Source organism: Protopterus annectens, chromosome 7.part0, assembly GCF_019279795.1.
Source record: "Protopterus annectens isolate FY-2018-M chromosome 7.part0, PAN1.0, whole genome shotgun sequence".
NCBI classification, from domain to species: Eukaryota; Metazoa; Chordata; order Ceratodontiformes; family Protopteridae; genus Protopterus; species Protopterus annectens.
This window is the reverse complement of record NC_056739.1, coordinates 1,030,641,999-1,030,714,087: the sequence shown is the minus strand read 5'-3', so window position 1 is coordinate 1,030,714,087 and position 72,089 is coordinate 1,030,641,999.

Sequence of the window (72,089 nt, the reverse complement as noted above, 5' to 3'; positions counted from 1 at the left end):
AAGAAGGACCAAAATAAGGGACATATTTTAAATATTGCTGCTATAAACATAAAAAGTTACATGTTTTTCATTACCATGCATACAGCGAAGGATAAGAATCTTGAAACTCAAGTGTCATTATTTACTGACTTCAGTTCTAAATGATTTTGTCCAAAAAACACAGTTCTTTTTATAAGAAACAGACTAAAACTATAAGTAAATATCTGGGCATTCTGTGAACTTCTGGACAGTATGGCATAATCAGAGGAGGCTACATAGTGTAATACAGACAGACAGCAGAATGAAGTCTAGGATGCAACTTATTGAAAGTGGAATTGAATTGGAGTATACACAAATAAATTATACAAGAACCACTAGTATTTTTTTTATTTTTTTATGTTAATATTTTCTCACATTTGGAAGAAAAGGAGACGATATGGAGTATCTTTTAGTTGCCAACCATAAAATATTAGGTAGTGATGTATATATAAGTATTTCCAGTTATTTCCAGTACAATTCAAGAGGGAGCATCTGTAGATTATAGATGACATTAAGAAGAAATGGAAGACAAATGGCACAAAAAGGCAGAATAGGAAGGGACAGTTGCAAATACCGTTAATCTTCATTCCAATTTATTTGTTTAATGGGAAAATCAAACATGTAGATAGTGAGAGAAATTGTTGGCAGAGATTTCATGTAACTATAAACTCAACTAAATGATGCAAGATGGTCTTGGCAATGAAAATTTTGAAGAGAAGGACATCTAGCATGAGTATTAATTAGATAAGACAGAACTAAGTTAATCAAGAATTATCATCTAAACAAGCAAGTTACTTACGTTTTGCAGAGGACAACTGAAGAGCAGGTTGTTGGAAGAAGCCATTAAATGCAGACTCGTTTCCAGCTAATCATGCATTTCTGTGACAAAGCCCACAGATGAGCAATTCTAAGGTTCATATTCATCCCAAACAGGTTACAAATGGAGGGGAAATAAATTACGTAACATTTTATAAACAATTATCTAAGGGTCTTCAAAAAGACAGCATTGGTTGAGTAGAATTAGGAGGAGCTGGTGAGATGCAATAGAGGTGGGAAATGCAAGAAAACAATGGCTCATGGGAGACTAGAAATATATTGATGTTAAAGGGCATTTACATTATGTCAAGTATGGTTTTAGTGGTCTGCTTGGTTTTAATACTTAGTTGCTGAAACGAAGGATAAAGGGTATAAACCAAATTTAAAGTAATGTTGGAATTGGTGAGGATAGTGTATATCTAAATGATTTTTTGCTTAATCGGGAGAAAGATGTCTGGTTTATATCAAGCGAGGGACAAGGGGATTCTTCGGGGGGGGGCAAATTAAATAAATCAGGACATTCAATGTGACACTTAAAAAGAATGATTGACAAAAAAAAAAGATCAGCTGTCTAATTTCTCTTAGAATGTTTTTATACACATATATAGACACCACTGAATTGTTTTTTCATCACAGAGAAGACTGAACAAGTTGGTTGAAAACACATTTCATTAGTTGGAACACAATTTATATACAACACACACACACACGCACGCACACACACACACACACACACACACACACACACACACACACACACACACACACACACACACACACATACATACACACACCATGTAGAAGGCTATAGAGCATCACTGCTGGTGTGGTTTAGGATTTTGGGATTGAAGGAATAACAAGACAAATTAGCATGGCACAGCACTTGTACATTGCTTATACATCTTATGATCTTCTTTTCAAGCATTACATCTTATGACCTTCTTTTCAAACATAATTTATATATATTTTACTCTTTGTTCCAAGATTTTACATGTCCCATCTGAAATTTTGACTTTTGTCTGACTGCAGTGAGATTCTTAACAGTAGACGGGGGTAGGGTGAGAGAGAGACCATGTTTTACTAAAACAGGTCTGTGAAGTAGTTTTGTTCCACTTTCTAGTCAACAAAGCTTGATGCAATACTTTTTTCTGCTTATTGTTGCTCAGAGGAAAAGAGAAAAACATAGCCTCCTATTTATGTCATTTGCAGAAAAAAAAAACAAAGATCCAACTTCACACCCAGATATATTTATGCCTGTAAATCAATGTTCATTCAGCTTTATCACACAGTTCTTTCGTCTCCTATTCTTTGTTATACTTTCAGACATTTCATAGCCTTGTTCATTTGCAAGTACTTTAAATTTCACTATTTTACAGTGTTATTTGCATTTATAGAATCATGTAAAGATTTTGTTCTACTCCAAATTTTCTACTCCTGCAGACAGCCTAATAATTTCATTGCTACCGAATATAAATATTACACCATTACCACACTGTCCTTCTGACCTCCATCAATACAATGCAGTGACAAATGGCACAATATACTTCACTTACTAATAAGAAGAACATTTCAAAACAAATGTTTTACCCCAAGATAAGGCTGCATTTTCAATTGGCAGCTAATTTAGTTTCTCATTCACCTCATCAGGATTGTCAAATCTCAACACTTTTCAGTTATAAAACACCTTTAATATTTTAAGAAGCAAATGCTTAAATCTCAGTCATTTGTGTTTATATTCCCTCTTTTCATCATAAAGAACAGCGTCTTAAAGCCATCTGATGTAGTCTTGCTCCACAAAATCACACTCCCACAGCCACCACCATTTTTTACCTGTTTGCTAGAATTTCCACATTTGCTGCCATGCATAACATTTCAAAAACTCAATCAATATTGGCCAAGACTTTTGATAATGCACACTTGATAATGGATACTGTCAGAAAGAGAAGTCTGTTATTTGTCTACTCTTGTAACACCCAATGCAGTTTTTATAAAAGCAATCCACTTTACTATCTTATTTTACAAAGTCCGACAAATCTTGTTCCTTTTCTGCCTCCTAAACAACCTATAATGTTAAACTCCTTTCTGCTTTATCCTCCAATACAGTAAGGTAGGTCTTGATTATCCTAACTGCCCCTGCAAAAGAGGCCCCTAAATCTCCTTCATTTCCTGGCAGTGGACTAAATCAGCTGCTTTAGGCCTTGCAGGTATCTGACATTGCTAATAGTGGCAATATTGATCCTTTTCATACAATCAGATTGTTCACATTATATTCCTGATTCATGTTGCCATCAAATTGTTAGTCACATCATTCAGTCTCTGGGTGGAGACTGTTGATCAGATGAGGAACTCTTTCCATTCAAATTATTCCTCTTCCACTACACATCCCATATCCTTCATAAGTCAAGTGATGACAAATTTTTTCCTTTTTGACAACAATCTCAAATTTTCAACTTTTTACACATTTGTTTTGGTTTATGCACATTTGTATCAAATGTCTCCATGAATCATTCAGCCTCAAGCAACACAATCCTTTTTCCCCAAAATTACATAATATTAATGTATTTAAAAAAAGGACCATTTTTGGAAAGATTTAGAGGGCTTAAACATGCCAGGGAGGTTTGGTAGGGAAATTGAGGAGGTAAAAATGATGATAGTGATCAGAATTAGGAAAACAGGTAAAGTACCATTTTCTGTAAGTGTGTTCAGGTCCCAACATGGAAGCTCTCAAGAAGAAACACAACAGGTCTCTGCACTCAAAAGAGATATCACAGTCCATAAAAAGGGATGGAGTAGTGGTCTTTTTCTAAACTTTGTGGAGACTTAGGAGATCCAGATAATTATTGATCCATATTTTTTGCACTCAGTCTACCTTACAGCTGACCATAAGCTTCTACCACATACTGTCCTCATTCACTAGGCTTTAGCCTACCCAAGCTAAATGTGATCCATCTGTGGGGCCCGTGAGGAGACTGAGGATGCTGGTTCAGAATCATACTACTACAAGGGCATGTGCCCTAATCCCACCACCCTACACAAACACTACATCTGGGAGGTGCATGCACATTTCTGTGCATAAACAAATTCTCAACCAAGTAGAATATGGTTTGGAGTATGGTCCTCACTAGTGTTTTAATAATGCCATTGCAGGGAACATAGGCTTCCTTCCTTCATCACTTTTGGATGGGTGAGCATATGTCTGTTACTCATTTCATCCACCTCCACCCAATCTCTCTAGCTCCCATGCCACTAGTTCAACACTGGTCATCTAGAGCATTTGGCTTTTCCCATCGTTTCCATGGGGCCAGAAAAATGGCCCATATATTGAAAAATAACCACAGCAACATATTAATAAATTCACCTGCAGTTATAACTGATTAAATATGTAGATACTTCTTGGAGATAAATGTGCCAAATTAAGAATGCAGTTTGAAGAATGTACTACTCATTGGTGACACTTTTTAACAAAGCGCATTCACTTGCATCTCACTTGTATGTACATGTGGCGAATTACATTAAGAATGTTAAGAACATAACTTGACATTTGCAATTTATGCTTCAGTGGCCACTAAAAAAAAATTGCATTTATTTGTGCTAAAATATAAATTAAAATGATGTGGAATACTTCCCATGGTTTATGGTCATATGTTTAGCTACAAAAACACCCAATTAGCTTTTTTTTTTTTTTTTTTTTAAGAATTGAAAAGGTATGTTTGCAAAGAAGCATGGAGTAACTGGGGTTGAGGGCTTGAGTGGTACATTTCTGGTGAGGGACAATATCGGTAAAAAAAAAGATTCATGCCTGAATGTCTAGTTGGGGTTATCATAGACAGTATATAGATAAGTTTTGTTTCAGATTTCACCACAAAAAACATCTTTTGTTGGTTTGAAATGCAGCAAGAAATTGCAAGACTTTCAAGCATTTTGGCAAACTAGGGAAAGTCTCACCTGTTTTGAGACATTCACATTTTCCTATAAGACACACAACTTTCAAACTAAAATGCCAACTTTCAGTATGTCACAGTAAGGGCATGGTGCCATACTGCAGGACAACTAGTGTCTGTCACCCTAATGTGAAATGTACAACTAACCTAGCTGGTTTGTGTCTAACAGGCTGCACCACACTTCTCAGGATGTCCAGGTATACCGAGTAGAAATTCATCCAAAGAGTCTCTTTTCTTTGGGATGAAACCATTTCAAATGGAAAGGACAAAACAAAACAGAAACAAAAATTCAGAAGTGAAGGTAACAGGATGTCTCAACAAAAGTTAAGAACCCTGGGAATTTCCTGTGACTGAAAAGTCAAGCATAAATAAACAATCCAATAAAAGTTTCCTAGAATATACAACAGAGCTAATGATCCACAAATTTTGGTCAACATCTAAAAGTTAAAGAAGGTGGTGAAAAATAACATCAGGAAAACAAAGACATCCAAGCAACAGAAGCCAAGGATAATTGCAAAATCTTCTTTTCGTACATCAGGAAAATAAGAAATAACCAATGTTGCTCTAAACTTATTTAAAATGGCACCACTTAGTAGGTAAAAATTCAATGTTAAAACAAAAAAATATTTGCAAAGGTTACCATCGAAAAAAAATACATTCTTAGAACAGGATAACATGCACAGCTGCCTGATGAACACTACCAAACATGCATGCATCCTCCTTAGAACATGATAACATGCACAGCTGCCTGATGAACAGTATCAAACATGCACTGCTCCTACAGCTATTCAGCCTGAGTTTAGTCACTGGCTTCATCCCCAAGGTATTATGCAGAGCCTTTGTGATATCTCTTCACAAGGTCTGCCCCACCACATACCCAGTGAACTACTGGCCCAATAAACCTGACAAGCCTCATCTGGAAGGCCATGGCAAGGGTCAGCACTCGCCTTATATGAATGTTTATATAAATGTGGTAAACTTCAAGAGAGAGTATTTAAGCTATGGACAGTGGTCATGATCTGCCAGTTCATACACCATATCTTGACCCTGACAAAAGATTTAATACCATACCACATGCTAACTTAAGTAAAACACTAAATATGCTCCCAACTGATCCCCATGTAGTTGGGTGGATAGCAAATTGGCTGAGGGACAGAACCCACACAGTGATGGTGGCAGGCGAGCCTTCAGACAGTATGACGATAACCAGTGGAGTTTGCTCAGATATCCATACTAAGACCTATACTATTTGGCATATACTTCTCTGATCTACAAATGAGAGATGTGGCTCTCTGGTTAACCGCACCTGCAGATGATTGTAAATCCTGTATTTCCTAATCCCATCTTGTTAATAGCTGCTGCAAAGAAAATGGGCTAAACCCAAATGCTATAAAGCTACACCTGATAAACTATCCTTCCAACCACACTCCAAAATGAAGATGTTGCAAGAAACCTTGCAACATAGTAGACAAGTCCCTCTCCTTTCATCTCCATGTTGCAACAATGGTTCGGAAATCTTATTTGGCAGAGGTAAGCATGAAAAAAGATTACAGGCCTAAAAGGCCTGAGATACCATGAGAGGATTAAAAGTTCTGTCCCTGTATTTAGTGACTTATAGACTCCTTAGGAGTAATATGCGCCTCACTTTTGAGGCCAATAAGGATCCAACAGTACAAGGCCTCTTATAACTTCACAATTTAAACAGTGTTGCTTTAGTTTTTTAATATAACTACTGAAGGATTTGTAATGCCCTTGGCTTCAGGTGTCAGCCTGAGTTCACACACTGACTTAGTAGGTCTAATATTCTTTTTGTTTAATTCTTAGTCAAGTTCCTAATATTTTCCTCGACTTTGGAATATTTATATCTGTTGCATACTCTAATGAGTTCTTCTATTATTTCAGATTTTATTTATTTTGATGGAACACCATGGTGGTTTGCATTTATACTTCGCAGTCTGTTTGAATCTAGATGTTCACAGGTGCTTACTAGACTATTGATCTGTGAGGATCTTAATAAGTCTTGCCATATATCCCAAACATATTTTAGCCTTTATATTATGCAAACAAATAAGGCCGAGATTTGTGGAAGAAGGATATGTTTGAATAGTCACACATGACTGTATTTGCCCTTAGTTTGTCCTAAAACTTTTCATTCTAACACAGAGCTTTAAACTTGTGTTGCACTGTTTCAGGTTTTCACACATCCATTTTTGAGATAATTCCCGTCTTCTCTAGACTTACACATATCATATGAAGTTCAACAGCTTCAATAAAACTATTTCAAGGTTCCTTCAATGTCATGTGGACTTAGGGACACAGATAGTAATCTAGCATTTGATCATCACGTGTCTACAATAGTGAGGAAATCAATCTATGTTGCCCAACTTATAAACAAAGGTATGGCATCCAGTTCCAGGGAAGTCATTGTTCCACTGTATTAGGCAATTATCAGACCTATCATTGAGTACAATTCCCCCTTTGGTATGTACCTAACCACCCATATCCAACAACTGGAAAATCCACAGAGGTTTCCCACTAAAAGAATACAGGGCATAAGTAATATGTCCTGTGCAGACCACCTCAAGACCCAATCCCTCTATTCTGTCTTCTACAGGCTTTTGAGGGGAGATCTATGCCTGGCATACAGGGCATTATCAGACTCCACTCTGATGGGCCTCCTTCATATCCACAAAATAAATAGCACCAGAATTTCCCATTCTAAAGACTTAAACATTGCCTGTGATATAAAATAGGACCTACTGGAGAGATAGGCATGTACCCCAGACACTACCCCACATATGGAACAGGCTCCTCATCCATGGAAAGCAGAGTTCCTCCCTAATCCAATCAAGTGCAACTTGGACAATTGGATGAGCAACCGGAAGTTCATCCCTGGTTTGGCACCTATCTCTCTAATAGACACAGGCAACCTGTAAATGATTAATCTCCCAGGCCCATGCTTACACTTATCAAGGGTGTCAGAACTTGTCAGAGATTTGGGATGCATGGCTAGGCTTAAAAAGGCCCTTGTAGTCGTTAGCCTAGTAAACATCTATGAACCTACATAAGCTCATGCAACTCTCGACAAAGGCATCTTTTTCAGCTCATTTTATCCCATGAAACTGTTTCAAAACCATCCCTCTCAGTCCTCCAATATATTGAATTTCTCGTTCTAATTATTCATCTACCTACCGCTCCTCTGCACCATTTTTATATTACTAAACTGCTATACAACTCCCACCACTGTTTAACATATTCTTTTTCTACTGGGTGGCATTCAAGAAAAACTAAAATTTCACCTTAAATCAGAATCACTGTTTTCTAAAATCACATTTAGCATAGCTTTATATACCCAGCAGTTATTCATTCTGTCACTGCATCATCCCCATACATTCTCTTCTGTTATATCTGTCAGCACCGATAGTGTTATTTAGGTGTACCCTTCTGTGACTTGGTGGTAGAATTGGCCTTGTGGTTTAACCAGAAAAGGTAACCGATGAGTTGAAAACTGCTCTAGTTTCTGTACAAGATTCTCTGTGTTGGTCCTCACTGAAGACCTACTGAACAGTGGTAGCAGCTCTTTGATGTCTAAGCTAGATTAGTTCTTGGAGATCAGTGCGGACAACCCAGATTTACTAGCTGATACGAGTAATACAAGCCATGAGTTAAACTAGGGTAAAAATTCTAGGGCTTATGTGAATGCTTTGTCTAGCCTCTGTAATTCAGAAGCAAAGTTGGCAAAGGCACAAATATTTATAGGCTACCTATTAGTCAGCATATAAAACAGAAACAACAAGAAATAAAGAATTTTTTTCAAGTGAGATTTATGCTGCATCAAACCATCTGTCTGTATTTTTTTTTTTAAATTCTGGACAACCTATACAGCTAAGCGTGTCATACTATTGACAAAGTACTTGCTCTTCTAAGTATGGAGAGGATTCATACTGCTATTTGGTAATACTGCAAACTAAGACAATCCTGAGTGTATTCACACACAAGTGTTAACATCAGGCCTGATTCAGTTTACTTTTACTGAGCTAAATCTGGATAGGCTACCTTTAAGAACATAAATATTATTTTTTTCTGTATAGCCAGACTGTAGGCTTTATCCAGGTCATAGAAAGCTGGTAAAATAATAACATGAATTACAGTGACCTATCTTTTTCCAACCTGTTCATTTCTAAATGAGATAATGCATTTTAGACAGGTTATTAGAAGCAGCATTGATGGGGATACCACCAATACATAAAACAATTCCTTTATCCAGACATGATAAAAAATTACCATCCTGCCTCTAACCTCCCTTTTAGACTAACATTTCTTAAAAGGCAGTATATGCAGATATGTATCCATACCTACATTTCAATTTTTTTTAATATATATCAGTCCAATTTTAGACCTAGGCATACTTGAATCATTGTGATAATGAGATTATACTAAGGTAGAGGTTATATATCTTTCTGTGTGGATGAGTGACTTGGTTATAATGTGCGTGAATGATTTGGTTACAGAAGGTCCTCCCATATGGCAGTAGCATGTGGAACAAGGAAATGGGATTAGGGTTTGATTTCTTTTAGATTTTTTCTAGGTCTTTTACTTTCTTTTCCAAGACATATTTTACTATGATATAGGATTAAAAGATGCTAAAAAGTTTGTATATACTGTATATATCTACATATTGTGATTGCCCTTTTAAAACAAAAGTGAGTTGTAGCCCATTTCAGATGTAACCTGTACTACACTGGATTGGGATTTTGGAATCATAGCGAGTTGGGTGAAGTATGCCAAAGTGTTAACATAATTTATGTAGAGCTGCCATGCTGGTTGTAATAAAAGATACCTGACTGTAAAGTAATGCTGAATCTTGATAGTCCTGTTCTGACCAATGAATTAACTAAATAGTGTGCAGTATGTTACAATTTCTAACAGGATGTTCTGAAGTGGGATGTTCCTGATGAAGGAAAACTGAAAACAAAATGCCTTCTCAGAATATACAGACATGCCACACCACCTAAAAAAAGTGAATTTAAACAAACAAACAAACAATTTTCTTCTGACAAGAAGTTCAACCTGCCAGAGCCATTTGATTTCTCAAACCCATTTGGATGGCCTGCCTATAAAGAAAAAAATTGCAAGATTTCATGTAGCAATGAGATTACATAAAGAATCAGAAGAAATCCAGATAAACATGCTTTTGCATTCCGAAAGTTAAAAGGTTGAGGTCATTTACAGTTCCTTTGAATTTACAGAGGCTAGAATGTTACATATGAGCTGGTTAATTAGAAAATGTATATGTACCAAAAAAAAATGCAAGAGGTGAGAGAGCATGTCTTCACAGATATGTACAAGCAAATGTTTTGAAGTGTTTGTAAGGTGATTAAATGAGCGATGGCTTTAATGGCTCAAAAGATCTACAAATAAGAGACAGAATTGTGACTGGCCTATCTGATTCAGAAATGTCACAAAAGTTAAAAGTTTGGACTTTTATCTAATTTGGAGAACCATTGAGGTTGTTCTAGCAAAAATGCCAAATGTAAACTTAAAAATGGCAAAAACTGTGTGCAAGGTAAAACAGAAGGTTAATATCACATTTTTGTATAACTCCATTCAGAAAATACAAATGTTTGAGAACAGTGAGAGTAAGCCTCGCAAATACATACATTATATTTGTTACCATGCAGTGCATGTGGCATAAGGTAGTAAGCAATGAAGGTAAGAAGTGAGGAAAAAGGGTTAATCCTCTAGTGTTAAGCCCAATGATAATTTGTTCCATTCATGTTCATTTTTTGTGGAATGGAGAGGTTAGCTGATGTGGGAGTTCAATAGGCTAATGTAAAAAATAAGAGAGAGAGGCAATGAACAGAAAGGTTAAGTATTAGGAGATAGGAATACAGAATATTAGGAGCACTGACAGAAGTGAGAAGAGAGGGCACAAGAAATAGGAATTGTGAGTACAGGTAGTACTCGTAAAGTAAAGTAGGAAGAACCACAGGAGTGAGATGGCAGAGCCTGAAGAATGGGAAACAGGAATACAGGTCATTTGGAATAACTGTAGGAGTGAGAATGCAGATCTTAAGAATAAAAGTTAAGAACAGAGCAATAATGATTAGGAATAAAGATTATTGAATTTAACTGTAGGAGTGGTAATCTGGAAGTAAGACAAAGATGGGATGTATGGCTAAGGGAGAGCTTCGACCATAGGTAGCATATACTTTATCAAAAGTAAGATGATGGGGTTGGGCTGTCTGTAGCAGGATATTTATACGTTACCTATTTTCACATGTATACAGTTCTACTTAGGTACAGAAACAAGACCTACCAATCCAGTCTTATTTGGAAAAGGCAGTAGTATAAAGTAGGTAGAAATAAAGATTGTACTTCCTTTCCAGTCTTGATTAGAGGGACGCACATCAAAAATTACAAATGGTTGTCATATCATTGCAGCATCTAAACAGACCGATATTAGTTATTATTTGGCTACTGTTAACTTACTCATAAATAATTTAACACCATGAAAAACATTTAAAGTCTGCATCCCCATAGATAAATACCATAATCCTAACAATCAGTCATACCACTCCACAACATAACCTTCTGTTCATTCATACCGCTCCACAACATAACCTTCTGTTCATTCATACCGCTCCACAACATAACCTTCTGTTCATTCATACCGCTCCACAACATTACCTTCTGTTCATTCATACCGCTCCACAACATAACCTTCTGTTCATTCATACCGCTCCACAACATAACCTTCTGTTCATTCATACCGCTCCACAACATAACCTTCTGTTCATTCATACCGCTCCACAACATAACCTTCTGTTCATTCATACCGCTCCACAACATAACCTTCTGTTCATTCATACCGCTCCACAACATAACCTTCTGTTCATTCATACCGCTCCACAACATAACCTTCTGTTCATTCATACCGCTCCACAACATAACCTTCTGTTCATTCATACCGCTCCACAACATTACCTTCTGTTCATTCATACCGCTCCACAACATTACCTTCTGTTCATTCATACCGCTCCACAACATAACCTTCTGTTCATTCATACCGCTCCACAACATAACCTTCTGTTCATTCATACCGCTCCACAACATAACCTTCTGTTCATTCATACCGCTCCACAACATAACCTTCTGTTCATTCATACCGCTCCACAACATAACCTTCTGTTCATTCATACCGCTCCACAACATAACCTTCTGTTCATTCATACCGCTCCACAACATAACCTTCTGTTCATTCATACCGCTCCACAACATAACCTTCTGTTCATTCATACCGCTCCACAACATAACCTTCTGTTCATTCATACCGCTCCACAACATAACCTTCTGTTCATTCATACCGCTCCACAACATAACCTTCTGTTCATTCATACCGCTCCACAACATAACCTTCTGTTCATTCATACCGCTCCACAACATAACCTTCTGTTCATTCATACCGCTCCACAACATAACCTTCTGTTCATTCATACCGCTCCACAACATAACCTTCTGTTCATTCATACCGCTCCACAACATAACCTTCTGTTCATTCATACCGCTCCACAACATAACCTTCTGTTCATTCATACCGCTCCACAACATAACCTTCTGTTCATTCATACCGCTCCACAACATAACCTTCTGTTCATTCATACCGCTCCACAACATAACCTTCTGTTCATTCATACCGCTCCACAACATAACCTTCTGTTCATTCATACTCCACAACATAACCTTCTGTTCATTCATACCGCTCCACAACATAACCTTCTGTTCATTCATACCGCTCCACAACATAACCTTCTGTTCATTCATACCGCTCCACAACATAACCTTCTGTTCATTCATACCGCTCCACAACATAACCTTCTGTTCATTCATACCGCTCCACAACATAACCTTCTGTTCATTCATACCGCTTCCACAACATAACCTTCTGTTCATTCATACCGCTCCACAACATAACCTTCTGTTCATTCATACCGCTCCACAACATAACCTTCTGTTCATTCATACCGCTCCACAACATAACCTTCTGTTCATTCATACCGCTCCACAACATTACCTTCTGTTCATTCATACCGCTCCACAACATAACCTTCTGTTCATTCATACCGCTCCACAACATAACCTTCTGTTCATTCATACCGCTCCACAACATAACCTTCTGTTCATTCATACCGCTCCACAACATAACCTTCTGTTCATTCATACCGCTCCACAACATAACCTTCTGTTCATTCATACCGCTCCACAACATAACCTTCTGTTCATTCATACCGCTCCACAACATAACCTTCTGTTCATTCATACCGCTCCACAACATAACCTTCTGTTCATTCATACCGCTCCACAACATAACCTTCTGTTCATTCATACCGCTCCACAACATTACCTTCTGTTCATTCATACCGCTCCACAACATAACCTTCTGTTCATTCATACCGCTCCACAACATAACCTTCTGTTCATTCATACCGCTCCACAACATAACCTTCTGTTCATTCATACCGCTCCACAACATAACCTTCTGTTCATTCATACGCTCCACAACATAACCTTCTGTTCATTCATACCGCTCCACAACATTACCTTCTGTTCATTCATACCGCTCCACAACATTACCTTCTGTTCATTCATACGCTCCACAACATAACCTTCTGTTCATTCATACCGCTCCACAACATAACCTTCTGTTCATTCATACCGCTCCACAACATAACCTTCTGTTCATTCATACCGCTCCACAACATAACCTTCTGTTCATTCATACCGCTCCACAACATAACCTTCTGTTCATTCATACCGCTCCACAACATAACCTTCTGTTCATTCATACCGCTCCACAACATTACCTTCTGTTCATTCATACCGCTCCACAACATAACCTTCTGTTCATTCATACCGCTCCACAACATAACCTTCTGTTCATTCATACCGCTCCACAACATAACCTTCTGTTCATTCATACCGCTCCACAACATAACCTTCTGTTCATTCATACCGCTCCACAACATAACCTTCTGTTCATTCATACCGCTCCACAACATTACCTTCTGTTCATTCATACCGCTCCACAACATTACCTTCTGTTCATTCATACCGCTCCACAACATAACCTTCTGTTCATTCATACCGCTCCACAACATAACCTTCTGTTCATTCATACCGCTCCACAACATAACCTTCTGTTCATTCATACCGCTCCACAACATAACCTTCTGTTCATTCATACCGCTCCACAACATAACCTTCTGTTCATTCATACCGCTCCACAACATTACCTTCTGTTCATTCATACCGCTCCACAACATAACCTTCTGTTCATTCATACACAACATAACCTTCTGTTCATTCATACCGCTCCACAACATAACCTTCTGTTCATTCATACCGCTCCACAACATTACCTTCTGTTCATTCATACCGCTCCACAACATAACCTTCTGTTCATTCATACCGCTCCACAACATAACCTTCTGTTCATTCATACCGCTCCACAACATAACCTTCTGTTCATTCATACCGCTCCACAACATAACCTTCTGTTCATTCATACCGCTCCACAACATAACCTTCTGTTCATTCATACCGCTCCACAATATAACCTTCTGTTCATTCATACCGCTCCACAACATTACCTTCTGTTCTTTCTTCTCCAGTTAATCTACACTTCTGACTTTCCTTTGGCCATTCAAATTGCATTTTTCAAAACATGTACAGTATACATGTTTGTTTGTGTTTGTTTCGTCATCTAGAATGCACTACTCTTCTTCAAAATACTTTTTCAAAAACAAAGCTGGAAGCAATTCCAGCACCACAAGTACTACACACAATAAAACTATCAGAAAAAAAACAAAACAATATTCTCACTGCTATCACCATAAAGTTTATCATCAATACTTTCAAGCAAATATCAAACATTCATTATCATGCCACAGTACAAGGGATAAATATAATTTTTATAGATATCAACAATGATAAGTTTAGACTATATCTGACAGGAAGATTAAAAAATAAATTGTTCTGGCTTTATTACCCTAGGTTTCTGTTCCATACAGTAGTACTGGTCACACCACTGTCTTGTACTCCTTACTTTTCAACTTCTTTTGCATTATTCCACCATAGACTACATCAAAGACTCTATGTCAGTTGGCTACAGCCCCTCTGATTTTAGCTCTGACCTCTTCATTCAGACTTCCTTTCTCTTCAACCACCCCTTCCAGATTCTTGAAGCTATTTATCTGTTCAACTATCTTTCCCTCTGTCTTAGTTCTCAGCTTTTTCTGATTTTCCAAATTTGCTACTATTACCAATGTCTTTTCTGTGTATAGTTTCATCCCATGTGTTTTCAGTTTTGCATTACATTCCCCTATCCTTTGCTGAAGTTCTTGCTCAGAGTCGGCCTGTAATGCCACATCATCTGTATACAGCAACATTGTTGACCTGTCCTCTCCAACCTGTTTGCTAATGTAGTCATCACCAGTATGAACAGCAGTCATTGACCCTTGCACATAGCCTGCATTAAATCTACCAATATTTCTGGACTTTGAACCACTGCAGTATTGCCAAAATCAGTTTTCTTGAGTCCTTGTCCTATGCTTTCGCCAAGTCTAGGAATGCCCAATTGGATTCTTTCATTTCTATCTTTTTTCCATCTGTCTGTCTCACTGAAAACTTCGAGTCAGTTGTGCTGCATCCTGATCTGAATCTGAACTGCTCATCTCCCATCTTACTTTCTACTACTCTGCGTATCTGTTAATAAATCACCCTCTCCAGAACTTTCATGCAATGTGGCGGGAGTTTGATTCCTCTGTACTGCCAAGAGTTGTGGATGTCCCCTTTGTTCTTGTACACTGGCATGAGTATGCTTATTCTCCAGTCTTCTGTGATACACCTTTCTCTGCACACTGCTACAAGTACCCTCAGGAACCATTTCTCTCCTATCTCACCCAGTATCTTTATCATATCTGTAGTGACCTCATCTGAGCCGTCTGCTTTCCCCGACTTAATTTTCCTTAGAGCTATTCTTACTTAGCTGATAAATGTTAAGGATGTGGTTTCAAAAGTGAGCATTGCTTTTCCTCTAAGGCATCTCTGACACATTTTATGAACGTAGACCTTCTAAACCTGTTTTCACTGCAATGTAAATATGAGCCAATGCCATGGAAATCTGACAACCAGTCACTCCAGACAAATTCAACACATGCATACAACTCACCAGAAATAAAACTCACCACTGATTCACAAGCATTACTGGCAAACTGGCACACATAAATGCATTAAATACAACCAATAACAAAACATTCTGCTTGCAATATGGAAATGTAAACCTTCCATCTTCAAACAAGAAGCATTAATCCCACTCTTCACTCGGAAAACACATATCGCACTTCCAAAGCAGCATACCACCACTCAAAGCCAAACATCTGAAGGGGGAACAGAAAAGGGGTTTCAAACAAAGCTCCTCTTACACTGACCACCAGCTTGCCATAGCAGACTGTCCCTTCCTTTTATTAAATCTTACAAATCCTTAGCCAAATCTTTCAAAAATAATGAAAGATGAAAATGAACATTAACCAAATCTAAACCCATATTTTTCAAACAAATCCATCCAATCCATACCAAGAAGTTTCCCCTTCATCAAAATCCTGATACCCAGTGAAATAACAATCACAATTTGTTTAAGGCCCTTGACACTCAATAATTAATGAACCATCTAGTTCTTTCTAAACCAATAAATGTATCTGCATACCTGCACACCAAAAGAGGCACAGTCTCAAACTACTCTAACACCATCCTTGGAAATCTAGACTAGAGCTCTAAAAATCTGTATCAATTCTACCCAACAATATTCTTTTTGGCAAACAACCCAAATTGTTACCCCTAGATGAATGACAAAAATACAGGGTATACACAATGCTGACTGTATTTCTCCAAGTTTTTCTAAGACCTGCCACTTTAAACCTTGGAAACTATACTAGTATACATTACATATGTTGTGGTCCAAACCCAGCATACATGCACCTGGTAGAATTAAAGTTCTCTTTGCAGCCCAAAAAATAAACAGGTGTCCCAATATGACAATATGTCCACCTACAAAACAAGAACAATTAACCACGACAAAAATCCACTACCCAGTATAAGACAGAAAAAGTATTGGATGACCACCATCCTGCACACTATCAGTTTCACAGATTTCTCCTCTTCAGTTAAATCAGATGCCCTTCCCATCCTAAACAAATGAGCCAAAAAACAGTCACTAATGATGCCCTGACTCTTCAGTGTTGCCCTAATCAATATGAAATACACAGCCCTTATAACCTTGTCACAACTCAAATCCATTCATTACCCTACCACGCATTCTTTGCAATTGCCTAAACCAAGCAATTGTTAAGTTTCACTGTGTAACACAATCTGCTAACCTTTCCCTACCTGATTAGTTTTTTTAATGGGCAGCCATAATACAATTGATGAATCAGTAATAGAAATATCTCCCCAGTATAATGTTCCCCAAACATTTATCTCTTAAAGCTCCCATGTACATAAAAAAATGTAAGTGTGCAATCAATCCAGCGAGACACCAGCCTATAAAATCATTTCTGCAATACCCACAGCAGCTGTTTAGTCAAGATAAAATGACCATCCACTCTTGGACCACTAGCGCACTCCCAACTCTTATCCATCCTGCTCATGATCCATGCATTCCTATAATCTCTTAACCCTGCCAATCAGGCAGCTGCACTAAAAGCTGATAAATGGTCCTTACGTGAATTAACTGCTTCACCACAAAACCAGCTATGAATGACATATTTCATTAGCAAAGCAAGTGACCACCTCCACATATCTACAGGCAACAACCTTGTGGAGTTTGACCACGACTTCTGAATCAACCATCCCACTACAGCCTTCCAAGAGTCCACATCTCCAATGGTAGCACCACTGGCTCTTGCTTTCATGTGGCACTAGACAACGAAACCTGTGAAGCCAAAAGATGAGAAAGGCTGCCAGCTAGTTCATTAAAGTGCACAGGCACATGCCTGGTGAAAAACAAAACATTAATTGCCAAAAACTGAAACTCATTTTCTCAAATCCATGAAAGATAAAACCAACAGTCATATTTCTAACTAGCTCACACTCACTGAAAATACGGTCTTGAATATTTCTAACTAGAACTTGCACAACTGCTTTGTCATTAGAAAGGAAAAAAAAATCACCTAATTATTCCATCTCTCCTTCCAAACAATTAATGCATCCCAGATTAGCATAATTGCCAAAAATCCTATATCACTCTTCCATTCATCTGGCCACCCTGCAGGCTACTTGAGTCCAAATCATTCAGCATTAAATTTAAAGCACCCACACGTACCACGAGGCCCTGCCACATCTGTAAATAAACATGACTCTGCATACAACTACTCATCGTGACAAAAAGGCATCCCATTAAAGGCAGTCAAAAACATCAACCACAACCTCAAGTTCTCCTCCTCCATCTAATTAACCCTAACCAGTGATGCTTACTTCTACTCCCCTTCAAAAATAATGCCATAGATCTACCAAACACCCTACCCAAACCTACCACCCTGGTCACAAACTTCAACAAGCTAAGTAACTCCATCACCTCCCTCACTCGCACTCTCTCTTTGTCTTCGAGCAGCTCAGTCTTTTCCTTTAACTTATGCAGTTCCTCAATGGGTAAAGTAAGTGTCTCAGTCAAACCCCAAAAATTCAACACCATATCCGGGTCTTCTAGTTTATCTTGAGCAAACGGCATTCCTGTGGCCTCACACAAGTCCTTGAATTCCATCATCCCAACTTACATTCCTTTGATTTCTTCCCCAGTCACCAAAAAAAAATCATCTAAATAGTAAACTGCCTTTTGAGATGAAAAACAAATACCTGTTCAGCTGTGAAGCAGTAATACCACTTTATTTGCAATAAAAAGCCTAAGCTAAAAGTAGAGATAAGAGAGGTCGATTGGCAAATAAGATTAAATGCCCACAAAAGCCCTGGGATAAATGACTACATATCAATTAAACCCATTCTAAAGAGAAGGGCAACAGTTTTTCTCGTGTCTTTTGGCTTTTCCCAGTTAGGGGTCGCCACAGCGGAACTCCGGTCCGCTAATGATTGGCAGTAGATTTTTATATGCCGAGTTGCCGGCCCTGACGCACAACCTTCAATGAAGGTACGCCCATTCACACATGTCTCCACACAGAAGACACTCTAGCTGAGAATCGAACAGGACAACGTCTTACTGTGAGGCGACCACCGCAGTGTAAAGAGAAGGGCAACAGTTATATAACTAAAAGTATGCCACCTAGTGACACAAATTGGACGTTACAACTTTTTAAGATGTTCATTCTGTATGTATATGTTTTACTAGTCATGCACAGTCTGTTATGGTTTTCTGTTTTTCATTAACCATCAGTTGGATAGTTCATTCTGTATGCATATGTTTTACTGTTGTTTTTAATAGACTATGGTAAAAGAGAGTCATGCACAGTCTGTTATGGTTTTCTATTTTTCATTAACCATCAGTTGGATAGTAAATTCCATGTATATACTACAGTTAGATGAGATTTTTAAGAATGTATTTTTTTAGGGAGTGTTTTCTCAAGATATGATGTCATGCTGCATAGGAAATAAAAAAATGAATGTTTGTTTAACACGTTGACTCTGAAGAAACCCTATAAGGGTTGAAAGTGCTTAGTTCATGTGTTCTTTATCTATTTTTATTTGTTTTTATTGCGAATAAAGAGGTATTACTGCTTCACAGCTGAGCAGGTGTTTGTTTGTTTTTTTTTTTTTCATTTTTGCAGCGTTGTGGAAGTTTGGTGTCCGGGTTCTCGTCTTTTGAGAGGAGACTGTCTACTGCCACAGCCACTGCAGTGCCACAGTAAATTTTTGAAATCTACAAAGATTTAGGGTTGGGAGGGTGGCCTAATGGTTAAGTTGTTTGCCTTACAAACACAAAGTGCAGGATTTGAGTCACACAATGGATAATTGGCTAGGCTTAAAACAAATGGCTTGCAAGGGCAGTTAGCCTAGTATGAACCTATGAACACAAGTAACCTCACAACACATTGGAGTAGCTGTATTAAAGTAGTAGTTTCCATCCACACACATGCCAAGCAAGGACTAGTCCTCCTCTGATTGTCAATAGCCAAAAAGCAGCTTTTGCTAGCTAATAGGTGACCTAATGTTACCAGCATTCAATGAATAAAACCCTTCTCCCACAGTACATGTAAATCGCCAGAGGGTACTTGTATGCATATGTGCCTGCCAGCACGTGAAAGACTGTCACCCTGGTGGCCTTAAATCTGAGAATGGAAAAGTCCTGTCTTCTGCTTGTGCACTTATGTGGTATTACACAATAGAAGTTGTTTGCTGAACTAATATTCTAGCTTCCCAACTCAAAGGGTTGCAGTGATCATAAAACATTCAAAAAAGCTCAAGAACAACTATATTTCACTAATACAATCTTTTGTAATCAGCATTGCATCTGTTTCCTTGCTCCCATGCCTGATAGCACACAGCAATTTATACTTGCACCTTCTCCTTAACCACACTATCCATATTACTCTATTTTTAAATAAATTTAAAGTAAAGAAGCTTAAATATCAGCCTGATGACTGACTAGACTGATGTCCCCACAACACCTCACACTAAACGTGTCTGCAAACTCTATAGTGTACACGCATCCTGACTATCAAGAGAAAAAAAATTGCTGCTCCGAAATTAAAAAAAAAAATAATAATAATACTTTAAAACATTACATAATGTGGGGGGATTCACCTCCACACCCCCAGTGCCGAAAACGGCAAAGTAACAAAAGCAGCCAAGCAAATTCTTTTGCAGGGAAAGAATTTGCTAAAAAGCCGCTATGTTATTTTGCCTTTTCGCTCTTGTCAGTTCGATCAAGACGCATTTAACAAACTGCATCTGCGATCTGGTAATAGGAACCTATTTAGAAAAGTGTAGTGCTTGCACTCAATGTAACTATATATATATATATATATATATATATATATATATATATATATATATATATACAAAGGGGACTACATAACCCTTAATACACGTAAATATTATTTTTACATTTAAACATTAATTTAACTTTGAACCTAAGCATCTGCACCTAGCATTTTATAACATTTGCCATTCATATTACACAAGAAGGACAGAAAGATCTTTAAGGAAAAGAATATGTATACATAGCTATGACATGTAGAGAGCACCGGTGTCCTTGTGTGTGTGTGTGTGTATATATATATATATATATATATATATATATATATATATATATACACACGCGCACACACACACACACACACACACACACACACACACACACACACACACACACACACACACAGCTAAAAACATTTATTTTTGGTACTTGAGCCAAGGGAGATCCTTGGGAGAAGAAGACAGAACATGTCTGGCACATTAGGATAAGGTCTAGCAAACCACCTGATTTAAATAATAGTATTGCACTTAATAGTAACAATCTGTGGCCAAGTTAAAGCATCTCTATATGGTGCATACATAATATTATTTACTTGTTTATTAATTTATTAATGTATTTATTCATCCTAGACTAACTTTATGGTATTACCTTGTGTTATACGTTTGCAATGTTTTCATTTTCACAATCCTTATACATTTTTACAATTTTCTTTACCCAAGATTATCCAACATCTCAAGCTTTAAACAGCACTTGACTCTTCAAAACTATTTACTTCCTGATTCATAAACCTGCACATGTGACTAACGTAAAACTGTATTTATTTAGTCCACAGACTACTTTTTAGTTCTAAAGATAGAAAGAAAAAAAATGTTTAATTTTGTATCATATTGGTTGTTTTGCTTGGCATAGATTTGCTTTCTTGTGTGGTTATTGAACAGGAAGCAGCTTGTGGACCAGAATCTGTCTGTCATTTAAAGGAGCCTCATACCTAAACTGTTTTATCTTGTGGAGGCATTGATGGGTACATACACCCTCTTGAATCATTAATAAATGTTCCCATCTCACTTCTTTAAGGCCTTGTCTCACTCTAGCTTTAGAAACTAGTCTAAACAACAGAACCATATCCAAGCATTGGAGATCAATTTCCCATACTTAAGGCTTTATGTATTAGCTGTAAAGTTTCACTTATTTGCCATGAGGTAATCTGAAAACTATGGAGCCATGTGGAACTTAAATGATGTCTTGACATTGTTAATCAAGTAAAGAAGAGGGCCTGCATCACAGACTGGCATCTTTATCCTAAAATAAAGTGGATACATTTCCAGTATAGATTTATTGTCTTCTGTTCTACCATAATGGGTGCTTAGGTCTATTTCTGTAAACATCCTTTGAAACAGTTTAAACTGTCTCCCCTCCTTCCAGGATAAATGTTTTCCTACTCTTAAAACAGGATGCAAGGATGGATAATTATATGTCTGTGTACTGTAGAACAAGTTATACAATAGGGCAGAATACGGTCAGTAGTACGGCCACTGAACAATCTGATTCAGGACTGGCTGACTTTTTTTAATTAGTAAAGGCTAGCATGAAATCAAGGTTATTATACCATGACCCCCCCAAAACGTGCACGCTGATTGGCCAGCGTGCCCGTTGTAAATCGAGTTATACTAATGGAAAAAGGTCCGGTCGCCCGGACTTTTTTCCATTAGTATAACTCGCTTTTGTAACACTGTTCGCTATGTTAAATGGGTTTAACATAGCGAGACAGCTTTAAAATAAGCAACGGAGATCTCCGTTGCTTATTTTAAAGCTGTCTCGCTATGTTAAACCCATTTAACATAGCGAGACAGTGCTAAAACGGAGAAAGCAAGATCTCCGTTGCTTTTTAGTGTTCGCTATGTTAAATGAGTTTAACATAGCGAGACAGTTTTAAAATAAGCAACGGACATCTCCTTTGCTTATTTTAAAACTGTCTCGCTATGTTAAACTCATTTAACATAGCGAGACATAAAAGCAACGGAGATCTTGCTTTCTCCGTTGCTTTTGCTCAACTCTGATGTACTGCGAGGTGCGCAGTACATCAGAACTGCCGCGATGCCAGACATCTGTGGAAGGGCAGTAAACAGGCATTATACTATGCCATTATTTAAGAAAAGTAATAGTTTCTTTTCTTAAATAATGTCATATAATAGCAATAACCACGCCTGGGTGTGGGTAATGCTAAATTACCACGGTTGGCGTGGTTTGGTCCCCCTCGGGACCAAACCACGCCAACCGTGGGTAAATTTAGCATTACCCACACCCAGGCGTGGGTTATTGCTATAATATTCCACATTCTGTAAATGCACCTTTGATGAATATTCACAGAAAACTTATTTTTAAATAGGGAGTCTAATCAAAATGCTTTTGTACCACATTTTTATCAAGTTATAAGTGATGTGACCATTCAACTATTAGAAGTTTCTGGAATGAAGCTTTAATATTATGGAGGGATGAAGCATTTCACACAAGACAGAGATATTTTGCTACATATTCCCTCACTGTGCTCTAGCTTATCCATTCTCAAGATCTTTATATGGAAAATTCTGCATTTTTTTCTATTAACCTCCTAGCAGAGGGCCTTTCATTCTAACCACTTCCCATTAATGATAGCATTTTAGAGATGGTGAACTTGGGTCTTGGCTTACTCCAAAGCCATAGCAAAAGTGAGGGTGAAGGGGAAGACTGCCTTAGGAGAAAGCTGTTATGGGGTGTGATTGACACTGCTGAAGAAGAGATAATTAGTTTCTCCAAATAGAGATAAGCATTTAAGCAGCTGCTATAATGTCTGCTTAAATGAGTTAGTAGTCAAAGACTGTTTGAGGAACTGTAACAAAGGCACTAGTATAACTCTTTGTTACAATTTATCAAATGTGTTGGACACAATTTAGTAAAGAACTATTATGCACATATATGACAGTTTAGCTTGAATAAGTGTAATTGACATACAAGGAGCTATCTTTGTTAAAGTTTAGCAAACATTTTTTACAGTAAAGAGTTGTTATGTAATTAAGTCTATTCTCAGCAATGAAAGGACATTTGTTGTTACACAGGTTTGAGAATTTTTTTTTTTTTTTGGGGGGGGGGGGGTGAGTCCTATACTTCAAAATGGATGCCGTACAAAAAGGAGGTACTGTCAGAGCTGCTGACTGGCCTCACTAGAGTCATTTATCTCACTGTCTTATGTTTTTACTTCTTGCTCCAGAATTGTCTACATTTTATCATTGCATGTAGAATGTCTGAAGAGGTGCGGAGATTGAAGTTGCTCTCACAGTAGGTATTAAGTGTTTGGAGTCACTGCCCACTCCTCTATTTCTTTGTCCCAGCATTTCTTATTTTTTTTATTTTATTTATTGATTGATTGACATTGCTCTGACTACAAGGAAATTACAAATGAGTAGATGCCCATTTGCAAGTTATGAATGAACTCAAAGATAAGCATGTGTGCCCTTACACATCTTAAAATGTAATATATTAGAAGAACAGCAAAAAATGTGAAGTTAAATGTACAGTACACTGGCCTGAAGAGATAAGAGCCAAAATATTACAAAAATATTTTAAGAACAATAATAGTATAGACTTCAAAAATAATATAAAAACATATACAGCTTAAATAATTATACCAAATTAAACATAATGTGACACACTGCTTGGAAACAGATATGACTTATATGGAAACAATTTAATATTTAGAGAAATGCTATCCCATTTAGAGAAATTAAAGTTAAGTTAGTATTAATATAAACATAAGCTTAAATAATTATACCAAATTAAACATAATGTGACACACTGCTTGGAAACAGATATGACTTATATGGAAACAATTTAATATTTAGAGAAATGCTATCCCATTTAGAGAAATTAAAGTTAAGTTAGTATTAATATAAACAGGAATTGCAATATGACGTTTGAGAAAAAAGTAAGATTATGGCATATTTAGATAGAGAGTCCGGTAAGAAAAATCATTTGAAGTTGGGGTGCGAGTGAAGAAGATGGAGTAAGGTGGTCTAAGGAATGAATAGGCACTTATTTATATTTATGAATACCATTTATTCTGGGTTGAGCAAAAAAAAAAGTCATATTTTGACTAAGAAGTCTTTCAGAATAGTTTTAAATGACTGGAGGGAGGTTATTGACTCAATGGATATAGGTAAGGAGTTCCAGGTCTTAGTAACATGGTATACGTACAGACCATGCTGAGTAGATCTGATAGGTTTCTGGACAGAAAGGAGTTTTTCATCACCGGTTCATAATAACCAAATGGGAATATAGTTATACAAAATAATATTTAATGCTGAGAAGCAGATGGATGCTGGATAATGTTATAGGTGATAAGACCTGTGATTATGTTAAGTTGATGTGGGTAGTTCAAATCAATTTAGACTTTTATGCCTATGCAGTACTGGTTTCTGAAAGGGATATTTGCTGCAAATTTAACCACATTATTATAGCAGTGTTCAAGTTTTGCTTTTTATGATGCCTGGAGGTTAGTGATGATAGGAGCGCTATAAATTAGTGAGGGGAGGAAGTAAAGGCAAGTATAGTTGCATTGGCAAGAAAGTTTTGGCTCTGTAAAGCATCCCTAGTTTTTGTTGATAACTTTTTTAAATACAGTTGTATATGCAGGTCAAATTTAAGATTATCATGCACTGTTATTCCCAATCGGCTATTAGAAGTGACTTCAATGGTTGTACTACTAAGAGAGAGGTTTTTAAATTGTCATTTGTCATGAGAGAGGGATTTTGGGAAATCTTTTTTTTTGGGGGGGGGGGGATTGAGCAGGAGTTGTGAGTTACATAGACATGTTTCAATGGCTGTTAAAGCTTCCTATGCAATTTTCTGGAGATCTGCAAAGTTGTCCAATATATGTATGAGTGTGGAGTCATCTGTATATTTTATTACAGGGGCTTGTTGTGTGGATACTTGGAAGGTGTTTGTGTGAATGTTAAAGAGGAGGGGACCAAGGAAAGAGCCTTGAGGTGACCAGTTTTGACTGGGAGGTACAAGAGAGAGAGAGTGTAGAGGCATCTTACTGACTGACACCTATTGGACAGGTAGCCATAGTAGAGTGGGCTGAGGCAGACTTAGTGAGGACATTTAAAATAGAAGTTTGCGTAACAAACTGTCAACGGCTTTAGACATATCTAGAAATAAGTTAGAAATCAGTTTGACATTATCTCTAGCTTTATTGACAGTACATGTAAAAGTTAGAAGTGCAGTGTTCATACTGTGATAGCGACGGAAGCCTTGTTGCGTAGGGGATAGGAGTTCTTCCTGCTGGAGATATTACTGAATATATTTTTCAAATGTGTAGAAACAGGCAACCTGATGTCCAGATAGTCAATACTAACCACAGGAAACAAAGTCCAAGTTTCTTCTTTAACGTAAAAGTATTTTATTTTTCAAAAAGACAACGTTTTCGCCGTGACCCATGTCACAGCTTCCTCAGAAGAAGACAAGTAAAACAGCTAAACTGGTCTGTTCAAATACTCAGTTAACAGGAAGTGACAAATAATTGCACTTCCTGCACTAATTTGACTCAATAAAAATAATGAATAAAATCATGAATAATCATAAAACTCCATTAAATTATCTATAAATATTGTATGATAAAAAACAACATAAAAATGTTCTTACTAGTGCATTTACATTAACATTGTAAAAAATTATGCATTAAACCCACAAAATAATGTACATATAGGCATTACCTAAAGTAGCTCCTTAGTTTAAGAACACATGAAATGTTACAGTTCTCATTGAGGCCATCTAGCCTAAATGCATCTAAATTCAACTGCCATAAAAGTTCGACACACTCAAGAACTATCTGAAAGGGGCCTCCCCTATCGGTTAAAGGTACTTGATCAATACCCATAAAACAAAAAGAGTGGTCAGGGTTACTGCTAACATGTTTTGCTAAGGCATTCTCTAAAAGAGGTTTTTTTATGGCATAAAGGTGCTGGTATATTCTCTCTTTTAGTTTACGATTGTTTTTTCCTATGTAAAAGGAAGGGCAGGAATTACACAAAGCAATGTACACCACTGACTTTGAATCACAAGTAATCCTCTGCTTAATGTTGTATTTTTTATTCCTAACTATAAAGGAATTTCCAGTTCTCATCACTTTACACATGTTGCAGCATCCACATTTAAATGAACCTCTAGGTCATATGTGACCATAAGTGTTAGAAGTATGCTGTAAAAGTTCTTTCAAATTATTACTTCTCCTGTAAATTACATAGGGCGCTTGACCTAACTTGTCAATCAAGTTGACGGAATTAATAACTAGTGGCCAGTTTTTAAGATAATGGCCCAAATTCCTGTTGAATTCAAGTTAAATTGGGTTATAAAACTTAAAGAAAAGTTTCTCTGCTGATTTAGTAAGGAATTTTGGTGTGCTAATTCATTATCATTAGTAGACCTACCTACATTAGATTGATCAAGTAGTGGTTTATACAACCCTTTTGTTCTTTTAGTGTCAACTTCATTTATAAGCTCTTCTAAAAGAGGGACAGGGTATCCGCGGTTTGTAAACATACCTTTCAAAAATTGGCACTCAGCTTTAAAATCGCTGTAAGTGCTACACATCCTGCCTGCACGTACCAGTTGTCCTTTGACAATAGATTTTTCTGCCTAGGTGGATGTAGACTAGTGTAGTGCAGGAAAGAGTTGCAGTACGTCTGTTTCCTGAAAATGCCAGACAAATAAATCTCTTCATCTACTTCTTTAGTTAGTCTCACGTCCAAGTAGTCTGTTTCTATTGTTGAAAACCTATAAGTAAATTTTAACCATTGTGTAGAATTGTTCAAATAGTCTACAAAAAGTTTTGCTTCAACTTCATTCCCTTTAAAAAGGATAAATATGTCGTCCAAAAACCTGGTGTAATATTTTATCTTCTGCATTACAGTTTCATTAGATAGTATATAAAGGTTTTCCCAAAAGGCTACAAACAGGTTAGCCACACTGGCTCCGCAAGGGGAGCCCATGGCTATTCCACATTTTTGTAAATAGAATTTATGTTCAAAACAAAAAGTTTGATGACAGTACTATGCTCAACAGTTCTGTTACAACGTCAATCTCCACTTGTGGTGCATTTAAGTCTTTAAGAAGCAGTTGAATCCATTCAACTGCCTCATTGTGAGGAATGGATGTATATAAATCAATGACATCCACAGTCAAAAGTTACACTCAAGGTCAAACTTAATACTGTTGATATCACGTAAGAAAGACCAGGAGTCTTTGCAAATAGTAGGTATTTTCTTTACATATTTTGATAGAATACTATCTATCAATTTTGAACAGGGGTAGGTCATAGAAGACCTACCATCTATTAATGCCCTCATGAGAGGATTCTTTTGGTCTTTGTGTATCTTGGGTATTCCGAACATTACAGGCAACTTTGGCTGAATAATGTCAATATAGTTGTATGTCTCTAAGTCTATTTTGCCTGCTAGGAAAAGGTCACGGAAATACCCACTGGTACGACCTTGAACTACATTAATCTCATTAAGGGAAGAAGTAACATAGGCATCAGATGATAACACTTGCATCATTTTTTCTGTGTATTGAACGTTGTCGAACACTACCAAGCCCCCTCCTTTGTCAGGTTTCAAAAACCTGACAGTTAAAGAGCCCAGGTTTTTTAGCCATTCACGTTGTGCAAGTGAAATATTCATCTCATTCAAAGTACTACTTGATTTTTGTGTAGAAAACAGGTGTCTTATATCTAATTCACACATTTGTTCAAATAGTAATAAATTTTGTTGTGTAGGAGGGTTAAAAACGCTAGTCAGTTTCAATTTGTCATTAACATTTGCTGTTTCATTGTTAAAATATAATTTTAAATTTAACTTGCGTATGTAGCATTTCAGATCAATCAAAACTTTAGCTAAACTTCCATAGGTACTTGGAATAAAAGTGTATCCAAGAGCTAACAATTCAACTAGGTCTTTTAGAAGAGCTTATAAATGAAGTTGACACTAAAAGAACAAAAGGGTTGTATAAACCACTACTTGATCAATCTAATGTAGGTAGGTCTACTAATGATAATGAATTAGCACACCAAAATTCCTTACTAAATCAGCAGAGAAACTTTTCTTTAAGTTTTATAACCCAATTTAACTTGAATTCAACAGGAATTTGGGCCATTATCTTAAAAAACTGGCCACTAGTTATTAATTCCGTCAACTTGATTGACAAGTTAGGTCAGCGCCCCTATGTAATTTACAGGAGAAGTAATAATTTGAAAGAACTTTTACAGCATACTTCTAACACTTATGGTCACATAAGACCTAGAGGTTCATTTAAATGTGGATGCTGCAACATGTGTAAAGTGATGAGAACTGGAAATTCCTTTATAGTTAGGAATAAAAATACAACATTAAGCAGAGGATTACTTGTGATTCAAAGTCAGTGGTGTACATTGCTTTGTGTAATTCCTGCCCTTCCTTTTACATAGGAAAACCAATCGTAAACTAAAAGAGAGAATATACCAGCACCTTTATGCCATAAAAACCTCTTTAGAGAATGCCTTAGCAAAACATGTTAGCAGTAACCCTGACCACTCTTTTTGTTTTATGGGTATTGATCAAGTACCTTTAACCGATAGGGGAGGCCCCTTTCAGATAGTTCTTGAGTGTGTCGAACTTTTATGGCAGTTGAATTTAGATGCATTTAGGCTAGATGGCCTCAATGAGAACTGTAACATTTCATGTGTTCTTAAACTAAGGAGCTACTTTAGGTAATGCCTATATGTACATTATTTTGTGGGTTTAATGCATAATTTTTACAATGTTAATGTAAATGCACTAGTAAGAACATTTTTATGTTGTTTTTTATCATACAATATTTATAGATAATTTAATGGAGTTTTATGATTATTCATGATTTTATTCATTATTTTTATTGAGTCAAATTAGTGCAGGAAGTGCAATTATTTGTCACTTCCTGTTAACTGAGTATTTGAACAGACCAGTTTAGCTGTTTTACTTGTCTTCTTCTGAGGAAGCTGTGACAGGGGTCACGGCGAAAACGTTGTCTTTTTGAAAAATAAAATACTTTTACGTTAAAGAAGAAACTTGGACTTTGTTTCCTGTGGTTAGTATTGACTATCTGGACATCAGGTTGCCTGTTTCTACACATTTTTACAAGTTTGTTTGCTCATTTTTGACTGTTTGTTGATTGCCATGGATTCAGGCACTCCTGTCAGTCCTGTTAGTCCTAACCATTGTCTAACAGCTACTTTTGAAAAATCAAGTGAAACAGACTTATTCTCTTTATTGGCTTCCATCTCACAAAAATTGGAAGCTTTACATGTTCGTATGGATGTTTTAGAGCAACTTCCAACTTTTTACAGAAAAGAAAAGTCTGAAACTATTGCAAACCAGAATGTTGTTTCAGTTTCTGACTTGGAAGGGTCTGCTACGTTACTTCCTGCAGCACAACAGCTTAGAGGACTGCCTCCTCGACCAAATAAACAACAGGCAGGAAGTTCTGTTGTTCAAAATGCTACTGCTTCTACCAGTAGGGAAACGGACTTGTTTCCTTCAACTCCATGCATCTTTCGGATCCCTTCTACTAGTCATGCTGTAGGAACTAATGCTAATCCAATTACACCACCAGCACCTAACTTAAATGAGGAGCATAGGACGGAGCCAGTGGAGGAACGCCGAACCTTGAACGACTGGATTAATAAAGAGAACCCGTTTTCGTTTTTGTCAGGCGCTAACACTGGGTCAACTGCCAGCTCTTTTCCTGTTCAAGAAAACGACAACAACTGGTTTAGTGACCGTTTAAAGGTACTTGACATTAAGTTGCTTAAATTAAAAAAACTGCAGCTGGAAGCTGCTTATTTTAGGCAATGTTTAAATGAGAAACTGGTTCCAAAAGGCCTTAGGAACAACTTCACTCCTTCTGGACTACTGTTGGACCAAGTGTATTTTCAGAATTGAAATGTTTGTTTCAGGAACAGGGGTTACAATTGCTAAACGTGATAGTTAAACATTATGATATGCATATCTTGTCTCTTATTTCTGAAGTGAATGTTTTGGATGAAGAAATCAAAATTAACACTTCTTTTTTGCAGTTTAAATATGACTATGACCGTATTTTTTCTAGCATTGATGCATTGTTACTTAAATTAAAAATTAACAAAAATAAGAAGTTAGTAAGGGATAGAACAGCTTATTTTTCTAACCAAGCATATTCCCATTTGAACATTCCAAGTGCAGGGTCCAATACTGTTGGTTTAAATGGGCCTTCTACTTCTGTTAATGCTGAATCAATTTCGTTGGAAGGTGAAAATGGTGAACACCTTACTAATACACCTAGACAGGAAGTTAGAAGAAGTAATAGGTTAAAAGGGTCCACTGCTGTTAACTACAATTATAAGAACCAAAGAGGACCAGGGAGAACTGACCAGAATAAGCAGGTTCCTTTAGAGCTCCCTAATGATAAAGTTTTTTTAGGGAATCAACAGAAGAAACAAGGGGGGAATGTGTATTGGAGGAAATGTTAACAGACAATGTTTCTCCCACAGGTCCGAGGGATTTTTGCAAGGCCCTGTTATATATACTAACACAAGGAAAGACTTTACTATCTATAACTTTTCATCTTTGGAACTAGATTCTGACCTAGTTGAATTGTTAGCTCTTGGATACACTTTTATTCCAAGTACCTATGGAAGTTTAGCTAAAGTTTTGATTGATCTGAAATGCTACATACGCAAGTTAAATTTAAAATTATATTTTAACAATGAAACAACAAATGTTAATGACAAATTGAAACTGACTAGCGTTTTTAACCCTCCTACACAACAAAATTTATTACTATTTGAACAAATGTGTGAATTAGATATAAGACACCTGTTTTCTACACAAAAATCAAGTAGTACTTTGAATGAGATGAATATTTCACTTGCACAACGTGAATGGCTAAAAACCTGGGCTCTTTAACTGTCAGGTTTTGAAACCTGACAAAGGAGGGGCTTGGTAGTGTTCGACAACGCTCAATACACAGAAAAATGATGCAAGTGTTATCATCTGATGCCTATGTTACTTCTTCCTTAATGAGATTAATGTAGTTCAAGGTCGCACGTGGGTATTTCCGTGACCTTTTCCTAGCAGGCAAAATAGACTTAGAGACATACAACTATATTGACATTATTCAGCCAAAGTTGCCTGTAATGTTCGGAATACCCAAGATACACAAAGACCAAAAGAATCCTCCCATGAGGGCATTAATAGATGGTAGGTCTTCTATGACCTACCCTGTTCAAAATTGATAGATAGTATTCTATCAAAATATGTAAAGAAAATACCTACTATTTGCAAAGACTCCTGGTCTTTCTTACGTGATATCAACAGTATTAAGTTTGACCTTGAGTGTAACTTTTGACTGTGGATGTCATTGATTTATATACATCCATTCCTCACAATGAGGCAGTTGAATGGATTCAACTGCTTCTTAAAGACTTAAATGCACCACAAGTGGAGATTGACGTTGTAACAGAACTGTTGAGCATAGTACTGTCATCAAACTTTTTTGTTTTTGAACATAAATTCTATTTACAAAAATGTGGAATAGCCATGGGCTCCCCTTGCGGAGCCAGTGTGGCTAACCTGTTTGTAGCCTTTTGGGAAAACCTTTATATACTATCTAATGAAACTGTAATGCAGAAGATAAAATATTACACCAGGTTTTTGGACATATTTATCCTTTTAAAGGGAATGAAGTTGAAGCAAAACTTTTTGTAGACTATTTGAACAATTCTACACAATGGTTAAAATTTACTTATAGGTTTTCAACAATAGAAACAGACTACTTGGACGTGAGACTAACTAAAGAAGTAGATGAAGAGATTTATTTGTCTGGCATTTTCAGGAAACAGATGTACTGCAACTCTTTCCTGCACTACACTAGTCTACATCCACCTAGGCAGAAAAAATCTATTGTCAAAGGACAACTGGTATGTGCAGGCAGGATGTGTAGCACTTACAGCGATTTTAAAGCTGAGTGCCAATTTTTGAAAGGTATGTTTACAAACCGCGGATACCCTGTCCCTCTTTTAGAAGAGCTTATAAATGAAGTTGACACTAAAAGAACAAAAGGGTTGTATAAACCACTACTTGATCAATCTAATGTAGGTAGGTCTACTAATGATAATGAATTAGCACACCAAAATTCCTTACTAAATCAGCAGAGAAACTTTTCTTTAAGTTTTATAACCCAATTTAACTTGAATTCAACAGGAATTTGGGCCATTATCTTAAAAAACTGGCCACTAGTTATTAATTCCGTCAACTTGATTGACAAGTTAGGTCAGCGCCCCTATGTAATTTACAGGAGAAGTAATAATTTGAAAGAACTTTTACAGCATACTTCTAACACTTATGGTCACATAAGACCTAGAGGTTCATTTAAATGTGGATGCTGCAACACGTGTAAAGTGATGAGAACTGGAAATTCCTTTATAGTTAGGAATAAAAAATACAACATTAAGCAGAGGATTACTTGTGATTCAAAGTCAGTGGTGTACATTGCTTTGTGTAATTCCTGCCCTTCCTTTTACATAGGGAAAACCAATCGTAAACTAAAAGAGAGAATATACCAGCACCTTTATGCCATAAAAAAACCTCTTTTAGAGAATGCCTTAGCAAAACATGTTAGCAGTAACCCTGACCACTCTTTTTGTTTTATGGGTATTGATCAAGTACCTTTAACCGATAGGGGAGGCCCATTTCAGATAGTTCTTGAGTGTGTCGAACTTTTATGGCAGTTGAATTTAGATGCATTTAGGCTAGATGGCCTCAATGAGAACTGTAACATTTCATGTGTTCTTAAACTAAGGAGCTACTTTAGGTAATGCCTATATGTACATTATTTTGTGGGTTTAATGCATAATTTTTTACAATGTTAATGTAAATGCACTAGTAAGAACATTTTTATGTTGTTTTTTATCATACAATATTTATAGATAATTTAATGGAGTTTTATGATTATTCATGATTTTATTCATTATTTTTATTGAGTCAAATTAGTGCAGGAAGTGCAATTATTTGTCACTTCCTGTTAACTGAGTATTTGAACAGACCAGTTTAGCTGTTTTACTTGTCTTCTTCTGAGGAAGCTGTGACAGGGGTCACGGCGAAAACGTTGTCTTTTTGAAAAATAAAATACTTTTACGTTAAAGAAGAAACTTGGACTTTGTTTCCTGTGGTTAGTATTGACTATCTGGACATCAGGTTGCCTGTTTCTACACATTTTTACAAGTTTGTTTGCTCATTTTTGACTGAATATATTTTTCAAGTATTTTGGAGAGGGTATAAGATTGCTATAGGTCTGAATTTAATGATGAATTTCCTGTTTTATATTAAGGGATAATATGCATTTTTTCCAGAGAGGTTTAGTAGGACTCCTGAAATGACATTTATATTGTTCAAGATAGGATAAGCAACTGAATTATTGGCTATTTTTGGTATTCACTGGGAAAATCATCAGCAGAAGTAGAGCATGGTTTGCATTTAAGGCTAATTTTACATAGGATGTGGGCACAGGTTTGAAGGTGAAAGCAGATGTACTTATGTGCGGCTGTTGGGCAGGGTTGGGAGTACATGTTGAATCCTTAGTTAGGGATGCTATACTATCTATGAAATAGGAGATGAATTCTATTTTGGTTTTGAGTGATGAGTTATTAGGATAGGGATTAGGGTTGGGTTTTTGGCTGTGGTGTAAGATTTCTTTAATGGCTGACCAGAAATTTTTAGGGTTGTGCTTACTATTGATCTGAATGTTGTTATAATATAGTTTTTCTTATTTTTTATTTATTTATTTATTTGCCTTTTATTATGGCTGTGGAGCATTTTGAAGTTTAAGATATTCCGGTGTTTTATATTTATACCATTCTTCCCACATTTTTCTCTATCCTGCATTAGGATTCTATTCTTTTTGGATAGCCAAACTGTATGATTTGTTTTTAATCTGTCCCTTCTAGGAGGTGTAAAGCTATTTTGGAAAGTTGCATTGAATTCATTTATAGCATTTTAGGATGTTTCAGTTAATATATGATAGGATAGTAATGAATATATCTGGGCTAAATTTAGACAGGTTGCATGTTGTTTTGTAAGCATGCTGTTTAAGTGGATGTGTGAGATATCTATATATATATATATATATATAAAATGGGAGATGTCTGATATTATACCTGTGGTGGTGAATTTACTAGGTCAGATATTAGGATCCAGTCTAATAAGGAGCTTGATGTCCTGCTATCATGTGTGGGGCTATTTAATTAGTTCTAAGTATATACATTGATGCTGGACAGAGAGGAGTTAGAGGTTATATCTGACCAATTGATATTGGCAGCACCTATTAGTATTTTTTGGGTGGAATTGTTATGGGTAGCCAGTGTAGACTATCTTCCAGTGTAGCTGCTTTGTTATCAAGATGGATGTAACGTACAATAATACATATTTGTTTATTTTCAGGAAAATAATTAATAGCTCTGCTGAACTGAATTTTTGCATTGGTATGTTGTAGGGGAAATGTGAAATATTAAAGCAATACAACCACCTTTCTTCTTTATACAGTTATTGCAGATGATATTATGATATTATAGCCTGAGCGGTATAATTTCAGAGTTGTTTATGCTGGGTTAAAGCCAAGTATCAGTTATGCAGAGAATATCAGGGTTGTGTTGGATAATCTAGGTATGTAGTTCAGCAGTTTTATTTGTTATGCTTCCAAAGTTTATGGCAGCAAAAGTCAGATTACCAAGATGGGGTAGAGGTTGTTAGTTATGGGGTTAGTGTGTACAGAAGGGAATTGCCTTGATGTCATTTGTGGTAGGTGGGGCCAGAATTAGAGTGAATGTTTCCCCCTAGGAGAACAGTACTACATCAGGGTATTATTGATTCTTCTTTTGAAACTAGTGTTAGGACAGAAGGGGTCATTGTCCACTGGGGGTCAACCAACTAACCTACCTTTCTTAAGTAGTACTATGTCAGAAACATGTCAACATTCTGGAAGAGAAACATTTTCTAAGGTAACAAGTATTTTGACTAAGAGTGTGGCCATGGTGGTGCAGTGGTTAGTGTTGCCACCTCACAGCAAGAGGTTCTCCGGTTTGATTCCTGGCTAGGGTGCCTTCTTTGCAGAGTCTGTGTGTCCTCCCTGTAGTTATGCGAGTTTCCTCCCACATTCCAAAGACATGCAGTAGGTGGCTTGGACACACTAAACTGGCCATAGGTGAGAGTGTGTATATGCAAGTGAGCAGTACGAATGAACTACTGTGGCAGGGATAGCCACCCGGTGGTGTAAGTCTTGACTCAAGATGATTGTCACTGTGAAAGTGACACCTCGACCCCTTGTGCTAAAATGGGAAAAAGGGGTTGAGGATGAATGGATCGTATTTTGACTAAGGCTGGTGCTCACTTTGCTTCTTGTTCCACTGGCAAGGCTAAATTTAACAAGAAAAGTATTTTTAGTTTATTATCAAGCTTGAATATGAAGTGTTGATGTTGTTGGTTTATTTAAATTGCTTTCCAGTATACGAGCCTGACTGCTGACTGAAATCCTTAGTTTTGGCTGTCACTTGCGCTTCTTCGTTATGTTTTATTTTACAGATACAAGCTCTTAAAAATGCACAGCAGATTTATGTTCATTTTGAAAAATGTTGTCAACAGGTTAACTAAGAATAATTTCTTGTTTGAAAACTAGTCTACACACTTTGAAAAGAATTAGCATCTTAAATTCTACTTCCAAAATACAAAAAATAAATGGTGCAAATAAATCCACACACAACTAAAGTTTAATTTTTATTCTGTGCCTTTTCCTTACTGCTCCCATAAATATGCCTTGTGTCTTTACTCTTACTAATTACTGAAGATAATTTAAAACTGCATGTAGCAGTTGCATGTATTTTTTTTCTTGTTATGCTGACAGATGCCTCAGTGGCATTCAGAAATTCATTACAGAAACCTTAATAAGGACAGACCTCATGTGGTATTTGATTATAGCAATCATTTATCTGAATTTCTTCTGTTGTAACATTTTCTGTGTATGCTTAAAATAGTTAATCCAGTAAACTTCCTTCTGCTCATTTACAGGCTACAAATGAACTCATTAAGGATATGCACGTGTGCCTTCACATATCTTAAAAAGTAATGCACTAGCAGAACAGCAAACAATGTGAAATTAAAACTACAGTGTGCTGATTTGCAGGAAGTGAGGTGCACAACATTTGCATGAGATATAAAATGCATTTTCAGTGCCCATGAGCAGAAACCCTTCTTTTATCAATATGAAGTGAAAAGCCTATGAAACTCAATACCCTGGGATAGAATGCAAGAGTCATTCTGTAATGCCATTTTGCCAAAGAACAACAACAGAACCTGAGCCTCTTCGACCAGAAGAAAATTCCATCACTTGTAAAGTCAGGAAATAATATACTGCCTGTTAACCTTTTTTTTTTTTTAATAATAAAACAGTGATTAAGATTCCAAAAGAGTTGCTCTAAGTGTAAGTGACTTACTTCAGTGTAAAGCCCACCCATAAAACAGGTTTACACCAGAGCCAGAGTCCAAAACACCTGCTCTCGGTGTAAGTAGTCGCTTTTACTGAGAGAAAGTCTACTGAAATCCAACCCAGTATCAATGACATATTTCATGGAAAAGCAAAAGTTTTAGCAGGATGGTTGACAAAAATGTCTTCTTGCGATGCCCTCACATTGTATCCTATATATGTAAGGAGAAGTTTGAACAAACCATTGTGCATTCCATAAGTCAAGAAATAATGTTTTCCATATTAATCCCTTCTTTTTACAATGAAACTGTGTAAATGGCTGCTTTCATAAAATAATTAATCCAAAATGTATGCCAGACAGCAATATCTCTTACTAATACTACTGCATTGCATCACATGTAACTGCAAGTTAATTTGTTACAAAAAGAGTGCAGAGAGCTGAGATTGTGTACACTGACTGACTTAAAAGCTTTAAAAAAGTGCGTCTAGACATAAAATGTAAAAAGATGAACATTCCTGATATTTTATTACTGCATTTATAGTTGTTTTGCTGTTCTGCTGATTTTAAACTGTTGATTTACTAGATTTATATCAAATTTTCTCCTTTAATAATTGTTTAGTAATAGCCTTATCTGGCCTGATGTGGTGACCATCTTGGAAGGATCATAAGTAGGTCTAGTGGGAGGAGACCATTTGCTGCTGTATCTAGGTAGCTCAGAACTACTGGCTTGAACTCATAAATGATTTTCAGCAATTTTCTTTTGTTCTTGTACTGCTCTCAGCTGCATTGAGCTAACTGCCACTGTAGATGTAGTTAATTAGTGAGAAGCATATGCAATTGTATTTTTTTTACACAGTCAATTCTACTTTCATATTTGTATTCATTTATCAGGTGCCAGGAGTGAGTATGATATGGGACAAAAAAAATCTGTGCAGAGCTGCTTGGAGTCATTACTGGCTGTGGAAAAAAAAAAAGATGCAGATGTGAGTAGCCTGCCTTACCAGCTTGTAAACACTACCATCCATGTATTTCCATCACTTCAGGTTTATTATACCCCCCGAAACAGACTTAAGGCAAATGTACTTCCATAGCTCCCCGAAACATATTTTGTATAATCACATCCATAGTCCCTTTTATTTCTAACAGAGTTCTTTTCATACATCAACACTGGATATCAGAGTGGCAACAAATGTGCCCATTCCATTGCTAGCCTTCAAGTGCTTGGTATCCTGTGGTGGTTTAAAAACTAACTCATGCTCACTGGTAACTATTATTTATCACTGTAGTTGATGCCTGTGAAAGGTTGAAATGCTCCACCAGTCTGGAGGCATCCCTATCCCAGTCCACTACCTATGAGCATCACACTGTCACACCCCCACACACATACAAATGCAACATGATGATTGTGACAATACAAAGCTGTCATATGCTGATGCTGCCATAAAATCTTTATCAAAGTCTCCTAGAAGTTCTAAGATTACGATTCTGTTTAAACCCCTTACTATATCTCCTCTACTCCACATCAACATAGCACCAGAAGCAGAGCTCAGCTACTGGAAACATACTAGTTACTCGTGATGCAATTGTTAGGCACAAATATACCACACTCACTAGACTGATGACTAGGGACAAAATCGGCTCTCTCCCAGGAGCTACAATAGTGGACATAACTAGAGCACTAAATACACTCTCCTCCATCATGTTTGACTACAACACGATTATAGTCAATGCAGGAGTAAATGACCTGCGACAAAAATCCCTCAAGACCAAGCAGAGAGAGATTTTGGACTTTACCCCACTAGCTTTAGATAAGGGTAAGGCACTGGTTTTAAGTAGAATCATCTCTTCACCTAGAATGTTGGCTGGACAGAAGAAAAACATAATTGGGTTGAATGACTTGTTAAGTTGCTAGTGTCATTCCATGGGTATCAAATATGTGTAAGCCTAGGAAAAATAACCAACAATCCAACTTGCTGAGCAAAAGATGGTCTATATCTTTCATTCAAGGGATTTTGCATTCTGACCAAAGCTCTCACTGCCCCCATTGTACACCTCATGTCCTAAAAATGGATGATATTAAGGTGGCAGTTCTCACCACAAGGGGTCTTAATGATAAACATTCCAAATTCAAGTGTCATAAGGTCAGGCAGTTATGTATCCATATATGCGTTGTTGCCAAAACATGATTCAAATCCTTAGAGAGTACTTCTGTGCCTGTTTTTTGTACCCAACATACCTTCAGACCCTTTAGTAAAGATGGTCAAGTATATGTGTACATTGAAAATGGATGCACTGAGACTCCCACCAAGTGAGTTTAAAAGAATTACAACTCATCTTAAGGAAATTCACTTTCTAAGCCATAGCCTGGTGTCAATCACCCTCTATAGCTCCAGATGACCACAATAAATTCCTGGTATTCACAGAGGATATCTGTACAAACATCTCTTTAATCTTTTCCAACTTCAACTTTCCTTCAAGTGTGGGGTACGATTAGTATTTCATGGTCTGGGTATGCAAAAATGCCCTGTATTAACTTCCCAAAAACCTATCAGGTGCTTACACATTCTTGATTTTGTACATATAAATGCGTCCCCCATCCGATTCCCTTCCATGTCTGTTCCTTCATCAGCAAAGTCTAAACAATGAAACATAATGTGGTTACCTTTACCTTCAAAAACTTCTCTCTCTAAAAAGAAAACACCAACCACTTTATAACCTTAAAAAAGCCAACCTCTTGCAACTGTGTGATACAAATCTTAAATTTACCCATGTCAACCCCATCACAGACCCCAGTTAAGCAGCCAGTTACACAATTTGCTTTATGCCCATTTAGATAAACATACTGATCCAGCATACCCTTCCCAAAACAAATATGGTGATAAATTCAAAAATAAACTGTCCTGGTTGTCTATGAATATAATCAAACTGTATAACAGGAAGGAAGAAACTATACAAACTGCCTCATAGGGCTTGAAATCCACATCATTAAAATATCATTACAAATTTTCACTTAGAAAACTGAGAGCAAATATAAAGACCCTAAAGCATAATACACAAATTAAAACTAGCAACAGAAATAAACGAGAGTTTCAAGTCCTTCTTCAGTTATATCAGATAACTAATCTTAATTCTGCTCAGAGATCCTCTGAAATGGTGCCTTCCACTGAAATACAAATAGACATTTACTGGATGGGAAATTTGTAGCTTTTGCTGCTCTGGTACATATGAAATCCTGACCCAAAATCAGGTTGTCTACGAATGATTTAACACCCAGTTCCCCACGAGCATGCAGTGCATTGCTGGAGAGAGGTGGCCCCTTCTGTCTACACTCCGACCCAATGACTGATGGCACTCCTTGCCGACCTTATGACCAGCTATCCCTGGCCTACTGGAGATCTGCGGCTCTGCAATATTGTTAAGTTTAGGTAGGATTCTGACTTAGAGGCATTCAGTCATAATCCCATGGATGGTAGCTCCTCAACCAAGCACATACACCAAATGTCTGAACCTGCAGTTCCTCTTGTAATGAGCTATGTTACTATCGTAACAACACTTCGTCAGTAGGATAAAACTAACCTTTCTCACGGCGGTCTACACCAAGCTCCCATTCCCTCAGAACACTGGCAGCAAAGTTCTTCCCTGAAACAACCATCCCTCTCAAATTTTTCCTGCCCCCCCCCCCAACTAAGGAGCATGTTACTTTTAAAGACCAAAAATACTTCTTCCATGGGTCCAGACAACATACGGGTTATCAATACCCTCCTCAAACTGTTTAACCTAAGCCTATTTCCCAGAATACTGGTGCATTGCTGTAATAATGCTTCCTTCTCCATATGGGTAGCCCACCACAGACCCTGGGAACTTTAGATCCATAATCTTATTTGTAAAACCATGGAGCACATCATCACCAACCTCATAAATTATAAGATCAAAACCTGATTAAGTTAAAATGCTGAAATTTGGCATTGCTCAGAATGTAAAGGGATAAGTCTCTGACTACGACCCAGGCAACCTCTGTTTGATTAGCAATTTGGGTCAACTCATGGAGTGGTAGGGAATGGATGGGTGCACCTTTCCTAAGGGGGAAGGGCAGTGACATGTACAACTCTCTTCAACGATCTCTGGTGGTGACTGTGGATATCATTCAGGAGTGGTGTGGCCCAAAATGGAAGCAGGGTCAGACCTGGCTGAGGTAGGGTGATACAATGCAATGTCCCTAAAGCAAGGCTGCCCCCTAACAAAACCATATTGTCATGACTAGTGGGTAGGGCATAAAAATAAAAAAAAAATCCAAATGGATGTGGAAAGAGCCAAAGTCCCCAGAATTCCCTCAGATCCATAAGCAGCCCCAGCAATATCAGAATAAATCTGGGGGTGTGGTGGGGGAGTAAATCAGCTGGTAGACCTAGCATGAACATAAGGTACTGGGGTGCCAGGCTGTTAGAATGATTTAAGGGGACAAAAGAAAAAAAGACTTGATTCTTTATCCTTGTGCTCAGTGTCACACAGGGGATATATAAGGAAATATGTGTCTAACTCACAGTGCTCATAGAGGTCCAGTAATTTTTGCCCTCCATTTTCTTAGCAAGTCAAATTGTGCTGCCAGCACCAGAACAAGAAATCCAAACCATCATCAAGAAATAATTAAAACTAGATGGAGATAGCTCCAATATCCAACACTTCCCCTTTTTATGGAGTACGCTACCTCAGCATGTCAAGCCATACAGTTCTCTGTCACCCTCTAAACATAGCCGGGGCAGTTAAATTGTGCCCATAAATTTACACCGGGACTCACAGGTATCACCTTGTTGCAAAAGATGCCTCAGGGTAGTTACTGGTTGGACCTGCATGTCCTCTGGTCTGACTAGGCTAGTATTTTTTTATGATTCTATAAAGCATAATTTAAAAAAAAAATCAAAATGCCTTGTAAATGAAGTGTGCAGAAATATACTGATAAATCTCAGCTCTGCAAGTACAACTAATTGGCAAATTGGAAGTTTCACTATCAGTTTATGTTAAAGATTCCAAATTAGCAGGAACTCTGACATAATTTTCAGAATTTTACAGCAACAGCCAGGATGTAGTCCCCCAGCCAGGATGTAGTCCCCCCACCCCCCAAAAAATAGCTGCCCATTCCCAGAAAACACATGATTCTAGACAGTCCACCTTTTTTAGAAATGAAGTACTCAGGTTTAAGCAAAAATTCCAATTTGCCAACCAGATCTTAAAAAAAATAATAAAATACATATCACTTTAAAATGTAAAACGCACAATTTAAAACAAATCCTTGCTTCTTTGCCCATGGGGATTACAGAAGCTGTACTGTCATAGTTCATAAATATCAAATCTTTATGATTCGTTTTTAATCATTATTACAGAGCACAGTATAAGGAGCAAATACTTATTGTTATTGTGTCTGTGGGCAATGTGCTTTTAGATTACAAAGTCAGAACTGCATCATAGAATTTAGCAATATGTAGCACAGGGGCACATAATACACATGGGGCCAGATTCCAAAAAGACTTGCTCCCAGATTCAGTGACTTACTGTGTTATAAGGCCTGTCCAAAAAATAGGCTAACACCAGAGTAATTCACTTACACAGACGGCAAGTCTTTTGGAATTAGGACTATCGTGTACTATGTATGGCATTTATAAGGCACCAGTGAATGCACCACTTCCTTCTTATGAACAAGTCATCACTTTCAAAAGTAGTGATCCATTATCAATAAAAAAGTCACATACACACACTTACTTAATGGTGTTCCTGACACTTCTGCTCCCCCCTCTGCAATCATCTTCTGACTCACAGGCACATATTGCTGTGGGACGCCAGGCATAAAGTCGTTTTAATGGCAATTAATAGCTAGTGGTTACAATTAGTGCCTTAAAAGTGGAAATTTCAACTTGCAGAGATAAGAGCTGATAAGTGGTTACCTCATCTCTTATGTACTCAAACCAGCTGTCTATCTCTAGTTTTCATATAATACGGGTGTCATATTTTCACTCCACCATCAATAACTTCCTTCCCTCTCTCCCAACATGGCCTCCCCCTAACTACATGCACACATTTCATTTAAATACTAACTAGCAGCAGTGGGTTCTATCACACTCACGTCTATGTGCATGATCCATCGATACATAAATCATGTTGTCTACAAATGTATTTATGGTATTTTTGCTTTGCCTACACCAACCTTTGTTTTTCCTTTTAGACTGAGCCTCAGTTTTTATACTTCTGTCTCTCTGAATGTCAGGAATGATTGTTTCCTGCTGACTCAAAATATGCTTTTCTTTTTGCTTCACTCTTGCCCTTAATACTGTAAATACATATGCATACACACAACAGTTTAACAGAATACCTTTACATCAGTAAAACTGAAGAATACAACACCTACTTTAACTGTTCAATTCCAGAGCATAAGCCCCCTTCTTAAGCACATAGTCTCTCTCACACACACACACACACACACACACACACACACACACACACACATACATATATATATATATATATATATATATATATATATATATATATATATATATAGTCTCTCTCTCTCTCTCTCTATATATATATATATATATATATATATATATATATATATATCGAGACACATATATATATATATATATATATATATATATATATATATATATATATATATATATATATATATAGATAGATAGATACATATACACACACAGAGAGAAAATGTATATATATATATATATATATATATATATATATATATATATATATATATATAAATGAAAACTTCAAAGACACAAAACTTGAAAAACAAAAAAATCAGAGAGCCAATGATTAGCGCTTTCATCCAGTTTAATATGCTTGACTTCATCAGAAATAGGAAATAATACACTCAAAATGTCAGTATATAAAGAGAACAGTAATGAATTAGTGACATCAAAATATAATGACCAATAAAAAGCCATGCGTACTGAATCATGTATATTCAAACATACAGTAAATCATGAATATTCAAATAATATACAGTAAATCATGAATATACAACTAGTATACAGTAAATCCTGAATATTAACAGAATAAGACTAACTGGCCAATAGATTATAAACGCCATTTCAAGACAGATCTAATATTTAAACACTCATTTAGGACAGGAGAGGCTTGGGCATTTAACAAGAGTTGTCAGCGTAACTCTTTAACGTCTAATAGTTCATAGGTTCATAGGTTCATAGGTTTATACTAGGCTATCTGCCCTAAGGCATTTATAAGCCTAGCCCAAGTTTTTGTGGCTTACGCCACCCCTTATATGAAAAAATACTGTGCCCATTAGTTTGTTGTGCCTCTGTCCAGCAGTGACACAGAGATGATTCCCGGGGTAAACCTACGATCTCCCATCCACAGGTCTAGATTTCTCTTGAACAGAGTCAGCGAGGTGCTCTGCCTCACATGGACCGGGATTTTATTCCACAGCATAGAGAGTGATAAATCTATCCCTCCAGCACGTCCTATTTATATCCATGCTAAGGTTTAAGGCTCTAGTGGTTTTGGTGGATTTGGATTTTTTGAGGTGGAGCATGTCCATTAATTCCGGGTTGGACATGGCCTTGTATGTCAGGCACATGTCACCTCTGAGCAAACGGTATGCGACTGAATAGAGCTGGAGTTTCTTCAATCTGGCAGCATATGACAGATTTTGGAGTCCCTTTATCCTTTTGGTGAGGAACTTTTGGGGTCTCTCCAATTGCTGCAGATGTCGGGTGAGATGCATCCCGAATGGGGCATTGTACTCAATCATTGGTCTGATAAGTGAAGAGTACAGGGGAACAATGACCTCACTAGATCTGGATGTGAATCCCTTCATGATCAGGTGGGCAAGGTAGAAGGTCTTTCTAACCACTTTAGCAATGTGAGTGTCAAAAGAAAGGCCACTGTCAACCTGGGTCCCCAGGTCCCTGATAACCTCTTCTGTGCTTAGTGGATTGCCACCTATATGGTAGCTTGGGGTTACCTTGTTTTTCCCGAAGGGTATGACTATACATTTTTTGGCGTTTAACTTCAGGCCATGGCTCTGGCACCAGCTATCTGTTTCTGTGAGTCCCTTCTGAAGGATATCCGTGTCCGATGCACTTTCCACTATGGCGCCCAGTTTGCAGTCGCCTGCAAACTTTGTCAGCCAAAGTCCTGCCATGCTGGCCTGTACTTCTGAGAAGTAGATGCCAAACAATAGGGGCCAAGGACCGAGCCCTGTGGGACACCACTTGTGACCGGCTTGGAGTCTGACACAGCGCCAGCAACTCTAACCCTGTGGGTTCTGTCCTTAAGCCAGTTTGCAACCCATCTTGTGACATATGGGTTTACATTTAAGCTGGTAAGTTTTTCTACAATACCCGAGTGGGGTATTGTGTCGAAAGCCTTTGCAAGGTCAAGGTAGGCTGTATGGACTGCCTTTCCTCATCAATGGCCTTGGTGACTGTTTCGAAGAAGTTGACCAAGTTCAAAAGGCATGATCTTCCCTTGACAAAGCCAAACTGGGTCGGGTCCAATGTCTGCAAGTCCCCTATATCTTTGTTTATGAGCTCCATTATGATCCTCTCCATAGCTTTGCAGACTAGACTTGTTAAGCTTATGGGGCGGTAATTACTAGGGTCCGTAGAGGCGCCTTTGTGGAGTGGGACCACAGTTGCCGTACGCCACTCCTTGGGCACGTATCCTGTGGTAAGGCTGAGATTAAACAGCTGCCTTATGTGCGGGGTTAATTCCTCATTTAGCTCGTGTAGCACACAGCCGGGGACACCATCTGGTCCCATTGATGCTGTGTTTCTAGCTTTAGAGAGAGCAGCTTTCACCTGCACATTTGAGATGTCCGGGAGGCTACACTCGGCTGGGATAGTTATCTCTCCTTTAGGGGGGAGAGGGGGTGAAGTTTGCACTGAACCTGTCTGCCAGTATGTTGGCAATGTCTGTGGGTTCAGTGATTTTTGTATCATTTTGGACTAATTCTGAGCATATCTGGGAGTTTCCACCCAGGTTCCTAACATAGCTGAAAAAGGCCTTATGATTGTCCTTTGAATCCATGGCAATTTTTGTCTCAAAATTGGCCTTAGTTGATTTTATGAGTGCTCGTAATTTTTTACTAATAATGATCAGGGGTGACTTCCCTTTTATGGATTTTGTTCTATCATGTAATAGCTTTCTCCTCTTATTGTAAAGTTTGTTAATGGCTGGGGTCCACCAGACTGGACGTTTGCCCTTTGTGGAAAGAGTCTTGGTTTTATTTGGGATTGCCTGATCCATGCAGTCCTGGAGGTGTTCATAGAAGGCATTTGTAAGGGCTTCCGCAGCTTGGGTTGTGGTTTCATCTGGCTCAGGGGCCTTGAAGGATACCACACCAGTCTTGAGTAGTGTGAAGTTTGCTTGTATTTTTATCCCCAAAAAATAAAGGAATATGATCTAATACAAAGAATTTGAACTCTGTAAATGTAGCACACGAACAACTATGTTTAGCTAATGCATTACTTAGATCACCATATCTTATAGCAGCAAAATGTTATTTGATTCTTGTGGACAGTTTGCATATGGTCTTGTCAATATAAAATGAGAAACATGCTGTACAAATAGCAGTGTAGACCAAAAAAATAGAATTACAATCAAAATGATCCTGGAAATTTATTGTGAACTTTTGTTTGAATGTGTAACAGTTTCCCGTAAGGAACCACTTACATACAATACACTTACAATACACAATACACTTACCGCAAGTGAACATACCATTAACAGGGTGTATACTCTGAGGAGACACCAGAAAAGGGTGGTCCCTGTTTTCAAACATTAATTGTAGAGATTTAATTTTCTTATGCGAGAAAACTAGACAAGAACACAATTTCAGGTTAATCTCCTCACTAGTGGTTAGAATGTCCCAAATGTTATAAAAAAACATCTTTAATAGCACTAGAATCTCTACAAATGGGTATAGGGAAAGGAAGTAAATCTATCAGTCCCTATGTTAGTGGGTTCTATAGAACTATGTAATTGTGGATGACCTACAGACGGAGTAGGCATCATGCTACTATCTGTATATTTTTGTTTTTTAATTTGGTGTATCTCTTATTGCCTTGTTTCAGCTGTTTTCTGTAAGATTTATTATGTACATTGTATCATGTTTTACCCCATCAAATGTATATATATTTCCCCTGTACTTGTTACTTTTCTCATGTTGAACCCCATGTAATGTCTATGTTTATCCTCATTCTCTGTTAATTATGTATGTGGAGCTTTTCTCCCCAGGACTCCATTGAAAACGGGTTCTTTAGCCCAATGGACTATCCTGGTTAAACAAATGCAAATAAATAATAATAAATAATAAATATACGGTTCTAGGCACAGTACTACTATGTATATACATGGAATTATAGACATATATATATATATCTCTCTCTCTCTCTATATATATATATATATATATAAATATTTATATATATATATATATATATATATATATATATATATATATATATATACATATGTATATATATATATATATATATCTATATAGACATATATAGACTGTATATATATATATATATATATATATATATATATATATATATATATATATATATATGTATAGATATAGGGAAGGCATATATTAGCCCAGCCACATTGTGCGGTATTCACTGCCCCTTTAGTAGTTCCCTAGACCCTTGTACTAGCAGCTAGTACCCTTGGCCCCTATCTAGTAGTGCTGTTGGTGTGATCCCCGGTGTGAACTTTCTGTTTCCCATCCACTCATCAAGGTTCCTCTTGAAGAGTGTTAGTGAGGGGCTCTGTCTTATAGACATATATATATATATATATATATATATATATATATATATATATATATATAAGACAGAGCCCCTCACTAACACCATGCATATTAATGAGGGCGCGCTGCCTCAACTCAAAGGGTAACATGGAGCATGCACTAGTGCAGGGGGCATGTCGGACTGCCGAGCAGTCCAAAAATCCACACCCCTGCAAGTCTCTCAATTGGAAAATGTCAACTGACATGAGCGAGTCCGCCGAAATGTGTGCATACCCAACACTACACTCCCCACATTCTAAACCCCAGTACAATTATAAAATGTAAAACTTTTATTTATTTTTTTATTATTTCAGCTATAGCTGCCCATATTTGCGCGTGTTTGCGCGGGTTTGCCCATTGCTTAGCTACAGTTAGCAGTCAAGACATCGAAGAGGATAATAAGAAACTTATATGCAAATTAAGCCAAATAGCAATAGCGTAGTGGTAGAACCTTCGCACAAAGAGGAGGCCTTCCCGCTTCGAGTCCCACCACTCCCTTTTTCATTTTCTGTTGGAAATCTGTATATGAAAAGAATTCCTGACATTTATCATTGAAATTTTAGTAAAGAGCAATGAAATGGCCTATGTAGTAGTGATCGAATTTTATATATATATGTATAAGAAAGTGAAATGGTTATTCATACTGATGAATGCATACATAATGTATCTTAAGCAATGTGAAGCACTGCTAAGCAAAGTTTACCAGTATTAAGCACATTTCAGTATAATTGCTCATAGCTTTGCACTGCTTTAACTAGCACAACAGCTTTGCGTGGAGATGCGCATCGTTCCATCTAGCGCAAACAGAACATTTTTGCACGTAGATGTGCCCCTCGCTAACTAGCGCAATGCAGGGCAACTTCGGGCGTCGAGCAATGTAGAGCAACATAGAGCAACGTTGGGCAAAGTTGAGCAAAGTCGGCTAAACACAGCCACACCTCCTAGCCGGTCGGGCCAGTAGTAAAATAAAAGGCAATGACAGGCCTGGAACCTGAGATACTGTGCACCATAATCACAGTACTGAACCACTAAGCCATGACAGCTTTTCATATGAATGCACTTTCAACACACACATACATATCAATAGAAGTTTACCCATTGCTAAGCAGGTGTGCTTTCAGCTGAGTTTCTTCAAAACTGGCCAATCACAGATAAGTGGGGGAAATGAGGCATATTTAAGCTCCATAGGCGGGAATACTTGCCATAACTGGTTGTAGCTCCCATCTGCAGTCAGTATGGCCGGTGTTGGAGAGGGCTCTCGATTTTGAGCACAACGTTGGGGCATTGAGGAGTCAAAAGTAATGGTTTGGCTCCTTGTCCATAATCATGAGGACAGACTCCTGCAGGGCCAGTACCAGGGCACCCAATACAAAGCGGAAGCCTGGAACCATCTAGCTCATGATCTCACCAGTGCCACAGGCCTACCTTGGACTGGTGAGCAGGTCAGATATTACTACTCAGACATGAAGAGACGCAAGGAGGACTGACTGAACCAGTGGATACAGGAGGCCCGTGGGATGGAAAATGCCCCACTACTGAGTAGGTAGCCATGGAATGAAGTATGTAAGAATTGCTATTGTAGTCTATATTATGGATAGGTATGTCTCAATATAATTTCATTTACTTCACAGCTGCAGGTGTCCATGCTGTGAATCAGCAAGCCTATGCAGATAGGCTGCTAAGGCTGCGCCACCAAGCAGGTTAGTAATTAGTCTGCATGAAATGTTATATAAAATAAGTGAGAGAGCCTGAAAAAAAGTGTTGTAGCCCAATAATAATGGTACAATAAGTCTTGAATAACTTCTCTGCATGTACTGTTACATAAAATAAGTGAGAGAGCCTGAAAAAGAGTGTTGTAACCCATTAATAAAGGTATAATGTCTTGAATAATTTCACTGCATGTACTGTTATATAAAATAAGTGAGAGAGCCTGAAAAAGAGTGTTGTAACCCATTAATAAAGATATAATACGTCTTGAATAAGCCTTCTGCATGCACTGTTATATCAAATAAATGAGAGAGCCTCCAGAAATGTGTGTTATGTAATTAATAAAGGTATAATTCCTGGAGTGTGCCCGTGTCACTTTCTTTGATATGTTGTTGTACTCTTGCATTATAGAAATAGTGCTGTTGTATTAAGTGCTGTCAACCCACACTTGGGTAGGCCCATATAAAGTGGATGAAGGGAGTGCCAGTAGCTGTTAAGCATATATACAGTCCTCAACTGTTGGTTCATGGCTGGCATGTACAGGTTAATCTGGCACATGAGTAGCTTGTTATTGTGTTCCCCAGAAATGTCACTGTGCTGCTAGAAATGTATGGGGGCTGTTAAAATATAACTGATAATGTCACCTGAACACATCTAGGTATGTAGATATATAAATATAAATTTAATATATAAATACGTAGCAGTAACATCTGCTCCTGGACAGTTTGTATGTCAGATACAGGTCAAGTATATAAAGAACTAACACTGAACGCTTAAAAAAGCGAACGCTGATTGATCGACCTAATTTAAGCAAAAGCTTACAATCTCGAACTAGCAAAACCCATTGCACAATTTAACGGACATTGCCTAGTGTAATAATACATGTAGGGGATATATACCTGCAGTCAATAGGAATGTAGTGTAAACTATAAGTATATATAAGTTGTTAATGGAGGTATCTTTTTTACACCCTACTGTATGTGCATAAACAATGCAATTCCACACCTCAATGGGTATGTCTAATCTCAAAACATTTGTTGGGACATATGTCCTATTGGTTTATAAATATCTGCATTTACTTTGATGCATGTGCCCTGTTCAAATACCACAGTCTTGGTGGCCTGTTGCCACCAATTAATCCTGCATGCTGTTGGAATGTCCACTGTTGTTCTATATATGCATGTGTTATGCATGCTGTTCTACTGTTGGAACTCTGGTGTGTTGGGTTAAAGGGAATACTACTGCATGCTGTTACAACTAATTTGGAATGTTGTTGGCTGTTACCAACCCATATTGTCATTAAATCCCCCTAAACATAGAACGTATGGGACAGCCAGTCCCAGCGAACCCACCTGTCCCACCTCAGCTGGCAATGGCACCTGGCAGCAGCAGGTCTGGTGCCCTGCCCGGGACCTCCTCCTCCATTGGGCCTGTGTCACCTTTGGGCGGAAGAGCTGCAGGGGATGGGACCCGTCCCCCTATGCAAGTGTGGGTGGAGGAGGGCCTCCTCTCACCCTCCAAACGGTCCGGGCTGTGGTGCGTAGGGAGATCCAGTATTCTGTCACTGATCCTCTATGCCAGCTTGAGGCACGAGTGGCGCGACTCACAGGTGAGCCTGCCCCTCCTACGCAGCCCCCAGCACAGCCACCCTCTGGTCTGTGAAGGTGCAGTGGTGACTGCCCATGGGTGGGGATCTCAGTTCCACTGTTGCCATCTGTGGGCTCATGGGCTTGTGGTTTCCAAACTTCCTTCCCCGTCAATGTTGTTCACCCCCCACATGTGTCATATTCCACCCCTGTATGCATCGTGTTTGTCATGTCTGTTTACCTCCCCAACCTACCTCCCCAAATATACCTACATCCCCTACCCCACATTCCACTCTCACCTGGAAAAAGAAAAAAAAAAGGGCAATCTGCTCCAAAAAAAATTACACCCCATACATAGCTCCCCATTTTGCACACATGTCTGCTGGACATATAAAATGTAATTTTATTGGCAGTACAACATACTTTGTTGTCCTCACCCCTCTCTCAGGGGTGGAAGGTTTCATATTTCCCTCCAAAATTATTGCATATGCACAGCTGTTGCTGTAAAAGAAATGGGCAGCTATGGTTCTTCGCTACACCCCCCTCCTGCACATCCCGAGCTGTTTTCCCTACTGTCTTTCCCTCTTTGTGCCCCTTTTTCACCACTGTCCTATCTCCCCATTTTCTTTTCTTTCAAAGACATGAGGGTGAGGGTTAGCAGGAGTAAGCACTTTTAAGCAGTAGCTAGTGGGTTTGCGCGAGTGTGTGCTTGTGTGCGCTTAGCTAAGCATTGCTAAGCTTCGTGCAAACCCACTTACAACTGCTTAAAAGGGCCTTAGTCACCCTGCATGTGAGGGCCCTTGTTCTGCTCAGCAGCAAAATAAAACACCTCTGTCAGTCTCGAACCCCGACCTTGGACACACTAGACTGCATGAAGTACCACTAAGCACTGTAGATATACAGCAGGTTGTTGCTGAAATAGATATATCATGCATCAGAATGACTGAATGTAAAGGAAAAATAGGAATGCCATAACACAAAACCTGTTCTGCGGAACTTTACCAGCAGTTGTTGTGGAATTGCATTACATGACTGTGATAAGAGAACCAGCCATTCTAGCAGTAAATGATGTTACAGCAGCACTTTACAACCCCCACACAGTATCATAGCAGGACAAACACGGGAATATCTGACTAGGGCAGAGGACATACATCCCAACTGTGACTACATATCAGGGATGTCCCTGATATTGAAACATATGTTAGCTGTGTCCCTCTGAATCCCCTGAAAAGGACTGATGTTATGCAGAAAGGTGGGATATTACACCTAATGAATAATGACAATATGTAGGAGTTAGACACCACTTGTACTTCAGAAAAGGTGTAGTAATCCATATGCACTGGTTCCCCTGAAGTCTCCACTTACTGTCTCTAGTATTTTGAAGGTGAACCTCACTTTTACCTACCTTTACCTCACTCTGTTCAAATATGTACCTGAGTGTTTCAGAGGCCTGACTGAGGCAGAAACACACAGGCATATCAGCTTTTCTGCTGTTACACACTGTGCAAATAGCTTTGGAAGGAGTTCCACAAGCATATCCTTATGTAGGAGTACAACACTGAAATACCAAAGGATGTAGCCATGTACTGGCAGCAAACGACTGTAACAATGCCATTGTACCAGTGCTGAAAAGACATGTGCATTGCACAGACAGTGAATGACAGCCTAATGTCTGGCTACCATCTGGATAGGTCCACAGTTGGGAGCTATGTAGACAGACTACTTGCCTTGCTAAACTAACAGGTACACAGCAACCATTTAAGTCCAGCAAGATAACATTCACACAATAATACATAATGCTCTCTTTATACCTGCATCCCCACCCAAATGTACAATATACCTGTGTGTTCAGGGTCTACCAAGGATGTAGGTAGGCATACTCAGTAATGGAATTGTCCAGTTTTCTTGAGCATCCTGTGCTAATGTCAACAATAAAAAAGCACAAACTGTGCAGAAGTGAGTACATTAATATTCACAGTATAGCAGTTCACAAACAGCCCATGTGCCAAATGAATACATCTCAATAACTACTTTTGTATGGCAGTTAATTGCATAAGTAGAAAAGAAACTACATACTCCCATGTATCATGTATTAGCATTTGTAGGGGTGAGTACAATTCTATACTGACAACTGTGTACTGGAAGTGGTAACATTCAGGTCTGAGTACAGCATTTAAATCACTGGCTACACCCCTAGCTTCAGATATAAGAACTATACCAACCTTCTGACTTACATAACAGTGTCCACAGCAAACAAGCATGGATCCCACTTTGGAAAGCTGAAAGAGCTACACCTACCTGACATAGCAATTTATAGCATTGGGTTGCTATGACAGTGAGTACTGCAATTACCACACAGCAGGCTGCATGCAATTACCAAATGGTGGCCACCAATTGGTGCAGAGGCCATCACATGCACATGTGCAGATACCTATAAAAGCAGGCTGTACTTGCTGGCCACACATGCAATCATTCCATTGCAGATATTGAGAGACAGAGAGAGAGAGAGAGACACACACAGAGAGAGAGAGAGAGAGAGAGAGAGAGAGAGAGAGAGGCACACACACCCACCCACATCAACCGAAAAAAAAAAAAAGCCAAAGACACACGGAACGTAGTACTACCAACACATACAAAGGAAAGGTATGTAATAGATATGTATTTACTGGCATGTAGTAGATGTATTTGAAGAGTACTCTACATACTTTGAAACATCCATATGTGGCAGTAGTATGTATCTATGCACAGATGCCCTGCATAACTACTGCCATGGACAAATCAGTGTGTAGCTGTGTGCAGTGGGACATAACTGTGACATATGTAGCTCAGCATTAAATGTCAAACATCTGATCCATGTTATCTGTGTTCTGTACAGTAGTGTGGGCAATGGCTGTTTGGGGGAGTAGCGCATACAGCTATATAAACATGGATGTGACAGAGTAACACATGCATGATAGTCATATTAACGTGTAGCTTAGCAATGGCAACTGCTGTACCAGGCTAGTATGCTAATCTAGCATTTGCAGCTATATATACACCCTGTAATATTACTGCGTGCTCACATGTGACACCTGTTCATGTTGCAGCAAGGCCGAACAGGTCAGCTGTGAGGTCCAGGGATGTACAACAGTGTGGACCTTGTGTGTGTATGGCACACACATATGGAGAGATATATCTGTGTCAGATATATTAGCATCTGTACATGTGCATAGAGCAAGGGACATACTGCAACTGTTTGTGAAGGGAGGTCATATATATGTTGGTGAAGGTTGTTATGTGCATATTTGTATGTAGGTAGTAGTGTGTGACAAACAAGACACCATACAGTGCTGGTATATGACATGTGGTGGTTAAACGTTGTGGGTGTGATTTGTTAGGTTTGCAGTGTTGCAGCCAGTGAGGCCTGCTAAAGCCACATGGGCTGAGAACACCTTCAATGCATTTCGCACAAGACTGTGCAATATCATTACATAACTGTATACTTCACATCCTTGACATAATTGATATTCCCACCATGAAAGGTGGACTGTATATGTGCCTATATGTATATCTATATGTACACCAATGGATGTTTATATATATATACATATATATATATATATATATATATATATATATATATATATATATATGTGTAGAGAGAGAGAGACAGAGACAGAGAAAGACAGAGTCATATTTACTGTGACAGATGCTTGGTGACAAACTCATGGCCACAAGCTCAATGTCAAAAATGCATTGGCATCCCTTTTGCTAAAAATTCTGTACCCATGAACTACCACATAGCTGGTAGTCGACTTAACACCGAAAGTGTGATAAGAGACCATGGGACACAGGTGGACAGTAGTCTCCCCTTTGATAATCACAGTGCCACACTAGTCATGTAATCTGTCTACGTGGCACACCTCATCACAAAAGGTGCGTCATCCAGGGAAAAAGAGGTTAGTGTTTCCCTCTACTCATCACTCACAAAACCCATTATAGAGTACAATGCCCCTTCTGGTATGTACTTCACAAGACATCTACAGCAACTTGAAAGGCCACAGACATACCTCACAAAGAGTATTACTGGCCTCAAACAGATGCCCTATGCAGACCGTCTCACAAAACCACAGCTAGACTGTGTCGCATTCCGCCAACCCAGAGGTGATGTCTGCCTAACATACAAAGCTATGTCAAACCCAGAGCTGTAGGACATGCTCCATGTAAACAGATCACAATCCTTATGAGCTACATGCTCTAGGGACCTAAACCTTGTCACCCCAATAAACAGAACATGCTGGAGGGATAGGTTCCTATCTCAGAGACATCCCATACTCTGGAACAAACTACCTATCAATAGCAAACAAAGCTCCTCAGTAGCACTCATCCTGAATAGTCTTGATGATTGGATGGGAGATAGGAAATACACCCCGGGAATCACCTCTGTGGCTTTGCTTGACAGGGACACATGACATTAAATTACTTGGGTGTCAAAGGCCAGGGTTCCATCTGGCTAGGCTTCTATAGGCTCTACGGCCAATAGCCTATTACCTACCTATGAACCAATACACACCCACATGTACTTGTTGCAATAATTGCTATGTGAGGTTGACTGAGTGTGACGGTGAATGTGTTGGTGAATGTGTCACAGTTGTGTATATGTGGGATAGCTTAGTGGGAAACTGTTTCTGTCATGGTATTATATGTCCTAGTTCTGATCCCAGCAAAAGATGTGTATGCTGTTGCTAGCCAGTAAAAGCAGTATGGCATATGGTCTGTCATAGTCCCTTGGTGTTAACAGGGGTGTGCCATTGGAGGCTAAAGCAGTATATGTATGCTCATTGATTGGTACTGCTGATGAATCCAAATCCTGTATGAACTGTAGTACTACCTGAAGCTGTAGACCTAAACAGCACAGTATGGTGTATGTCCACATTGCTTGGAAACAGTGTTCTGTGTGTTCCCTGTAGTCCTCACAGATTAATACCTCAGGCATAAGGGTTTGTAAGTACTGACACACAGTACTGTATGGTATACACGTAATGCTCATTGGGGTTGCCATACCTCTGTGTCCTGTATGTATGTCTGATGTGTTTGTGGGTATGCCTGTAACATGCCCTCGGTCATATGTGTGTTACAGGATATAAGTGCATATCTAGCAACATGTATAGTCTAGTACAGCAGTATGCCACCTATATTCACGAATGTGCACATATATTAGGCAGGGGTTTGCCATCAACAACTAGTGTGGTATACTGGTAATACTGTAACTGGATTTTACAATCATTGCAATGGATGACATATCTCTTTATGCATTAGCTTGATATATACCTCCTGTGGCTAGGTGGTGCATTGTGTCGCATACAGTGTACCATGTACTGTTGTATAGTCTTACATAGTGGTTTCTCTTTGTTGCTGTGCAGAAAATGGTTTAATATATAGAGCGTGCCAGGCACTGTCAGGCAGTTGTGGGTTGAGCACTGATATGTGGTATTGAAAGTGTGTATCCTCTGACAGACAATAGGTTGCTATTTATGGCAGTTCAGTGATATCTGTACTGTAGAATGTTGTGTGCCACATGACTTGCTCACACATATTGTTTCATTGTCTTCCAGGGTCATGGCCCACCATCGCAACCCAGCCTATAGTCCAGCAGAGGATGAAATCCTAAAGACCAGTCTGGTCCAAAACTACACCCTGCTATTCTCAAGAACCAGCCAGGACCAGCATGAGGGGACTGCACTGTGACAAGATGTTATCCGTAGGGTAAATGACATAGGCATGCGTAACCAGACATATGAGCAGGTATGCCATCACTGCAGTGATTTACTTAGACATGTCCAGCAGCGTGCGTCTGATGTCCGTAGGCAACAGCTTGCCACAGGTGGTGAGGATACCACCCATCCCCCCCTCACCAGAGTGGAGGAGCTGCTCCTGAGCCTGGTAGCTCCCGGCCAACAACAACAACAGCAGATATGTATCATCATGGAGGCCGGAGCCCCCCAGCAAGTTCACATAGAGCGTGCAGGTAACATGGCATATCTGTAGACTACTGTTACCTCTATTGTTAGATCATGCATATGTGAGATGTGTACTGTGTAGTTAGAAGATGTGGAGCCTGGTGTTGTGCAATACTGATAATTTGGAACATGATCTGTAGGCCTGTGACTGTCAACCATTGTACTACTGTAAGATTGCAAACCCACAGTAGCAATGCCAAAGTTGTTGCCACTGACAAACTGTCTCATATCCTTGTAGGTCCCACTGATGTGACAGCAAGGCAGCAGACCCATGCTGGTGAGTGTGTTCTACATTTAATATTGCAAATAAAATGTGCATGTCATAGGTGAGGTGTAGGCCATGTACACATGTAACACACCTACGCATAATGCATGCTGTGCATGTTTGCTGTGAGACTATGCACATCTCAGTAACGTGAGTAGCTGCCTCAAACACATGCAATACACAGAACATCCCAAACAATTGTGGCTACACTGTAGTGGACATTGGATAGGCAGAGTCGATACACATGCACACAACATACACAACTTAGTCATACGCAGTACATGTTAATATGCTACACATGGCGTATTCAGAAACCTGCTGTAAGGTCACACTCCAGTATCCCAAATGTCATCCACACAGCACACATAATATACCTGAGGGGTAGAGGCCTATCATGGGGCAGTGCGACACTCTTCAACACACAACAAATTAATGTTAGGCAATGTTCCCTATTGGGCACCTTACAAACCCATGTAACAACTGGCTGTGAAATGGTGAATGTAGCCATGGTACTGCGGTTTGGGTACAGCATGATAGGTGCCGGTCTGGCACACATTAGTAGCCTTGAGTGACCACATGATGCTGCATGATGATGGCTCATGGTACTACACCCCATCCAGTTACAGTAACCACAGTACTACACATAGCATTCATTGCTATACACCTCAATGTTGTGTGTGTGCAAACATATGCACTTATACACAATATGCATAGCAATCACCATTTGCACAAAGTGACACATATATGTCTTGTAATGCTATTGAGTGTATAGGTCACATGACACACATTGGGTTTATGTGATGTTTAATGTTGCATTTGTGTTGTAGCATGCCATGTCATGGCTGGCACTGGCATGTCCACAGTATGTTCTACACTCACCATAACTACTGTACAATGGCTATGTTGAGCAATGGTATTCCATCAGGTATACGCGCACCACTCATCCTGTGTGTATACATAGCATGCATGAGCTAAACCTGTGTCCACAATTATCTGCTAAAGACAGAGACGCTATAATCAGTAATGGATATCTATGTGACACACTGATAAACATCCAGCCATGGTATGTATACCTGTGAGTGATGGTGCACAGCACATTGAAGAGCTTGTAATACTTGCACAGCAATGTTGTGTCCATGTACACATTGCGTTCCAGGGTGAGGCCAATCACTGAACAACAACACACATGCATCAAAGCCATGTATACTGTTATTAGCAAGGACTGTCTACACTCTCACTGCATGCTGTTGAGCAACACACTTCCTGCATGCTGACACGTGTGATATGACTGTTTGGCTTGTGATACTGTACTCCACCATCAACCTCTATTGAGTATGTTCTGGATTGCTGGTGGTGTGTGTGTGTGTGTGTTTGTGTGTGTGTGTGTGTGTGTGTGTGTGTGTGTGAGAGCGCTGTGTGTGTGTGTGTGTGTATGTGTGTGTGTGTGTGTGTCTGCTTTAGTCAGGAGTGTATTTGTGTGCATGTGTTCATGTGTGAATTTGTTCATGTGTGCATGTGTGCATTGTGTTCATGTGTGCATTTGTTCATGTGTGCATGTGTGCATGTGTTCTGACATCATGTACAGGTCGTAAAGTGTGTTTCCTGTCTTCCTCTCACAGGTGCTGAAGTTGGGCTGGTTCACTGCAGCAGGGAACCTGATGTCACTGACGCAAATAGTGATAATAAGGATAGGTGTGTTGAGGCACAGGCATGTTTTCCAGGGTCTGTCATTGGGCCTCCAATCAGCAGTACACAGGTGTCCACCCCATCCATGCACACAGTCATACTGCCAATACATCCATCATCACCATTGCCCTTAGCTGAGGGACAGTGTACAGTCAGCAATGGCCAGGACAGTGTGGTATCTATGGCACATGCATCCAAACACAGCAGCCATACCCAGAGGTCTGGAATGGTACCACATAGGCAGATGTCCAGGGGTTCTCGTCGGAGCACTGCTGGTCATCATGCCCTTGGCAGACGTGCCACAGCTCTTACAACCTCATGCATGTTCCAGGCTGTCATGGAGGCACAGGCACATATGGAACAGTACACCAGACAGGGACTGAGGGCACAGAGGCACATAACACCGCTTTAAATGACAGTATCCATGACCTAGCAGGTGCCATCCATAATTACACTGAGGTCACTGATAGATGTTGGGGTGAGACATTAGATGTCCTCCGCAATGTCATGTCCATGTGTCAGGACAGTGCGGGATGGTTGAGACATTGACGTGGATGTATGCCAGCAACATCAACAGATGGCAGTCAACGCGGATGTCCCTCAAGTCACAGCCGCTCCTGTAGTGCCAGTACCAGCCCCAGCAATGTTGGGGGTGGGCTGTCCATAGACCGTCCTAGATGACCACGTGCACGTGGCTCTGGCCAGTCCCAGCAGGGACCTGGGTCCAGTGTACATATGTCTACATCTGCGATTGTACCCAGTCTGGCTTAGTACCTGATACTGTCAGTAGCACCCCTGCCAGGCACAGGTACCATATCCATGGCCAAAGATGGTGATCTGTAAAGCCTGGCAGGAACAGTCTGTGGCTGTCCCACATATCCCCATATGTGGCAGCCACATGGTGGAACTGTGTGCATGCAGACACGAACACATAAACCAGACACTTAGGGATAACACATACCCACACACATTACATCAACATTGGCCAATACCAGTACTCTTGGGGTCTATATTATATCATTGAACGCTTAAAAAAGCGAACGCTGATTGATCGACCTAATTTAAGCAAAAGCTTACAATCTCGAACTGTCAGATTAGCGATTTTTTTCCTGGGGAAAAAAATCGCTGATCCAAAACACATGCACACAACACAAGCACACCAAACAAACAGAAATCCACACACATACACCTAAAATCTGATACCTAACCCTACACTAAACTATGCACACACCACTAACTACCCACTTACCTTAACCCAAACCCTAACCCTAAGGTCCGTCACTATCGCACACTCACCTCACTCACTCCCTAACCCTAACTCACTTAAATCCGCCCTAAGCCTCATGTCCACTCAATCGCACACACACCTAACCCAATCCCTAACCATAACTCACCTAAATCACCCTAACACTCACATCCACACAATCGCACACTTACCTGAATCCGACCGGTAACTTTCCACCATAACACTGAAAATACCAAAGCAACAGAAACGGACAACCAAATTCTTTCCCTAGGAAAAAATTTGAGTTTCTGCTGCTTCGATATTTTGCAGTTTCACGAAAATAAGTTCGATCAATCAGCGTTCACTTTTTTAAGCGTTCGAGGATATAATATAGACCCTAGTCTTAGCCCTCACACACACATACACACACATACATGTCGATTGTATGGCTCAATGTAGGCCTCTGGCAAACCAACAACACACCCTGTGCATATTATGAAACCTGTGCCACCTCCTGTCATCTGTAACATTGATGCAGGAACAGGCTAACATGGTGTTGATGCACAGGGTGACATTATAGCAGTATAGCAATGTTAGCATGTTGTCAGCAGTAAAGTGTAATGATATCCTTGAAGGTGTAGCTAAGCAGGCATGATGCATTAAAGCTATGATTGTCAATGTAGTATTGTTTACACCAGTGTTAATTCCAATAGTGTATTGTCCGCCCACGTGCCACTTGGCTGATGTGTGTAGTATTGGCGGCATGTGTTAGAGAGTGGACAGTACATGTGGGATGTGTGCAGCACGGATTTGCAGGTGTACATTTGTGAACATGGTGGAGGTGCACTGTCTGCATGTACGTGCATAGTAGACACATGGGCAGGGTGACATGCCCTGTATTACACAGTGTTAACACTCCATAGTTGCTATTGCTGGCCAGTATGCATTGTACTACACACATTTTGGAACTTGGGTACACATGTGTGTATGACATGGTTTGGCACTGTGCTGTGGGTGATACTGTTACTATCTGTCATTGGTTTGCATTCTGGTAGTATACATAACCTCAACAGCCTGACCATAAACAATCGTTAGATGATGTCTTGACAACTGACACACAAATGTAGGACACACAGTAACATTTGGATCCTTCAGGTACTATACTATGCCAGTAACCAGTGGTATTCACCTGCACCCATTCCTGGGACCACTCCTGTATGGCATATAGATCTCTTAGGTACAAGCAAACACAGTAGTGATATGTCCGGCCACGTCTGGAAATGCATACTGTGGCCTATATTGCATTCTCCAGATGACACACACATCCTCCACAAGGGTATCATACAGACAGATACCTGTTGTCAAACCCATGCTGTAAAGCTGTAAGCCAACTAAAGCATAGTCATCCACCTGTACAAAACAAAGTATCCCCACAGTACCACATAGGTAGTAGCCCCCAACATGTTGAACAGGTACCGATGTGCACATACAGCCAAGTGTTACGTCATCTCTCCTTTGATAATCACATTTCCAAAGGTATTTTGAAATCCCTCGGTGAATCACATAAGCAATAAGGGGTCTGCAGGCATAGCCACTAAGTTTGTTGTACACCTATAATGAATAGCCATCATTGACAGTCTTTGCTGAGTTTGAACAGGTCTGAAATATACCTCAGGCATAAACCCTCACTCACACTATTCAATAGAAACCGTAATGAGTGTGTGTGACATGGATGACCTAGGCCAGGGAACACTGCAGTGGCTGGGCTTGTCACAAGCATACAGATGTGACCTAAGGTCTGGAAATTGGCAGCACACTCTGGCAAAGATAACAGATGTGTTCATGGAGAAAGCAGGGTTCCCACCTATGAAATAATTGAGTTCACATGTATGTATATGTATTTGCCACACAGCTACTTGGCATGAAATGCACATACTGTTGTCATTGTGATATGTCATACAGTAGTAAAAGCAAAACCCACAACACATTGACCAACTGTGTCATACACATGGAACACACACACACACACTCACAAAGTGCAGGATTCAAACACCTACCTAACTGGGTTATGATACAAGAGCAGTACACATTAACACAACGTGCTATACACATTACTGTGAGCTCTCCTTTCCACAGGTTTATTTGTAGGATGATGACATCATCAGACTTGACTAAGATCAGTATACCATTTTTAAGGTGTTTCAGTAGTCTTCTAAAAGGTTGCTCCTCTCCAAGGGGACACACACACAGTTGTCAAGTGCAGCATTCAAACCCCTCCCTAGCTACCTTATGATACTAGAGGAGTACACATTAACACAACACACTATACACATTACTGGGAGTTCTCTTTTCCATAGGTATATTTGTAGGATGGTGACATCATCAGACTTGACAAAGATAAGTATACCACTTTTAAGGTGTTTTAGTAGTCTCCAAAATGGTTGCTCCTCTAAAAGGAGATACACACACACACACACACACACACACACACACACACACACACACACACACACACACACACACACACACACACACACACACACACACACAGTTGTCAAGTGTAGGATTCAAACCCCTACCTAACTACTTTATGATACTAGAGCAGAACGCATTTACCCGATGCGCTAGACACATTACTGGACAATGCCTTTTCCACAGGTATATTTGTAGGATGGTGATATCATCAGACTAGACAAAGTGGATTACATTAGGTGACATTAGGTGGGCTACATAGAAGGAATCTCTAAACACTTTGGCAATGTGAACATCAATGGAGAGTTTACTATCTACCTGGGTCCCCGGGGCCATAATTACATTCTCCATACATACTGGATTACCATCTATGTGGTAATTTGTGTGCACTTTGTTTTATCAAAATGGGATGGCTATGCATTTTTTGGCATTCTGCTTGAGGGCATTGTTTTGACACCAGGTATCTGTCTCTGTAAGACCCTTCTGGAGGATGTCTGTGTCAGCCGTAGAGTCGATTATGGACCACAGTTAGCAGTCATCTGCAAACCTGTTCAGCCACACTCCTCCCATGCTTGCCTGTACCTCTGAGCAGTATCTACTGAACAGGTGGGGTCCCAGGACCAAGTCCTGTGGGATGCCATTTGTGACTGGTTTAGAGTCGGACATGGCACCTGCAACCCTGAACATGTGTGTTTGATCTGTGTGCCAGTTGGCCACCCATCCTGTGACATAGCTGTTAATGTTCAAGCTGGTAAGCTTGTCCATGATGCCAGAGTGAGGAATGGTGTCAAAAGGCCTTAGTGAGGTCCAGGAGGGCTGTGTAGACTACTTTCACCTCCATCTATGTCCTTGGTAACTGTTTCAAATAAGTCAACTAGGTTTAGGAGGCAGGATCTGCCTTTAAAAAAGCCAAGTTGGGTAGAGTCCAGTGTCTGGAGGTCCCCAATATCTCTGTTTATGGGTTCCATGATAATTTGCTCCATAGCTTTGCAGACCAGGCTGAGTAGGCCTATAGGGCAATGGTTTCCTGGTTATGTTGTGGCACCCCCTTTGTGGAGCTGGATGACTGTTGCTGCATGCCATTCTTTGGGTACATAGCCTGTGGTAAGGTTGAGTCTGGACAGTGATTGTAGGTGAAGGTGTAGTTCCTTTTGGGGCTGGTGTAAGTCACAGCCTGGGACACCATCCAGTCCCATTGATGTTGTGTTCTTAGCTTTAGAGAGGACTGTTTTTACCTGCATGTCCATGAAGTCTGGGGCTCTGCATTCTTCTGGGATGGACACAGGCCCTTTTGTGGGTGGTGGTGGTGGGGAGTTTGCACTGAACTTGTCCCCCAGGATGTGGGCAATGTAAGTTGGTTCAGTGTATTTTTTGCCATTTTGCAGTAGCTAACAGCATATTTAAGAGTTGCCACCTAAATGTTTGGTATAGCTAACAAAGTCTTTGTGGCTGTTATTCTTACATTCCTTGGCAATTTGTCTTTAGAAACTGGCCTTGGATTATTCTATGAGCGATCATTTTGTCTTCCTAATAATGATCAGTGATGCCTTTCCTTTTGTGAAGTTTGCTCTATCATGTGTTTGTTTCCTCCTTCTGTTGTATAGCTTATTTATGGGTGACGACCACCAGATTGGTTTCTTATTTTTGGAGGAGTGCAAGAGGTCTTTGGAACTTTCCACTTTGGTCTTGGGAAGTGTGCAGTTTGCTTTTGAAAATGTCTTCACAGTGGTTTCCTTGACTGGGGGGGGGGGTGTGGATGTCCGGTGTGATAACATTATGATCTGATATTACCAGCGAGGGGTTTATCTATGTTGTGGAACACTGGTACCCCATGTTGGTGATGATCAGGTACAGTATGTTGTCACCTCGAGTGGGTGTGGTGACCAGCTGTTCCAGGGCATTTGAGTTGTTAAACTATAGCAAACATTGGGCAAAGGATGTTGTACACAAGTAATTCCCCTACTCAATGTTTGGGTAGTTGTAATCTCCTCATATATTGGTGTTTAATAGGACCTTTATATTTTCCACTGTTCTCAGGAATACTGAGTGAGGTTCCAGAAACAAGGTAGGTGATCTGTAGCAGGCTACAATCTGATAAGCAGCTTTGCCCAATGTTAGTTGCACTTTCATGGTCTCCAAGGCCTCATGCTGTGCCACTGACCTGAAGGTGTGGGTATACGTAAGGTATATGGATACACCCCTTCCTTTTGTATTTCACTCTGGGTTTTGGGGCCGAAGATCTGAGGGATTGTGAGTGTTTTACGTGGAGCATGTCCAACAGCTCTATGTTTGACATAGCTTTGTATGTTAGGCAGAGATCACCTCTGCGTAGGCGATATGCGTGAGAGTACAGCTGGAGCATTTTGAGATGGTCTGTGTATGGCATGTATTTCAGGCCACTAATGCTCTTTGTGAGGTATTTCTGCAGGCTTTCCAGTTGTTGTAGATATCTTGTGAGGTACATAGCAAAAGGGGCATTGTACTCTATTATGGATACAGTGAGTGATGAGTAGAGGGTAACAATGTCCTCTTCTATTCTGCATGAGATGCCTTTTGTGATGAGGTGTGCCATGTAGAAGGAATTCCTGACTACTGTGGAGATGTGATTATCACAGGTGTGTCCACTGTCCACCTGTGACCCAAGGTCTCTTTTCACACTTTCAGTGTTAAGTATACTACCGTCTATGTTGTAGTTCATGGCTACAGAGTTTTTACCAAAGGGGATGACAATGCACTTATTGGTATTGAGCTTGAGGCCATGGCTTTGACACCAGGCATCTGTCTCATTGAGGCCCTTTCGTAGGATGTCCACATCTTTAGTATTTACAATTATGGCTCCTAGTTTGCAGTCATCTGGTAACTTCATTAGCCACAGACCTTCCATGTTAACGTTTACGTCAGGGATGTAGATACAAAACAGGACAGGACCCAGGACTGACCCCTGTGGTACTGCACTCATCACTGGTCCAAAGTCATACTTGGAGTCTGCTACTTTCACAGTGTGTGTTCTGTCAGTGAGCCAGTTGGCAACCCATCTTGTGACATATCAATTTATACCTAGTTTAGTAGGTTTATCTATAATTCCAGAGTGAGGGATGGTGAAAGCCGTGGCAAGATCTACATAGGCTGTGCGAACCACCTTACCCTTGTCTATGGTTCTGGTGACTGCTTCAATGTCGTCTATCAGGTTTTGGTGACATGATCTGCATTTTACAAACCCAACATGGTTGTGGTCCAGAGTTTGGTGATTACCAATGTCTTTTTTTATAAGTTGTTTGATGATACATTCCATGGCCTTGCACAGCAGGCTCATCAGGCTAATGGGGCGCTAGTTCCTGGGGTCCATGGTGTTTTCACCCTTGTGTAGTGGGATAACCGTCGCTGTGCACCATTCAGCAGGCACAAAGCCTGGGGTGAGGCTATGACTGAACATGGTACGTCGGTGTGGTGCCTGTTCATTCTGTAGTTTGCGTAGAACACAGCCTGGGAAGTTATCTGGTCCCATGGATGCTGTGATACTGGCTTTGGAGAGTGTTTTTTACCTGTGCAGCCATGATGACAGCAACTTTGCAGTCTTCCATTATAAAGATGTGCTCTTTCATGGGTGAGAGGGGGGTAAAGATAGCACTGATCCTATCTGCCAGGATGTTGGCAATATCAGTTGGGTCTGTATATTTAGTGCCATTGAGCTGTAACTTAGAGCAGATCTGAGTGTTGCCATGACATGGACCTGTCTGTTGGGCAGAGATCTCCTGAGTTGACAGTATGCAACAGAGTACAGATTGAGTTAAATTCAGTCTTGTTGCATGGGGCAACTGTTTGAGGCCAGTAATCCTCTTGTTGAGGTACTTCAGTGGTCTTTCCAGCTGCTGCAGGTGCCTAGTCAGATTCATCACAAGTGTGTTGTGGTACTCTCTGATGGGTTTGATGACTGATGAGTAGAGAGAACCTCCTTTGACCTACATGCAAAGACCTTGGCAGTTTGTGGGAACACATAGCATGATTGTCTGACCACTTTGTGAATGTGTTTCTGGAAGTAGAGATGACTATCCACATGTGTCCATAGATCCCTTATTATCACCTCCATATTTAGGGTGTTGGCACCTGTGTGGTATTTGTATGACTGTAGCTATAGGCCATATTTTTGACACCACATCTGTCTGACTGAGACCCTTTTTAGGGATGTCTCTGTTGTCCCAAACATCGATTGTGATGACTTTTTTGCAGTCATCCACAAACTTTGCTAAACATAGCCCTCGTGTGTTTGACTGTATTTCTGAAGAGCATGCACCAGACAGGAGGGGTCCCAGAACTGAGCCATGGGTGACAGCAGTTGTTACCAGCTTGAACAGGAGATCACAATTCTTACCTTGTGTGATCTATCTGTGCCCCAGTTGGCAATCCATCAGATGATATACATATTTATGCACAGGTTGTTGATTTTGTGGATATGACATGTGTCTGTGATGTTGGTAAAGGGCTTTTCAAGGTCTATGTGGGGCGTGTGTAGCTCATTTCATTGATGTATGTCCTGGGTGACTGCCTTGAAAAAAGTCTAGCAGGTTTGGGAACCAAGATCTGCCCCTGATCGAACCAAAATTGGTAGGGTTGGGTGTTTGCAGGCTCCCAATAGCTCTGTTTACGAGTTCCATCATGATGGACTCCATGGCCTTGAAGATCAGGCTTAATAGGCTTATAAGACAATAGTTCCCATGGTCTGTTGTGCACCAACACTTGTGGGATGTGCCAAACGTTGCTGTAACACATTCAACAGTTTCATATCCTGTACAGAGGGTGAGGCTCAACAGACTGTTCAGGTGCAGGGTCTGTTTGTTCTGGAGTTCACTTATAACACAGCTAGGGAAACAATGTAATCCCATAGACGCCATGTTTTCAGGTTTGGAAGGAGCTGTTTACCCATTCTATATGTGATATCTGTGCTTTCACAATCTCCAGGTATGATGACAGGGCCATTTGTCAGTGAGAGGGGGGGTATGTACATATGAGCCTGTCTGACAGAATGTTGACAATGTCAGTCATTTACAATTTGCACTGACTCAGGACATATATGAGTGTACATTGCTATTTATGACATAGCGGAAGGAAGCGTCATGGTTCTCTATGGACTCCTTCACAGATTATTTTGCCAGAACATGGATTGGATAATGTTTGGAGTGCACATTGTTTATTCATGATACTGATTGCAGGTTTATCGATCGTCTCTGCTTTTTCACTTTCTGTGAACAACTTAAGTACTTGTGGTACATAGTTTGATTATGACAGGGTTCCAATATATTATATGTGTCTGTTTTCATATAACTGTGTGCACAAGGCAGAATTGGTGAATAGTGACAGGTTCCTGGGGTAAAACATATGCATCCGCCAGATATGTGTGGCCCACTGCTGTACTCAGACATGGCCTGTGTGAGCATGCCCAGAATGACCTTTCAGTATGTTGTTGCCTGCCATGTGCTTCGTTTATTTAAGTGTGTGAGCATGCCCAGTATGGACATATATACTATATGTGTATGAAGAATCAAGTTGGTTTCTACCTCAGGGCTCACCTTTGTGTTGTACATCGACAGGGAGCACGCGGTGCCTGCAGGGCTTCCATGAGTCACTTTGCATAGACTTATCAACATTTCTACATACAGTGGGGACAGCTATTATTTGTACATTTCTACCAGGGGGGAACACCTGATTGTTACTGTGAGTGTACATAGGATGAGGGATTCACCTGACACTTATACACATTTGCTAGGCCTGCATTGCTATGTCAGGCACTCCATTTCAGTCTGTACTGTTGCCTATAGTATTGGCTTGAGGCATACTACTGTACTACAGATCTTAGCTTCCAATTTCACGTATATTAGTTTGTGACTTCATAGCCTACCCAACCCACATCACACTGCCTGGCCTGCTGTTATCTGTCTGCATAGGCAATTGTGCTTAAATATGCTAAATAGTGGTAAAATGTGCTTAGTACTGCTTTATATTGCTTAAAATAGGGCAATCATGCCTCAGGTGGTGCTGCAGGGCTGCCTATGTCGGATGCACATAGTACACTCCCTATACATGTTTGAAAACAGGTAGTGTCAAGTTAGGCATCCCTTTTATTGTATGTGCGAGTCAGAGAGAGGTATTATTTCCAGGGTTCCTACTGAGTCAGTGTATGTGCTACGAGTTGCCTCTTTGCCAAGGCCAGGGCATACTGGGCACGCTTCCTTCGCCCTACTGGGGCAGGCTCAGGTTGTTCCTCCTCTGAGTCACGCTGTGCCTGTGCAGGCCTTGGCAATGTTGGGGGGCTGTTTGGCCCTGCCCCATGCTGTTCCTGCTGCAGCTGTTTTCGCAGAATCATATTGTGTAGCATGGCACATACCATGACAATTTGGGTACATGTAGTTGGTGAGCACCAGATGTGTCCAGGCACCGGAACCGTGACTTGAGCATCCCAAACACACGCTCAATAATGTTTCTTGTTTGTGCGTGTGCTTCATTATGGAGTTCTTGTTCGAGCGTGTGTGCATTTCTGATGGGTGTCATCAGCCACGGCTCCAGTGCATATCCAGCATCCCCACTAGGTGATGTCCCCATTGGCAAATCTCTGGTACAGCTGCATCATATGCCAGATGTGGGAATTGTGATAGCTTCCAGGGCAGCCAGCACACACATTCATTATTATGCCCTGGGCAAAGCACACGACCTGGCAGTTGATGGAGGGGAAGCCCTTGAGGTTGATGTAAACCCTACCCTGCTCACTGGGTGGTGCTTTGATGTGTATGTCGTGCAATCTATTGCACCCACTAGCTCAGGGTATTCTGCTATTTGGTGGAATAGGCGCATATTGCCAGCCAATACCTCAGTGGAATTGGGGAAATATACATGCTCACCGACATGTGCTGACATGGCATCCAGGAACTGGTGTAGTACCAGGATGCTGATGCCTGTGAAACCCCCATCATATCACCAGTTGGTCTCTGGAAGGTACCTGTAGCTAGTATTCATAGGCCAACACATACCTTGATATCCACTGGGATGGGTTCCCCTCTGTTGGTTCTGTGTGTGAGGCGTAGACGGCACAGCTCAACAATTTGCAGCAGGAGGTCTCTGTCCACTATATAGCACTCCACTATCTCCAGCTCATGTAGCCCCTGGTAGGTTACCCTGGGTCTGTACACTCTTCTCTGTCTCCTTACATCACCACCCTCAGCACCTTGCACATGTTGGTTTATGATAGCAATAGCAGCCCCTAACATTTTGTCTGACTTAAGCTTTTTAAGTTTTCACTCTTTGTATACTGCATTGTTGCAGAGTTCTTGGGAAAAAACAGGGTAGACTGCTGTTTGCAGAGTTTAAAGGGCTGGGCTGGGCTGGGCTAGTCTACTGCCTGTGTAATTGGCTGATTCTGATATATTTCACCTAGCAGCTCTGCTAGTTCTCCTTGGTAAACTTCCTACTATTTCTTTTCCTTATTTTTTCCCTTTCTGTTTCCACAAGAGGCAGAGCCACGCAAACAAATGCAAACATGCGCACATGGGCACACACGCGCACACATGTCATGTAATTATTTTACAGGATATGATGTCATTGTTAACAAGCATATATAGGGCATTTTGAAAATATATAGCGTTTTGGCTTGAAAAAGCCCAGTAGGGTGAAAGCGCTTACCATATCTGTTTATCTATCCAATAAACTAGAAAGTTTTTCTATTTGGTGAAGTGAAGACTTCTTTTTTATTTTGGTGAAGTGAAGACTGCCTTGCTTTATACATTGCTTCTACTACGGAGACCTGTTGATGTGGATTTCCTACATCTGCCGGCTTACACTCCTGTGTTTTGTTTTATCATATATATATATATATATATATATATATATATATATATATATATATATATATATATATAGACACATATATATAGACATATATATATATATATATATATATATATATATATATATATATAGATATATATATATATATATATATATATATGTATAGACATATATAGACTATGGGCCGGATTCACGAAGGCTTGCATGGAGTCTAAGAGCAGAGTAAGACTCCATGCAGCCAACATGTCTGCTGAGTGATCCAGGAACAGCCGGCAGGGGCATGCAAGAGAGCTCCTAAAACTCCTCTTACACGGACAGGGCTAGGATATGCAAATTACCTCATTTGCTTCAGAAAGTTATGCAAATTAGGTAAATGTACGATCCAGGAAACCCTAACCTGCCTGAGTAAGAGTAGTGTTATGTGTAGAAATGTAATCGGTTGTCAACTGAGTACCGTTCTGCAAATAGCAAAACGGAACCGTGACAGCTCCAAATAAAGGATGCAGCCAGTTGAGGAAGCATGCCAATGGCCAAATATAGAGCCATTGGCAATTCTACCCATTGCGAAAAAAAAATATATATATATTTTTTTTTTACCACGATCTCCAAAGTTTAAATGTAGCGCAGCATCACACAAATGTGCTGCGTTGTAAACCCCCCCAAAAAAAAATAAAAGCCAAAAATAGGCATTTTATGATAAATATACATCTGCCATGCAAGTGAATGGCAGGCTGAAGACAACATGGCTACTGAGTAGCGGTTGCTAAGGGGGGAAGCTCAGTCTAAGAGATGTAACCAAGCATTAGTAGGCAATCTTATGCAAATGAGGGTAAGGATAGTGAATCCCAATTTCACATGGCCAATGAGCAAAGTCCATGGAGTGTAAGAGTAGGATAAGGGGAGTATCAGAGTAGAAGATAGGTGACATCATGAGGAGGGTATGCATGAAAGAATGTAAGCTCATTGGAGCAGAGTGGCATGTGTTTGCTGTCAGTTACCCATCACTGGAAGAGGCATGTCAACAGGTACCCCAGCTAACGGCAAGAAATAGAAGGTGTATGCCGTGAACAACACTAAAGTTTCTTGTAGAAGTGCCTGTACTGTGTATGCACGCGTGTGCGCGCCTGTAAAACCGAGTAAGACTGTGTGCGTGCATTTAAGCTGGAGTCAGCA